Source organism: Augochlora pura, chromosome 4 (genome assembly GCF_028453695.1).
Source record: "Augochlora pura isolate Apur16 chromosome 4, APUR_v2.2.1, whole genome shotgun sequence".
Taxonomy (NCBI): Eukaryota; Metazoa; Arthropoda; class Insecta; order Hymenoptera; family Halictidae; genus Augochlora; species Augochlora pura.
This window is the reverse complement of record NC_135775.1, coordinates 7,907,921-7,976,413: the sequence shown is the minus strand read 5'-3', so window position 1 is coordinate 7,976,413 and position 68,493 is coordinate 7,907,921. Positions and strand designations below refer to the sequence as shown.

The 68,493-nt window shown below is 43.7% G+C and overlaps 7 protein-coding genes across 9 annotated transcripts; 3 read left to right on the top strand and 4 right to left on the bottom strand.

Annotated features, from left to right (window-relative positions):
* Window positions 1–20,462: 20,462 nt before the first annotated feature.
* On the bottom strand, window positions 20,463–22,564 carry LOC144469018 (uncharacterized). Its single transcript, XM_078178867.1, has 4 exons — window positions 22,449–22,564; window positions 21,994–22,138; window positions 21,855–21,926; window positions 20,463–21,507 (listed from the first exon to the last, which is right to left on the bottom strand). The coding sequence occupies exons 1-4, from the start codon at window positions 22,499–22,501 to the stop codon at window positions 21,400–21,402; spliced, it is 378 nt and encodes a 125-aa protein (XP_078034993.1). The 5' UTR covers window positions 22,502–22,564; the 3' UTR covers window positions 20,463–21,399.
* A 1,425-nt stretch (window positions 22,565–23,989) lies between these two features.
* Window positions 23,990–25,264, top strand: Rrp46 (exosome complex component Rrp46). Its single transcript, XM_078179236.1, has 6 exons — window positions 23,990–24,279; window positions 24,335–24,448; window positions 24,526–24,647; window positions 24,725–24,868; window positions 24,937–25,100; window positions 25,219–25,264. Exons 1-6 carry the CDS (start codon window positions 24,180–24,182, stop codon window positions 25,244–25,246), a joined length of 672 nt encoding a protein of 223 aa, XP_078035362.1. The 5' UTR covers window positions 23,990–24,179; the 3' UTR covers window positions 25,247–25,264.
* Window positions 25,265–25,328: 64 nt separating this feature from the next.
* Hspbap1 (HSPB1 associated protein 1) lies at window positions 25,329–27,137 on the top strand. Of its 2 annotated transcripts, none has more exons than XM_078179233.1 (4): window positions 25,329–25,686; window positions 25,776–26,062; window positions 26,135–26,516; window positions 26,599–27,137. In XM_078179233.1, exons 1-4 carry the CDS (start codon window positions 25,483–25,485, stop codon window positions 26,935–26,937), a joined length of 1,212 nt encoding a protein of 403 aa, XP_078035359.1. In that variant the 5' UTR covers window positions 25,329–25,482; the 3' UTR covers window positions 26,938–27,137. The 2 variants fall into 2 exon arrangements, with proteins under 2 accessions (XP_078035359.1, XP_078035361.1); XM_078179235.1 differs by having other exon boundaries at window positions 25,547–25,686; window positions 25,762–26,062.
* Window positions 27,138–27,808: 671 nt separating this feature from the next.
* Window positions 27,809–29,744, top strand: Atg6 (Beclin-1-like Atg6). 2 transcript variants are annotated; one of them, XM_078178863.1, is made up of 5 exons: window positions 27,809–28,064; window positions 28,344–28,501; window positions 28,561–28,973; window positions 29,039–29,527; window positions 29,606–29,744. In XM_078178863.1, exons 1-5 carry the CDS (start codon window positions 27,953–27,955, stop codon window positions 29,721–29,723), a joined length of 1,290 nt encoding a protein of 429 aa, XP_078034989.1. In that variant the 5' UTR covers window positions 27,809–27,952; the 3' UTR covers window positions 29,724–29,744. The 2 variants fall into 2 exon arrangements, with proteins under 2 accessions (XP_078034989.1, XP_078034990.1); XM_078178864.1 differs by having other exon boundaries at window positions 27,967–28,068.
* Window positions 29,571–31,068, bottom strand: LOC144469017 (uridine diphosphate glucose pyrophosphatase NUDT14). Its single transcript, XM_078178866.1, has 3 exons — window positions 30,397–31,068; window positions 30,231–30,304; window positions 29,571–30,055 (listed from the first exon to the last, which is right to left on the bottom strand). The coding sequence occupies exons 1-3, from the start codon at window positions 30,837–30,839 to the stop codon at window positions 29,898–29,900; spliced, it is 675 nt and encodes a 224-aa protein (XP_078034992.1). The 5' UTR covers window positions 30,840–31,068; the 3' UTR covers window positions 29,571–29,897.
* A 356-nt stretch (window positions 31,069–31,424) lies between these two features.
* LOC144468353 (uncharacterized) lies at window positions 31,425–35,235 on the bottom strand. Its single transcript, XM_078177765.1, has 3 exons — window positions 32,240–35,235; window positions 31,623–31,774; window positions 31,425–31,541 (listed from the first exon to the last, which is right to left on the bottom strand). Exon 1 carries the CDS (start codon window positions 35,233–35,235, stop codon window positions 32,290–32,292), a length of 2,946 nt encoding a protein of 981 aa, XP_078033891.1. The 3' UTR covers window positions 31,425–31,541; window positions 31,623–31,774; window positions 32,240–32,289.
* Window positions 35,236–35,472: 237 nt separating this feature from the next.
* Window positions 35,473–36,228, bottom strand: LOC144469325 (uncharacterized). The gene has a single exon (XM_078179462.1). It carries the CDS (start codon window positions 36,226–36,228, stop codon window positions 35,473–35,475), a length of 756 nt encoding a protein of 251 aa, XP_078035588.1.
* Between the last annotated feature and the right edge of the window lie 32,265 nt (window positions 36,229–68,493).

Genomic DNA, 68,493 nt, shown 5'->3' with positions numbered 1-68,493 from the left:
AAATGTCCGCCGACGCGTCCCGTGTACCGGTCTCTTTTATCGGCGAAATTCCACGGGGAGCGAGGGACCGCCGTTCCCGATCGACGTGGAAGAATTGGCCGGATGATTAATCGCTTCGCGGCCGGAACCGGAGGAGAAGACTTATTTAGGCGACTTCGTTTCGGGGAAACGCGCGCACGCTCGGATCCATCCCGTACCCGCGGGACACAATACCCGCCGCTGAAACGTTCCTGATGAAGAGCCCTTTAGCGATCGCGTCTTTTCGAGGGTTCTCCGCGAGCCCCGCGACTCGAAACTTTTTTAATGGAACGAGCAATGAATTTTAAAATCGCTCGAACCGTCCGCGTCGCCACGCTGCTTTCGATAACTCGCCCCGGCGACGGTGTTGTAAAATAATCCGCGCGCGGCGTCGATTTCGAGAGGGAACGCTTCCCTTTGTGAGTCTCTTTACAATGACACGGCTTGTCGCGTGCTCGATTGCCGATACGCGAGAGGAACCGAAGAAGTGCAGAGCAGAAAAGTGGATGTCAGAATCGTTATTTTCGCAGAAGAACGCTTTCGAAGTATGCGTGATGCTACGCTGTATTTTGACCTCCAATCGCGTACAGTGTGTCCCAAAATGGCTCTATTGTTTAAATTAGAAGGCGGTCGTCGGTATAATATTATAGCTAACAGCTATTGTATATTCTATATACAGTTTACTGTACTCAAGTAAATTTTCATTGATCCAAACATTGAAGCATTTTTACAACGTTCTTTTATCTTAAGTCTGCAGAATTATGATTAACAAGAAGAATAATGATTAACATTATTGTTCACCGTGTAACTTGATAATCAACAAATAAGTATTGTTCATGAATTTTATATAACCCCTGCTATGATTTCTGTGTGAACAATAAACCTTATCCTCTTTGCCAGTAACGAAAAACACCAGAATTACGAAAACGCTCCACTTCAATTCGCTCCATTGACCACAGTGTCTGTATAAACAACGAAGCAAGTAAAAATTTATAAAAGCCGAGATTCCTCTTTCGCCTACAGGCAACCCGTCTTGCTTTCGCGCTCGTCCTATGCTATCCCCAGGGCGTCACGTAAAAAGGTACGTGTCAATGGCAGCTACAGTGGTTTTAATTCATCACCTCCCTTGTTTCCCGAGGTGGCCGTTGGCAACGGTTGGTTAATTCAATGAAACGGAACAGCAGGGAACATCCAATGGTGGAAGAAGAAAGGCCCGCCGGAACGGATCATCGAAAAATTGCGGGATAATCGAAGCTTCGTGGCGCGGCCAGCCGGCGAGGAATTTCATTTTCCGGCGAACCCGGTTTTTTTAGCCGCCACGGAACCGAACGAGGCCGCATAATTATTACGAGCAGCCCAAAGTTCGATAAATTCCGGCGAATTTGCTTGGCCACGGCGTGGCGAGCTCGCGCAAACAGCGCGGCGAAGTTTCTTGTCCGCGATTATCGACCGAGGCCGAAAGAAGCGGCTACGCGCGGTTCGGCCAAGTGTATCGTGGTATCGGAAACAATTCATCGATTCAATTCGGATCAAATTATTGGCGCCTGTAAAAGCGAAAAAAAACGTATAGTCTAGTCCAGGGCTTCTTAAACTATGGGTCGCGACCCCAAATGGGGTCGCGTAGCAAAATTCTGCGGACGCGAGAGATTTTAATGTCAAATATTTATATATACCATTTTATAACATCACTATATATTTTCATATGTATATGTCTATGTATATTGTTACCTAATAAATAACTCAACAAAAAATATTAATTTATTTTTCTTTTATATTTGTATGGGGTCGTCAAGAAACTCGCAATCATAAATGGGGTCGTGAATGACAAAAGTTTAAGAAGCCCTGGTCTAGTCGAATGGACGAATTTCCGACAAAAATCAAGATACTCTCGCGAATGTTGAAACATTGATATCGACGTGCGGAATGTACGAATATAAGCGAATTGCATGTACATATACAAGTAATATATAGATATATTTAATTGCCGTTTGATAAATTTGACAAATTGAAGTTAACGGATACCAATATACAGTCAGTCCCATAAGTATTCGTACCCTCATTGCTTATTGCAAGATTTTACATGCATCCCTTGAGATCAACAGATTTCTCTTATAAGCAATGAGGGTACGAATATTTATGGGACTGGCTGTATCTGTAATAAGAACTGTAGGATATTTAAATTTACTGTTTTTTGAATTGGCTTTTTAATAAAAGCCGATATTAATAACATATCAATTGAAATTGCACGAGCTCTTGTTGAAGTTCTCCATATTAAAAGTATAACTCTACAATTTGCTAAGAAACAACAATCTATATTGAACAAACGAACTGATTTTCTAGTAATTACAGTACTGGACACAATAATGGTGTGCATTTAGTATAACACAAAAACTTAAGATTTCGTATAGTCATTTTGACAAGAGTATACGAGATCAACAGCGTACAAAGTGAATATACACCATATGTACTTAAATAATAAATGTCCACCCGAAACCGGGTTTCATTACATTAAATTTTACAAACTTTACCACCATGCAAAATGTTACAATATAAAAAGGTGACTGTCACGTTTTGGGATCTCTTCTTTGTTAGTAGGGCCCGATCATCTCAAGGGTTCCACAGTTGTGCTCGAGTCATCGATGAAATATCCGCGATTGTACAAGAGCGGTATTTACACAGCTTACTCATTGATTCACGATATCACCTAATAATTAGATTAGGATCAAACAACAATTCCTGGTCGCTTATCCACAGTGGATCGCGCTATGGGCGACCCAGTTCGATCGTGAAAAGGGGCGTTTTCACGGAGCGCCGCGCCAGTCACATAGAGGCGACGATCCGCGGCGCTTCCTCGTCCGAATATTTTCAATCGGGCTCGATATAAATTCTCTAATTGATTCAATAGAGTTGACAGGGAGTGGGTAATGCGATTTTTTTCAACGGCCCTGGGGGGCAAAAGAGCCGGCGAGAGCCAGTAATTACGAGCTGGCGAAATACCGTATTAATTGAAAGAATTCTCGTTGGTCAAATATTGAAACGGTCCTTCGGCGCGCCCGTCGTCCTTCCATTAATGCTGAACGATTCCAGATTCCTTTCCCCGCACTCGACGGGATCGTGGACCGCTTTCATCTTAAATAATTCGACGAATCAATTTATTCGTGTACATTTAACGGCCCCGGCGAATTCGAAGTTTTCCCGAGTAAATGCGGAACCGTTCTTCTACTTCTTCCACCGTTCGCCGGTTTCTCACCGTCCCATCCTCTTTAAACGGGATATCCGTTCGAGTCCGATATGGGTTATGATAGCGGTAAGTAAAGCCTCGGGTGAACGTTTAAACAAAAAAACCGCAGAATCAACTCGACCGCGATGGATTCTTCTGCAAACAGCTTTTTTCGCGTGCGCGTTCGGAGATGCGCCGGGGTGTGTGTAATGGCACAACGCGCGCGCAATGTGAAGTAATCTGAAGAATTAGTAGCCGGTACAGCACTTTGCTGATAAGCTAACTATGCAAATTTCAGCGGGTCGGGTGTGCTGAATATTGAGCTACTCAGCTTTTTCGCGGTTACTTTATGGAACACGATTGCGGATTGTTAAAGTACAATCTAGGCTCTTTTAGTGTTTCATTGTTCTTAGTTTATAGTACGCTCTTTAACCCTTAGGGTACGGAGTGGGGGATCTTAGGTCCTCCAAGATTAGTTTTTCTTTAATAATTTCGGAAATAATGTTGTTGAAATAATTTCGTAAATATTGTTCAAAGAATTAAAATTGAGTTCCTTAGTTTGATTTAGTAAATTAAATAATCGTATTTTAATTTACCAACCTTTTTTGTAATATTAATATGCCAACTTATAAACGAAACAAGACAGTTATTGTGTTGGGGATTTTAATGACCCACTCCGTCCTTTATGTTATAAAATAGACTCCGTACTTATCACGAGTCTGACTCGTTATTATAGTGTAAGGGGTTAAGGAAACGTGATATTTAACATTGTTAAAAAATAGTCGGAGCAAGACAAAAGTCACGTGGTCCAGAAAATTTACGTTTTAACGTTGCAAAATTTCGACGTCACTTTCCGTTTGTCACGTCAGTAGAGATCATCATTACCGAGGACCAAATCCTTTGAGGAAGGTTAGGGTTGAGATACCATTTCTCTATTGATTCAAACCGTGTGCCGATTACAGCAGAGCATATTTAACCCATTCTGATTGTTCGCGTCACGGGACCTCTCTTGTTTCGCGGCCAAACCAAATGATCCCTTGCGTACGGGTCAACCGAGGGTTGACTACCCCATACGAGTAACAACCCAGGCACGGCCAGAATCAACCAAGTAACACCGGACATCCTATTTCCGTGAGTGCACGGACGTCCCCGAGGAGTTCCTGCGTTGTCTCGCCCTGCTAGAAAAAGGTTGTCGGTAAGCACGGGTTGCGAGGGTGGCCGCCTGAGGATATTTGGCGGGATTCTCCGACGCCAGGTGCGACGGAGAAGGAAATCTGGTGCAGCCTGGGGCGAAGACCTGTTACAGAATAGGATGGAGGTGCAGAAGGACGTACAATCTGCCGAAAACCGCGTGAAAGCACTATCAAGCGAACTCGAGCCGCGTGACGACGTAATTTACGACGGAAATTGCGTGTGGACCAATCTAGCGTTGCAGTCCAAGTGTCATATGCCTCTGTAAGGTAAGAATTGCCAGGCCGACGATTAATCGAAAACACGGTGAGTCACTCTTTGCGGTCTTTTGTGATTTTCCTTTCATATAGAGGTTCAGAAAATTTAACTCTTCGACTACTGTTACCGCCTATTGGCGTCCGAAACATGTTGACTTCCCGATACTGTAGCGCCACTAGGCGTCCAGACCAAATTTCGCCTGTTTCGCCCGTTTATTATTAACACGTTGAGTGCCACGCGATTATATAAGGAAATCCCCGTCAGGCCGCGCGCGCTGGTATCGTGGTACAGCAAGCCGAAGCGCACTACTTGCAAATTAGAATTTACCCGATGCATTAAATACATTAAAATTTTCTGAAAAAATACATTAGTAATAGAATCCAGTATTGAATAAAAATTAAGGAAACTTTAAATAAATTTTAGGTAACAACTTAAAACAATGTAAATTTTTTAGTTTTATATCATATTTCACACTTTAAATTTGATTAATAATCAAATTTAATAAATTATTTAATATTGTAAAAAAGCTTAAAATTAATGTTCACTTCGAGTAATATTGGTTTAATGCAATAGAATTCGGTATTTTGTATATACTTTTAAATATACTTCCTCAGAAATGCATGTCTAACGAAAACCTTCGCCGTACACAGTGAACGTTGCGAGTGAATTCGTACTGTACCGTACGACCGGTGCGTGCCAAAGTCTACCGTATCCAAAGGGTTAATGCGAGGACGAGTATCATATGGAATCGTATCTCTGTATCCCACGTGTGGCGTTTTACACTTTACCGAAAGCAGTGGAACATTTCGCGTTAAATATAATCGTAATTGCGTTCTGAACTCTTCCTCAGGCAACTATGTCTCGAAGAAAGAGATGTAAGCTTTCCTTTTTTGATTTTTGTATGAGAAAGGTTAGGAAATTCGCGCGTGTCCGCGCACCGACGTGTTGGACGACCGTGCTTGGGCGGACGCGGTCTCTGGCGCGTTTGTCTCCGGGCGGACTAGTTCCACCTGCAGTCAATGTAATTCGCACCTAACATCTGCGCTTTGCGATTTCGCGTCTCTTTGAGACCGCCTGTACCGGACTACGTTACCGTACGCTCGCAATAAATTCTCGTGTGACATCCGTGCGCTGTGATCGAACAAGTCTCGCTAAAATTGTATAAAGAACGCTTAGCACAGCATTTTAACAGAAAATGCAATAGACATCTTTAGCCTAGATTCTTGAATATTGCTTAACCCTCTTAGCACCGAACAACGATATATCGTTGTTGGCTATTGTTTGAAAGATACTTTTCTTAATGTTTTTATTAAACAACAATTTCATTTCTTATTTCTTCTCCCCTTTTGAATTGTTATTTATTAAGCTTTTCAAAATTCTTGCAATTTCTTTTCGAAACTTCGTCGGAAACTTTCGAAACAAACTTCGTCAAACGAATTTTGAACATTTTGCTCAGATACAGACTCTTTTCGTCGGTACTAAGAGGGTTAAGGAGTTCGCTTGAACAATTAAAGGAAGAAACGTCTACATGGTTTCCATTTCAAGCAAATAATACATTTTTATCCATATAAGCAAAAGAGTCAGAACTGAAAGTAGAAGTTGCACGACGGCGAACCAATAATAAATAGTTTAAAAAGTATCGATTGCCGAATCATGCAATTTTTTGACACGGTATTGCCGCGGAAAGCACAAAATGCAGCTGACACTTTTCGGAGAGAGCAACGCGTAATCGCCAGTGTATTATCATTGAAAAGCTTGATTACGGACAGGACGAGGATATAAACGGGCGTGTTCGGCGCCGTTACGGCAGTTTAAAACGAACAAACGAACGAAAAAACGAGAGTAGGGGGAGAAAAAAGGGCGGCACAGGTGGGGGGACGGCACGAGTACGGAACTGAAAAGGGGAAAAACGAGCGGGCCGCGAGAGCGCTTCCAAGAGATTTACAGGAGGACCGACGCGGAGCGCGCGCGCGCGCGCGCCACACCGAGAGCCGGTTGCAATTCGCTCTTAAAACCAGCCCGCCACACGTCGTTGCTGAAAAAAAAAACGCGCCGGGCCTCCGTCCCGCTCCGCTGATAACAAACATTCTAATTGCGAATTTAAATGCGCGGCGTGCCACCGCGAACGATTACGATCTGGATTATTTAGCGACGGAAACCGCTCCTCCGCTCCCCTCCCCTCCGGCGCCGATATGAATTTATTCCCAGAAATTTATTACTCGACCGTTCGTCGCTTATTTACAGCCCGGCGCGAAACGCCGCGAGGATAACCCGACCCACCCATCCCCGGATTCCCGTGGAATTTCATAAAACGTGACCCAGCCCAGCCCCGTTCCCGGAGAACTGATTAATTCCGTCTGAGCCGACCGAACGAATCGCCACGGGCCACACGGAATCGCGCGTTTTTTTTCCCCCTGCCGGACCCAGTTCACGCTGTTCCCGCGACACTCGATCCCATCGATCCCGATCCCCCGAAAAACCGGATCTTTTTTCAGACGGTTCGACGCTTTGCGAGGGGTGATATGTTTCACCTGTTAAATCGAGCTTTGTGTGCCCTGATATCGCGTCTCGTCGATGCGAGCGCACGCGGACCCGTAGTTGTTCGAGATATTCTTTTGACCGTCCGAGGACAGCCATACGGAGATTTCATGAACCTTTGCGAACGATCCGTTCTGTACAGGATGGACAGTAACTGGTGGTACAACCAGGAGGGTAGGTGATTCTATATACGAAACTAAAACAAAATTTAGAAGAATATTTTGTTGTTTATCGTTGCGTTTTCGAGAAAAATTAAGTTAAGGTGATACTACTGAATAGAAATCAAGTGATGTGTCTGGTCATGACATGCTAAATATACTTCTCTTCTTACTTCTCGTAATACAAGCGTCGCGAATTTGATTCATTTTTCAGCACAGTTTTCTTGAAAAAGCAGAATAAATGGAAGAATGTTGTTCTTTTCGTTCGACTCCTTTTTGCATATAGAATGTCTGCTCTTCAGTATATCGTCGAATAGGTTTCACTGTGTTTACCAATTTTTCGAGAACTATTGATATGTAGAGAGAAATTTTCGTGATAAGTATGACCCGATGTCATAAAATCAAGGATTAAACAAACTTTCGTTTAAGTGCACTTCAGCTCATTTTGAATCGATACAGTGCATGCTTGTGCAGTTTTAACCCCTTGCACTATCGATCCTTTCATGCTGTGACGATTAGCACTTATTCGTACTTAATAATTTTCCTAATCAAACCAGACAATTTTTGTTTTCTGTATTGTCTTTACCTTCGTTTCTATACTTTGATGACAGAAGAATTTTAAAGAAGAAATTAATAATATTCATACTTAGTAGATCTTGCATAAAATCGGTATCGCGAGTCTGACTCGTTATTATAGTGCAAGGGGTTAATAACTGATTGAGGAGCAATGAATAAACAACTCATTTATATCGAGAATCGAAATTATATGTGCTGTGGGCTATAAAAATCAGAAAAGGTATCTTTATCGAGATAGTAAAGATCTCAAAGAAGTTAAGAACCCAAACATTTCATAATAATAACAATTGTTGCTACCAAGAGAAACCATCCCCGAAACTGATGGACGAATTTTGCGTAATTATACCGAAACTGTTGACGGCAGAACGCGAGTCCTAAAATTCTCGGTTAAAAAGATCGCTTAATCACCGAAGAACGTTAATGGATTCCCGAAATATTCGAATCACTAGCGGCAAGTACGCCGCCGGTTAAAAAGCAGAATTAATTAATCGAAAGAAGCGACAAACGAAACGTTATGCCAATGGTACGTTTAATGAGCCGATAATCCTCTTGTATGGCCGCGTCATCTAACTCCGACAATGTGAACATTCCCGGCGAGTCTATATATCTATGTACACGCAATCTCTCAAAGAATTCATAATCGCGCTCGTTTCGCCGGTTGCTACGGCAGCATATCGATCCCGCTCGGGATTATTGCGGACCGTTCCAATCCCCGGAGCTAACGAATCTACTATATAATTTCCAATACTCGACGCGGAACTCTGAAAAATGTTCCCGTAAAAGGCGTCAATTAAACAGCGTTCCTTCAAACCGGGCGAAGCCTTTTGAATCTCTTACTTGGTTTCCGTTCCGCGACTCACGGCCGGAGGAATAAATCCATTCTTCTCGGGAAGAAAGTGCCATTGAGAAATTTAATATTAATACACCGTCCAGAAATACGCGGCGCCGCTGCCTCGATTAAAACTGTGCAAAGTTGTTGGCACTTTGTGGTCTGCGATCGCTTACCCCGCTTCTGCATTAGCGTCGCTTTGATTTATCAATAACGTCTCACCTGGAAAGTCGAACGAACCTGATCGTTTTCACCAAGCTATTTGTAGGCGTGTCCGTTTTATTGCCATGAAATGAAGCATGAGTGAAAGAAAACTTGATACTAATTTCTCGCTACATAATTCAGGTAACGTGAAAACTTTCATCGCAGAACAAATCACCGAATAAAATACAAGATTTGTACAAATCGTTAGCCAATCATATGATTAAAGTAAATAGAATGAAATAAGTTTAAATCATTATTAACACTATGCCGTTCGGCGTCACTATAGTAAAGCGCATGGTACCGCCCAATATGGCGTGGTGTTCTATTGTTGTGTTGGTTAAGTAACTATTAATTGAACACGACAGCAGGTTTTTTATTTTTATAAGTACTTGTGATAAGTACCTGTCGCATCATGATGAGATCAAGAGAATTTCCGGTCAGCTAAAGCAATACCAGCTAATACTCATTTCCGAAACTAACATTTTTCTTTTCAAGAAACCCAGATAAATTTACATACCCACACAAGATACAGTATATTCCCTCAAATTATTCTCCAGCTTGTGAAGAAAAATGTACAATTTAGGAAGAGCAGATGCAATTATTAATCTTTATTTACAAGCATAATAGGAGATGATTTACCGTAACTTATACGTGCATTTCAAAATGTTTATCACAGCCGTATCGCGAGGAATAAAAATATCGCGCACGTCCTACCTTATTCAGCACGATGAAATACGAGCTCGATATGAATGCGGGCCAGAAGACATATTGTTTTTCGAACAGTAGATTTTATTCGGCTAACATTCTACGGCAGGCGACCGGCCTCAAATTGAAAAGAGGGAAGAAGAAGGGCGAAACAATTTTGTTGTAATTAGGGACCGGCACGGCGGAGTGAATCTCCTGCGAAACGTTTCGGTCGTTCTCACGACGATGTTCTGGGTGTTCTATCGCGAATTCCGTCGGAAAGAATATCCCCCTCGAAAGGGGGAGGGGGCATGGAAAAGCTCGGGGGAACAGCGAAAGAACAATAATTATTCCCCTCGAAAATAGCCGGGCAAGGGAACGTCGCGGAACGTGCCGTGCCTCCAGACTCGCGAGTAATACGAGTCAGTAGCCAGTCAGCCGTTCCTTACAGCGGCGAAAACAGGAGCGGAACGAGAAAGGAAGTCCGTTTGTTGTGTTAAATTAAACCGGTGTGAAAAAACGAAATGTTTTCATTTGCCTAATGCGACCGTTCGTTTTAACGTTCTTTCTCTCCGCGGGTTTGTGCTCTTTTTCGGGGGAAATTACGTAACGGTAGCTTCCACAAAGAATCCAATGGACGCGGCGCGTTTACAACCAAACATACCTTGACGCGTTCACCGCGGAGTCGGTCAACGGTGACCGGCACAAAGGTTTGCATCCGTGCCGCATCGGTAACCAACAATATCTGCATTTATTAATTAACCGCTTTGGTTGTAATTCGGAGTCCATTTATTGCTAGACCGGCTGCGTATTTCTTTCATCGTTTAAACAGAGAAAATCTGGATTGCGTTTATTAACTCTAACGAGGTATGAAAGTATCGATATTCTTGAGTTCGTTTAAACTATCTGCTACACCAATTTGTACCCAATTCATCCTCACTTAACCTAATATAACTTTCAAATCGTTTATATTAATAGCGTGCCGGAATAATATCGTTGCTAATGGATACTAATAGCATCATAAAGTTTTGGAACACGGTCTACTAAATATGGATGTTATTCGTGTCTAGATGTCGACGTTAAATCGAGAACTATCACGAATATTTATACGTCGAAGTCGGGCACACAATAAATATAGATTATCTGTTTTGCAAAGGAATTTATCGGTGACAAGAAATTATCGATGAACGTACCTGTTAAAGAAATCGTGCTGCAACGTGTTAATGTACAATGATGTTCATCTATTCCTGTCATTCCAGAACAATGCGTCAATTTTTAAACCTGTTACCGCGTGGTTATGAAGAGCAAATTGACGTGATCCCATTTCCTCGCGGTAGAAACTCCCGTGTAGCGCGTAAAAACTGAAATACCGGTAGCTTGGAATTTGATGAAATATTTAAAACTGTTCGTTGTTAATTCAGCTTGTTCTTGTAATAAGATTTCAAAGCCGGTGGTTATTTTTGCAGCAACATAATGCTCGGAGAGAAAATAAAGTTATCTCGGTTTCAGCAAAAATTCGACGTTCGGAAGATTAATATTTTGCGATCGTATATATCATCGTTCGTGTCAGCGTTCAGAGTAAATTGTCCGCTAAATAAATTAGCGCGCATTAACATTTGACGCTAAATAATTGAGCAACCAATTATGTAGGTGCTCGAACGTAACGATACCCGTTGGCAGGAAAAGAGCGATGCGACCGGGCCCGGGTTCGTCCGCGTAGCACTGTAATTTACATTTTCTAGAGGATCGTTAAAATCGGCAGCGCGATGACAACAGGTCCACAGAGGCGTGCGCGCGCGCGCGGCAAAGCGGGTTCTCGTAAAGTTCGAAGGTTTTTGCCGGCCGATGATTTAAATTGTTTGCTTGGCCGGAACGAGCGGCCGTGAAATACTCTCGAAAATATTTTATAGAGAGCCGGGCGCGCTTTGTCGGCGCGTGAAATATACGCGAGAGCATTCGATAATCTTCGCGCGCCGTTGACGCGGCCAACGATCGTTCGTAATGCGCGCGAGAATAAACCGTGTTCACCAGCGGATTCGGGAGAGAGAAACGATTACAGGATTGTCCACAAGATTTTTTGCAGCGCGCGCGCGACGGGGGGTCCGATCCGGAAAATTCGAGTGGGCCCCCCCACCACCCGAAAGTTTCGGAACATGCCACCGCTGAAAAACTTGTCGAATAGGTTTTCGTTCTTTCTTTGCGTTTTGTCCGGAGTAACGAGATAAAACGAGCGTATTTCCCGTTTTTATTGCTCCGGGATTAAACGCGAATCCTTTTTCTATCCGATAACGATGATTTCATTCCATTCTGCCCGGCATTGTACGGGGTTTACAATGCCGATTTTCGTTCGCAGACGGACGAACAACGATCGCCGATGTTATTTCGGCTATCATTGGCGCAGCGAGTTTTATCAATGCTCGCGGAGTTTAGTATAGAATCAATGGGACCGCGCTGGACCAGTCGCGCGAAAATCATGTCGAGGGTTTATTTGGCAGTGTATTTGTTCATACCGGGGACACTGTGCCGTCCAGAGGATGAAAATTCAATCGACCGGAACCACGGAACGAATTGTGTTCCATCTCCGGCTGGATTGAAATTAACGTTCAAATCTCTTTTTTTCCGGTATGGTGCCGGTACCATCAAACATCCGCGTGCTAATGCGTTAAAACGCCCCGGAATCGCATTATCCCGTCAGTCAGATTTCACACTTTTCCGCGCTATTGGTTGTTGGTCGGCGCGAAAGCTCCACGAAGATTCCTGCTCATTGTAACACTGGCTTTATGAATCGATAAACTGCTCTTCCGTTGCGTTGGCTCGCCAATGACGTCGTCACTATCTCTCGATACGAATATAAACCAGTTACCTATGATCAGATTACGGATTTTATGCGTTTATGAGAAGATTGAGCAGTTATCATTTAAAATGATATAAAGATTAAAGGAATTTAAAAATAACAATCTATTAATTTTAATATGTTAATATGGTTAAAGAAAGAACGAACGTGCAATTTAGTCTCTATTTTTATCAATTGATGCAGACAATCTTTAATTTGTATAAAAATCCACGATCTTGTCATAATAGGTTATTTGTTAGCATCCTCCTTTCATGTTCTGGTTTTGAGATACGTTTTCCGAAACATCCTTTCAGAAAACTGGACTATTTACGATATTTCACAACATTTGATGATTTAAACAATTTCATGATAGTCTCATTACGCATGACATCAGGTTTACTAAATAAAATTCTCAATTCGCGTCTCTATAACAGGAAAATGTCTCTTGGTATATGATAATAGGATAACTGTACCTCCTCAAAGCATCCGCAGATGTTTAATAATGTAATGCAATTGCGTAGTGTGACGTCATTGATGTTGCCGTTGGATAATTCAATACACGGCCCGTAGACAACCGATGACATCGAACAACCGTTCCGTCGTGCACATCGAAAATCAAATTACGATGTAATGCAATATCCTGCAGAGTCTTGAGTGTCGACAGACTGTGTGGTCATTGTTTCCATTTTTTGCTTTTCTCTTCTCTTTTCACTGTTGACCTAACTTCGAAGTTTATCGTATATGGTGGTTCGCGTATTAGCGAGCAAATTATTTTAATGACAGCGTCGAGCGTTATTAAATTTCGTGCGATTTAATCGAATATGCGGTACCTGATTTCGGGAATAAATTGACGATTTGGTATATCGGAAAAGTAATCGTGGCTGATAACGTCCTGCCGACCGGGTCTGTAAACCTCGCCAGTTGGACGCATGTTCGAGGAGGAGATCAATCGGCCCGTGGATCGTTTCAGCGGGTTTGTCCAGCGCATTAACGATCCGCCGTATTTTCGGTGTCCACCTCCAGGGACATGTTGGCCGAAGAACGAGAATCATGTTTACTCTCCTGGATCCCCCGATCCTCTATATACGACTCCTGGACCGGTGTCTAGTGGGAAATATTTTCTCCGTGAAAGATGCTTGCGGGGCCACTATTGGTTTTGCGGTTTCACGGCGGCATCCTGGCTTTCTTTATCCCGGTACGTGGCTCGTTTATACGTGCGATTCCGCTGCTGTACAGGATGCTTCAAACGAATGGGTCTTCCGATAATTAACGCGATCCATTTCCGTTCCTTTCACTTTACGTTGCGACCACGTGTCAATAGACATTTCGTTCCGATACCTTTACTTTACAAAGTAATTCGTTGTCCTACCCGGAGAGATTAAATGAACTATTCGAAGAATAACGAAAAGTTTTCGTACAAATTCATGAAAGACGTGTCACTGATAATATTGGATATTAGATAATATTTCGCGCCTTCGTGTACGATAGCATAAGATACGGATAATATGTTCGTACGTGATGGGGTTAGAGATTGTCAGGTAGACCGCAGTAGGCGAAACGCTGAAACTCGTTCAGACAGGATTATGCTGATCCCTAAAGAGGGGCAGAAACTTCCTAATTTCTCAACGAGATTTTTCTATTAGCGGCACTCGGGAAGAGGGTGGACGCGCGAGAAAGAAATGCCGGGAGAAAAGGGGCGCAAGGATAACTGCGCGCGAAGAATGAAAGACGGGGGGAGAATTTTCAAGTGGGTCGCGACGAGGGGCGACGACAACTTGGGGGAAGTTAGAGCATCGGCGGCGCAGGGTAATTAATATCAGTTAAGCAGGAACTTGGAAGACGCAATAAGTTAATAAGCAGGGCCATGAAGTTCAGGACGCCGATCCGGGCCCGTCCGGTTCCTGCGGGGTCGATCCGACACGTTTCCCATGATCGCTATCCGAATATGAAGGTTAATTAACCGCGACCGAAAGATTTCCAACCTACCACCAAAGCGTAGCACTCAAAAGTAACGATGCAGCGGGGATGGTGAACGCGACGAGACCATAAACCGGAGGAGATCCCTTCGTGGGACCTGACAGTTCGGGCACTCTTGCCTGGATCCTCGTCACTACGGAAACCTTCGAAAGCAACCGAGAAAATCGGTCTACAGAATGGACGTTCCCCGACAGCACGTTTTAGACTTCACTTTCTTTATCATACATTGCCTTTAAATTATCTATTCCTTTCCCGTCTCTTTTCTCTGCACGTTTTCTTTTGTATAGTTTAATATAATTATCTCTACTATGTACAAACTTGTCTTTATCCCCCTTATTTCCTTGCTTTCGTTATTTAGAAACCCTCCGAAAATTCGTTGATTTCGTCCCGAATTTCGCGGATCGAGGTATAAAATTGAAACGAACCGAAGCTAAACGCTGCGGCAGAAAATTATCTTGCCGCAGAATTTTCGGTCCCCTGACAGAGGGTTTCTTTGACCGCATCCGCGAAACTAATATTATGAGTAAATAATATCGCAAACAAATCATTCGATGGATTGGTTTTCGAGCGAGCGCTGCCGGTGATGTTGGTACGGGGAAAATCGTCAAAGTGCATTTGCGGTCGCGCGGATCTCCAATTTCACGGGGATCGAACGGCACCGGTGATCACCGCCGAGGCAGCCAATAATCGTCGGCCGCCTAGATTGGCGGAACGGACGTGTCGCTAATAGGTAAACAGCACGTGCATAAATACGGCGGCCAAGCGGCGGGCGCGCGATTGTCGGGGCCGCGGGCCTGCCAGCCCGTAGATGTACTACCGAATCTGCTTTCCGGCCGAACTAACATGTAACGTATGATCTGCGATGGCGTCGAGGAAGCATCGGGGGGGGAGGCTTATACAAGAGCTCGCGCCAGCTTAAGGCGGCTAACGGGGTGTTTGCACGTCACGTTACACGAACGCCGCGTATCGTGACGCGACAGGGAACGCGTGGCTTTAAACCATCGCATCGGTCCGATTCAGGCGAGGATAATTACGGTGCCGCGCGTCAGTGCCGCCACGATTTTTATTCCGGCCGGAGCCGCCCCTCCCCCCGCAGTAAACGTCGTTCACGATTTTGTCGGCCGATTTTTCGGCCATGCGCGCTCTCGCGAGGGCAATGAACCCTCGAACGACAACTTCATCCGTCACACGCTCGCTGTGATCGCTGTCTTGCATTGATTCGATGATAAACATGAATTTCCACTAAACCGCCTTAATACCTCAATAATTTTTTAAGGCCATAATTACCTGGCTAAGAGCATCGCAATAGTATTTAACACCCCGCGGAAGAGGATTTATTGAAATTTCGAAAAATGTTTGACATTACTTTTGCAAATTATATTCACACTTTTCCAAATTAAATTCACCCTTTTAAAAATAAAATTCATCCTTTCGCAAATCGAATTGTTCTTTGGCTGAATAAGCTCTTTTACTTTGTTTTCTGGAATTATTGTAACGAAAATAAATTGAAAAAAGCTCTCGTGTCACAGTAATTTAATGAAACAAAGGAGAAGAATTTGATTTGCAGAAAAGTAGAATTAATTTGCAAAAGGGTGGATAGAAAGCCTTGAATTGAAGGAAATGAAAAGGTAGAATCTTATTAAAAAAAAGGATAATCTCACAGAAGGATGAGTTGGAGTTACTAAGGGATAAATTTCATTCCTAAAAGAATGAATTTCCTTTTTTAAAGAATGAATTTCGAGTTATAATATTATTATGACATTTTCGGAATTGAATGGAGCTAATTGTATAAATCATTCGCGACTTGAGAATCTATGGTTCGACAGTTACAGATACGTGAAAATGATTAAAATAATCCGCGTCGCCTCAAGCGTCAAAGATGATGAAAGGATTAAGTCGCGACAAGAATCACGACGCATCTTCCCCGTGTGTTATTCCGCAGGCACGAGAGTAAGGAATTGCACGACGCCGGGAATACTGTATTAGGACTTTCGAAGCTATTAGGTCGGTAATCCGCTTCCTCGAAAAGTTTCGGGGTCGACGGTCTCCCCCGATGGAAGGAACTCTGTCAGGTGTCTCCAAGCTGTATACCCTTGTTAAAGGTTTCGACGCCACCGAGACGAGGGCATTGCTATTCTAACGTGCAAATCTCGAGGATTTCAATTATACTTACGATTGCCGAACATTTTGTGGCCCCTGTTTGACTTCCGGTTTGAGCGGTACCGCCGAAACGTCTGATATTATCGTTACCTACTCCACTTCGCTCCTCCGTGAGCTGATTCGCACAATTCTCTTGCGTATTGTCACTTGCGACGTAGACGTTTCCCGTCGAGTACCCTGTCGATACGCTTCTTTCTTCTACTGAAACTATCTGCTCCCTGATATCTGCAAAATTAACAATTTCTCTTGACCATAGTTTCAGAACCTTCCTTGATTCAATCTCCCTTCAAAGTTCTCTCCGCTCAGACATCCCCTCCAGGTAAATTATCTTTATTACATAATTTCCAAATACAGTTGTGAAAGAAACTTTCCATCTTGAAAAGTTAGATAAAACGTAAAAGAAATGAAAGAACGAGAAATTAACTTCGCAGTCTGCCCAATCTTTCGCGTTATCTTTTTGTATACGCCCCGATCTTTACACGGACGCGCGTCTCTACTGCGCAGTCACAGAACGACTAAATTAACGCGTCGAGAAACCTTTAATACAATTTTGAAGGGCTGAAACAGATTCTTTGGCAAAACGACGGCTACCTGCGTGATGCAGCACGGCATTATTGGTGTCCCTCTCCTCGTCGCATTTTACCTGTTCTGCTGTTAATCTTCGTTCTTTTCCTTGGGAAACTCGCAATCTCCTTGTCCATTTATTGCACCGTAAAGGGGACGTAATAATAACTGTGGTTCGCACGAATCCTTGGTTCGTTAATGCACCGGCCATCGGGTAAACTAGGTCTGTGCAAGCGGCGCTTAAGCGTCCCACGAACGTTTCTCTAAGCGAGTGAAATCTGCCCCCGATAATGTAACGCAACCGTTCCGATACCCTATCGATCCGAGTCGAAGGAGTCCGTTTATGGGCCAGCAACCGTGAACCACGGATCGAAGTGACATTAAGGAGGCGTGAAAGGCACGCGCAGGATTTACCCAGCTTATGGGCTCTAAGGCGATGTTTGCACGTCAGCTTGTGTACACCGAGGCTTGCAGCGGGCGGACACGCGCGTATCGCCATCGATAATTGCTCGCCCACACGTCCATTAATTAGTTCGTGTTCGAATGTCCTAATCCTATGGATTCGAAATCATTCGACGACTTGCGAGGAGTTCGAAGCGTTCGCCGAAGTCTCGCTCTGTCCTCGAAGGATTTGGAATTATCTCAAGGGGAACGACTGGGGAAGCGGTTGATCCCAGAAGGGACTGTTCGTTCCACGTTAACGATATTCGAGGGCTTAAACTGGCATGGACTCTAACTTCCGTGTATTTCTATCGCGGATCGGGGCGAATGGATTCGAGTATCGTCGGCGAAAGAAATGTCGTCGGGCAAGAAAATATCCTTGGATGAGGGCCACTAATGCACAGATAAGCCGGGAACTCCGAAGTTAATCGAAATAAGGGTAGGAAACTTCGTGGACCCATTACTCGGTGTGGTAGTTTCTTGCGTTTTCATCTCGGAAAGTTGTCGCTTTTAGGGCCACTTGACTGGGACGCAAGAAACACACACTGTAGTTGTATCACTAACGGTGATTTATCTTTATTAGCGGGTTGTGAATCGGCTAACAGACCCCAGGCGGATATTAACGACGCTAATGTGCGTATTAATATCGTGCACGGGTCTCGGCTCGAATTACTTTCCGATAGCTTTTACGCGCGGCTCGCGTCGTGCCTCGTTAATTTCTATAATCCAATTGCGGGGCTTGTACATCAAGCTTTTTTCATTTCTTCCGGAATTATTCTGCGATCGCGGTGCCGTTTTCTAAATCGATTCTCGTTTCTTTTTTTTTTCAGTGGCCCTCGTCGAGAGTATTGCAAACGAGTTTAAAGTAACGAGCGCAAAGCGGCACGTGTTCCGATGAATGACGACGCTGATTGCATTCGGCGACGGACGAATGGACCGAGGCTTTTAGCAAGAAAAATGTTGGAGAACTTTCTACGGTGATCAATCTATGTTTACTCTAACAATCGACTTTCCCTTAATAACCGATTAACGATTGCTCGGGGGAGCCCCTATAATTCTACGACCTCCAGAACCTAATATCCCGGCTAACGAACCAACGATGTATGGGCATCGTAATCCCAGCTCATTGATTATCCGATCAGTGTAGAGTTATTTACGTAAACGTTGCTCAGCCGCCGAGGATTGGCCGGGTGTTACACCCTAGAGACTCGGCCGCGCGACGCATTGTTCGAATAAAGTTTGTTGAATAAACCATTTCGAATCCGCAGCACTGCACCAGATTCGTCCCAGATGCCGATTACTAAATGCTACGCGATTCTTTCAATCAAAGATTCAGACCAATCTCTCCCAGCCGAAATTTAAGCTAACGCATCGAATAATTCGGCAGAAGTCCAGAGTCGACAATAATTAACGAATCACTAAAGGAAATTTAATTACAATTACAAAGAGTCTATATTAATTATAACGATTAGACTGTGGAACTTATGCACTTATGACAAAAATTAATAGGTCAAATATAAAACTGTAATTGAATTATATTTCGTTCAACTTATTATGGCTATGAAAACAGGAAAAACATTTTCAACTATTGAACTTGCGTCATTTTCTGTTTTAACTTACACAATTTTTAGTTCGCATAAAGATTCACACGTAGCATGATATTGAAGTAATTTATCTTTTTTTATCTCTGTATAAAATTAAAACATATTATTGTGTTACATGTATCTAAATTTGAAAAATGAATTAATAAATCTTGTTTCTCTCATTTAATCTTACATCAGACCCCAAATTGATGGTACGGATTACTCTCCGAAAAAGACCCGCGAAAGACCTCTGCTCTGGATTTAGGGAGCAGTTTGCCCGTCGAGAGAAGCAAGATGTATCCGACGAATTTTCGTCAGGAAACAAACAGCTCGGATCCGTGGGAAGCCGAGACCGCGAGTGGATTTCAGGGAGAGGATGACGAACTCCGCGCGAAAACGACGAAGTCATTAAGGCGTGTCGAAAAAAGCAGAAGACAGCGGAACACAATAGACCGGCGGGCTGGCGGGACGCGGGACGCCGTCCGAGGATTCATCGTCGCGAAGTCGTCGGCACGATAACAAACCCTCCATTGAATAGCGCGCTTTCTCTGGGGCGAACCTCTTGGAACACCATCGACGAAATGGAAGATATCCGGGAGAGTCGGTAAGCCGCACTTTGTATTCTAGTGTATCCTCGGCGACCTGCGACGCCGCTCAAGAATCGACACGACGCCGTTTAATGCTTTTAAGCAGGATACATTCCGGTAAGGACCTTTGACACTCGAGGTCCCATCAGATTCGGGCTTCGAGACGAATGACGCGCAGTGATACGTTTTCCCAAAATGTTGGCCTATATATAATAAAATATATCGATGCGAAGAGCTTCTTCATTAAGAATCTCGATTATCCGATCCTCTAGTATCTAGTGGTACATGTTTCGCATGTAATTAGCTTAATCAAAGGCAATACATATGCAAACCCATTTACTGCACAAATCAATGAAGATTAAATCTGGAACTATAATTATGTAACTATTCTATTATCCGAACATGCTCGTCACACTACTTAGCTTGCATAATCGAGATTACGCTGTAGTATACATCTTAGAGCATCAGGTGTCATTTGAAATTTTCAAATATCTGGTTACTGTGATATATGTATAGACCTTAAAGGTGATAACATATTTAATGCGTCAAACTCAGGTTTATCTTTAAAGGAACCACTTGTATAACATTTTCCCGTTAAAATATATATTATGAAGATAAAGATTGCACATAAGTAACGCAAACATTTTTTAATTACATCTTGCGTTTCCCTCCTTAATAAAACGTTGTCGTATTGTAATATAACAGAAGAGAGAAGTGATAGAAATCGGAAGACCCATTCTAAAAACATTTTTCCCTATTTTTAAAATAGAAATCCGTGAACAATATTAAAGATGTTGAAAATGAAATGATTACATAAAATTTTATATTTTAATTATGTAACTCGAATGAAATGAAATAACTTGTCTCTCGGTAGGCGAAACCTATTGTACATTAAATGTCGCAATTAGATAGCGAGTTTCATACATTACAGCAAACATGTTTGGATAATAAAGGGAACTATAAAGACGTGGCAATCGACATACTAATCCTACTAAAGGAAAATTTACGTTCTTCTCAATCCTTCATTTTCTACGATTGATTCTACACGTTTTCATTTTTCATAAAAATCGATTGTCCGGTAAACATAGTTTTAATCAGGAACACCAGTATAATCGAATTCTCTTTATTCAACAACAGAATATACTATCTCAATTTTTTCCCGATCTACTGTGACGATTTTACTATGAAGTTCCACGATCCCTCACCGTCGATCCTTTGTTAGCCAACTAAAAAACATGAGGCATGCCGCAACTGCCTGTAATTAACTTCACTTTCCGATACCATTAACGCAGATTCGATCAATCCGTTTTCACCGATTCGATCGATCCTTGTTTATGTCAATCGTACGCGATAACGACCGGCTACGAGCAAATTCATCAATTATCGGACAAAGTGATAAATAGGTTGTGGATTTTGTCGTCGATACAGACATCCGCGAGTTAAAACGTTAAAGCGCAAAGACAGAAGCCGAAACGACGCAAGAAACGCGAAACTATACAATACAACTTTTCCCTTAAAATCTCTTGAACAGCTCCATGCAGAATCGATGTGTTTAATCGACGATCATCAGATCCTGTTCTAACAAGGAATCGACTTCCTATCGTGACAACACAGGAACGGTTCCTCGCTGGTTAGACCGGTGAACGTCCAGGACTGATCATTGCAAATTTGAGTGAACACTGTGACCTAAAAACAATACGATCGAATTACGTAACCATTTCAGAATTTTTTGTCAAATTTATTACCTAAACCTACCGGAGTCCAAAAAAGTGGCTGATACATGATGTTTTGTAAAAATGACAATACTATATTTATTCGAACTTTTCGACGTTCTTATTATAATCTGAGCTTGGATTAGAAAATTTATTTGATTATTTCGTGTGAAAGAATATTCGTAATTTCACCATTTTTTAAATAAAAACTATCTTAAGTCATTTTAAGCGACACGGTATAGTGTTAATAAATAAAGGAACAATTTAATTTAGAACGCCGTATTGAATTTTGTAATCGAAAGAAGGGAACAACGGACTCACCTGCAGATTTTCCACGTGTCCCTCTATCGCCTCGCAAATCGTTTGCGGCATCCTGTCTTGCGCGGTCTTTGCCTATACAGAATTTCTATTTACTCTGATTCAATTATTCTCAAAGCATTAACGCCAACTATTTACTTACCAGAGCGACGCATAATGCAACACATTGCTTCATCCCTTCATTGTCACACGTGACGTTCAGCTGAAGCGACCGTTCGATGATCGACTTCGACGTCCCCACCGGAAACACACCACACTTGCACGATCCCCTCTCGGTCGATTGTGGCCTGGTACAATTAATGAAACTATTAATCGACGGAGATTGAGTCAGTAGTACTCTATAAACGAACAGTTCGCGTTCTCTCAATAGTGGCTAACGTGTCGAGATTGACATAATAAATTCAATCTGATTGTAGGATCCCTGGACCTAGCTCTCAACGGATATGTCTTTGTTGTGTGAAATCTGTGACAGTCGTGATGAAAAACGATAAGAAAGCAGAGTTAAAAGAAGCAACGAAGATACTACATGGATAGTGTCACAGACAAATCCGGCACAATAGCAATCAAATATTGTACAATACAAGAAAAAATTGTTACGTGGTGAATGGAAGAGCGATGAGCATCAGCAGGAAGCACAGGTGTCGATCCATGGTGAACGAAATCTCGGCGCACAATTTAATTACAAGATCGCTGTCGAAAGACAAACGTGCACGCTGTGATTCTCATTTATATGTTTCAGGAGTACCCCCTTCTCATTGTCTTTGAAAAGGAATCGCATATTGGCTGACACACGTGCCATTATCGCATACCGAGCGGCCGTATCAAATTTTCAATCGATAATTTACGCCTGTGGTCGCGTTGTAATGTGAGGAAACGGTGAATCCGATGTCGGCGTTCCCCGACTCGCAATCGTAGCAGAAATATTTTTAAAGGCCAATTAAAACAGTCTAACAGTCTTGAAGAATTTAAAATCAAATTTATGCCACTGTAACGTCTGCTAACTTTTTCAGTATCTCTCAGCGTCCTCGCAGCGTTCTCTGAACAGATAACGAGAGTTACCTGGTCTTTTTCAAAGTTAGTACCACGGAGTCGTTTCGACAGTCTTAAGAAGATCATTTCTTCGTCGTTTGTATGCCGAGTATAATTATTTTCAACTCAAACGCCGATCCATCACGTCCACGGCGGAGGGCCTATTCTCTTCAGGCAATTTCCGAATCGTAATTACTTTCGGCGGCTCTGCGAGGGACAATTGCGCAACTCGCCGGTAGAAAAGAATGAAAAATAAAAATCAGTGAAACAACTGCGCCAGCTTGAATCACAAGTCCGGGGAAGTCGGAACGGCGATGGTACGCGACCGAGGGTAGCTCCTTGAACTGCGAGAGGGTGAAAGTTGCTCGCTTAGCAGTGAAAACTTGGAATGCTCTTTTCTTTGTGCCGAGTCAAGAGCAATGCAGGATTATAAATGAACAAGTAGTCGCTTAAAAGCAAAGTTAGAGGAGACATTGAGTCGGACGAATATCGAATGGCGCTAGCGGAACAACTGCGAGTTGAAACGCTTTCAACGGGGACAAAAAAATGTGGAAGGATACGTTTTAATTGAATAAGTCCGCGAAATGTCCGATCGGGGAACAATTAAAGGATCGATGCAGTGGGCATGACCTCCGACTGTATCGAGGTGTATCTTGAAATCGAATCTACGCATATAATGCATTTTGTACACAAATAATTAATGTAGATGGACAAAGTATGGGATAAAGTACTGAAGACAAATAGTGCTATTTGTGTTATTAGTAAAATTTTTATGAATTTAATATTTTCAAAATATGTGGATACTCTATGTGATATACTGTGAGTTTCTATCAAGTTGTGTTGCAAAAAGAATTATTCTGCAATCTTAAATTGTATTATCTATTTTATATCATCTTCTGTTAATATTATTAGCTTTTAGTTATTAATTTAAATTATTGGGATAATTGCAAGTGTTGACGCGGATAATTTATGCCACTTTAATCATAAGCTGCCATGCTCACTTACATTTAGCGCCACTTCATGTAGTTTCAAAATGTTCAAACTGTTAGTCAACACTTATCGGTAGATAAATCATACATCGGATGGCGCTATCATAGAATTCTTACAGTGATGTAGATAATACAGTCTGCTATTCTGTCGACGATTAATAATTTTCGTCACAAGCTTGAGCGTTTTGTCGCTATCAAAGATCAGAAGTAGAACAGAACTTTTGAGAGTTTGGATAGTATCATAACCTCTCAATTTCTGTTTCCCGCCAAGAATTTTAGAGTAATTTCTATTGTCAATTTATAACTAAAAATGACTGAAGAAACAAACGATAACGAATTCATGTTAAGACCAATGAGTTGTGAATTGAATCAACTATCTATGCCTGACGGATCGGCAATGTTAATGCAAGGTAGTATAGTATAAACATTTTTAATTGCTGTCTGTAAGTAACATTTGCATTTTAGGAGATACAACAGTTATTGCTGGTATTTATGGACCTATAGAGTCCAAAGCACAAAAGATGATGTATGATAAAGCATCTGTGGAGGTGTCATATGCACCTATCAAGGGTGCATCTAGTACGTATAACAAAGTTAATTGCTGCAATATGCCAATATTTCAATGATATACTAATTATATTTTTTAACTGTTTAAGAGGTTGATGACAGAGTGACAGAAATGCACATAAAAGAAACATGTGAAGCTGCAATTATTACAACATTTCATCCAACAACATCTATATGTGTAAATGTACAAGAATTAAATGATTCTGGAGGGGTATGGCATACTTCAACATGTTTTGAGAAAGTTAAACGTTAAAATTTTATAATAACAGACGTACATATATTTTTTAGCTATTAAGTTGTATACTCAATGCAGCTTGCTTAGCACTTATTAATGCTGGAATTCCAATGAGATTTACTATTGCAGCAGTTAGTTGTATGATAGAGGAAGGCACTGAAAATATCATTTTGGATCCTGATAATACTCAATTACAGGTACAACCATACAGATCTATACATAGTTATAAATAAGGTTATTTTAATATATTGTATCTTATTTGTAGAATGCTAGGGTTCAATTTACTTTTGGATTCGATAGTATGAATAAAGATGTTGTATGCTGTCATACTGAAGGCCGTTTTACACAAACAGAGTTTTTTGAAGCAATGAATAAGTGTAAACAGGCTAGTCAACATGTATTTGATTTCTACAGAAACCTTGTAAAAAAGTATGCAAAAGCAATGTAACATTTCTACATTTTTCTGAAAAGTGACTTTTAATTTTCCCTATCAATTTCATAAAAAATTACACCTATTTCAATAAAATTGCAATAACATAAATTGCAGGGATCTGATTCACTCGGATCCACATTAGCGGAGTTTCGAACCTAGGTGTTCCATGCCAGTATTATGTTGTAGCAGTTCGTAATGCATCCGCAAGTATTGTGGCGCTAATTGCAGTTTGAATCTGCGTGCAATGAAATTGACTCGATCATCGGTGTGTTTGGTTTGGTTTTTAAACCATGTGACACTTCGGTTTATTGATATCTTTCACAACGATTGGTGCAAAGAGTTTAATGTTGTACTTAATACAATAAGAAATTAATCAATATGGAGAAATTAAGTTTTCCATCAGAGGAAGTATTGAAACAAGCTATCATGGAAATTAAAGAACCATTATTATTTCAACGATTGTTACAAGATTCAACAGGTGCATACACTTGGAAATTGTTAGATTGGAATTTATCTGAGCTGATCGAAAAGTTCGGGGATGCCAAGTTACCATTCCGAATTGGTTATAATGTTAGATCGGAGGTAAAGTATTAACCTCTTCTCCATGGATATTTTTCATTCGTATATTTAATACATATATTACTATTATAAGATTAGATATTTGGTTTTAGAATCCACAATGGGAAGTGAACTGTCCCGTAATATCAATGACATTATCAGAGTTCATTAAAACCATAGAACTTAAAGAAGATGAGAAGAAATGGTACTATTTTGACTATAAATACATGAATGAATGGTTCATGGATAAACCAGAGATAATAGAATCTGTGAATTGGAAAAGATTTGGTTTTGAGAAGACAGGTAATGAATCTACTCTTTGGATAGGAAGTAAAGGTGCACACACAAATTGTCATCAAGATTCTTATGGCTGCAACTTAGTAGCACAGATTCATGGAAGGTAATGCAAGTAAAGTTTTATTTGTGTACTTAATTGTTGTGCGATTATTTCTCAGTAAATAAATTATTGCAGGAAACAGTGGTTACTATTTCCCCCAAGTGCAACCTATCTTCTTCATGCAACAAGGATTCCATATGAGGAATCAACAGTGTATAGCAAGTTCAATTTCTTTTGCCCAACCAAAGAAGATGAGACAAATATATTAAAAGTAATGGATAAGCCAAAATTAGTAACACTTGAACCAGGAGATGTTTTATTTGTTCCTGCAGGTTGGTGGCATTATGTGGAATCATTAGAATTTTCTACTAGTGTCAACATATGGCTACCAATTGCAACAGATAATGTATCAAGAGTTAAAGAAGCTCTTGTGAAATTGGTAATAGCCAGAATTGGTGAAGATATTTGCAAGGAATCTAAGGAGACTCACGATTCCTTATCCGATTGCATGAAACTGGTAATATATGAACAAAAAATATACGAATATTATTGTATATAATAAAATAGTTTCCTATTTTAATTAAAACTTTATTTTACAGTTGAATTATGCTCTTGGAGAATGTAAAAATGTAAATAATATAGAATTATCTCATAAAAAAATGAAGCGCACTGCATGGACAGCAGCAGACTTAGCAGAGAAGTATCCAAACTATGTCAAGCTGTTAAAAGAACTTGAAACATCAGAACTGAAAGAACTTTTGACAATAAATAGAGAAAGATTTCTTGAAGATGATACAGAATCATTAATGAGATCCACTTCTGACTTAAGCAGGAACACTAAAGAAACCACAATTCATAAATTAACACAAGATGTTGTAAATGCATTATGTCATCCTGATGTTATTAACAAAGTGTCAGACCTACTTCTATCTTCATAAATGTACATATTTAAATATTTTTTTTATTATAAACTGCATAGAAATAAAAATTGGGTGTTTTTATTGTTGAAAAATTCTGTAATCTTGTAATTCCATTTTAGAATAGTTATACAATAGTTATGGGATAGTTTTAGTGTAGTCTTAGGGTAGTTTTACCCTAAAGATAACCTAAAAGGACCCTAGAACTAACCGAAAACTACCCCAAAACTATTTTAAATCTATCTTAAAACTACACTAAAATTATCCTAAATCTGCAGTAAATCTATTCCAAAACTTCCTCAAATTTATCCTAAAATTGTCCTGGTAGCACCTTGGATGTACCATAAATATACCCTAAGAATATCCCGAAATTACCCTAAAGATTCTTTGAATCTGACAGACCAGAATTTCTTTAAAAATTACATTTACACACTAGAATGGATCGAGCAAATTTTTCACAGATAAAAGTCTTTAACTATTTTAGGGTAATATAATAATTCGCTGTATTTTTCCCATCAGAGCATAACAGTTCGTTACAGTCTTCCTACATTCTACCTACCAGAACACAATGCATTTCACTGCATTCTACCAATCATATCACAGATTCAGTGCAAGTCAAAAGTCTCATTTTATTTGGATATGGTTTTTGAATTGAGAGATTGCTTTATGTTGACATACTCCTGTATACCATTAGTGCATAATTTGATTCGTTCCTATATACGATAATAATTTTCTTTGTTTTAACTGGTTGACGATTCACTAGAAACAGGATCCACTGCGGATTGGGTAAGCAGGGAAATGATAGAGGGATGTGTGCGCCATCTTAGAGAGTAAAAAAGCGTGCAAGAGTGGGTTCCATTACTGCATTGCATACTGTAACATGGAGGTGACTGCTGTTTACTTACGCCCTCTTACTGTAGATAATGAAAACAAAATCAGCTGATCTTGTCTTCGAAGCGTCAAATACGTATTTATAAATAACGTGGCGTACGAGTGCGTTCAGTGTTGAGTTACTTTTCAGTAACGAAACGTCAAAATGGTTGATATGAAAAGTAATGTGAGTTTCGCTTGTCAGCGTTGCCTGCAACCGCTGCGGCTAGATCCAAGTTTCTATCATCTTGGAGAGCACACGTTAGCAGAACTTTCACGTAGGTAATTTCTATTTTGAACTACGTATATGATTTTGTAAGCGATTTTACGCTTCAGACGGCATTTTCTGTAATGCATAGCAACATTCTCAGCTTCGATTACGATTGCAGATACTGATGAAAACATGAAATAATTGTTTTACATCTATTTCCATATTTTCTACTGTATTATAATCTTACTATTATTTTATAGTGCTTCCAACAAAACATGATTTGATAATTAATATCAATAAGTAATGGGACTGTTAAGAGAAATACAATATACAATTTTGTTCACAGTTCCCATACAGCATGTTGTGGGAGAGTTGGAACCTCAAAGTGGAAGTATGGAATATCTTGTTCCTCCATTTAAATTAACAGAATCTGCAAATGGTACTAATGGATTCATGTTAGTTGGTGATTCTGGAGAAACAGAGAGTCTCAGTCATCACTTGAAGGTACTTGGAGTTTGTGTAACTTGCTTAAAAAGTAGTAAAATAATGTTTATTATTTTTAGGTGCGGGCTACACTGTTTGATATTCTTAGCAACACCAGCTCTGCTGATCATCCACTCTGCGATGAGTGCACTGACAGTCTCCTATTATTACTGGATCAACAATTAAGGATGACAGAAGGCGAATGGTCAGACTACAATGAATACTTAAAGAAATTTGAAATAGAACAACAGCAACAGGGTCATGAGGATATTGAGATGGAGACACTTACGAAAGAACTTCAAGATGTTAGATCAGAGGAAGAGAGAATGATTAATGAATTAGAGTCATTGAAGAAAGAGGAAATGGCAACCAGGAATGCAATAGGTCAACAAGAAAGCGAAAAGGAAAGATTGCAAAGTGAAGAAGAAAGATATTATAGGGAATATTCAAAACACAAAAGAGATCTCATATTAGCTGAAGATGAATGTCACAGGTAATTATCACAGTATAGTTGAATTTATTATAGTATTTTCCTATTAACGTTACGAATTTGTTTAGTCTGGAATGTCAACTAGCTTATGCTACATCTCAGCTGGAGAGACTGAAGAGAACAAACGTATTCAATGCTACATTTCATATTTGGCACTCGGGACATTTTGGAACTATAAATTCCTTCCGTTTAGGTAGATTACCAAGTGCTCCAGTTGACTGGAGTGAAATAAATGCTGCCTGGGGGCAGACAACGTTATTATTAACAGCTCTTGCGCGAAAAATGAATCTCACGTTCAAGCGTTTCCGTTTGGTGCCATTTGGTAATCACAGTTACATAGAAACATTGGACCAGCATAGAGCACTACCTTTATATGGAAGCGGAGGTTTTAAATTTCTCTGGGATACAAAGTTTGATGCAGCAATGGTGGCTTTTCTAGATTGTTTGCAACAATTTAAAGAACAAGTAGAAAAAGGTGACAGTGGATTCTGTCTCCCATATAGAATGGACCGTGGAAAAATAGAAGATTCTGCAACAGGCAACTCTTATTCTATCAAGTATTATTATTTACATATAAAATACAGATATTTTTAGTTAAAATTCTTTTAATAATCATTCCACATATTGTGTTTCAGAATACAATTTAATTCAGAGGAACAATGGACCAAAGCTCTAAAATTTCTTTTAACAAATTTGAAATGGGGTCTTGCTTGGGTTAGTTCTCAGTTCACAAAAGATGATACAGAGAATTAACTTAATGTCTCTTTATCTTGTGTTCATCCAGCCTTAACCATATGTCTCTTTCACATTCACTTATGTACATAGTTGTTTTTTTGTAAATAAACTCAGGTAAAGGTTAAGCCTTTTATTTACTATTCTTCATTAGTACTCATTCCAAATACTGTTTAGGAGAATTAAGAGTGTGGATTAAGAGCAGTGCTGAGGTTTGTTAAGGAGAAACCAGGTAACAGCATAGAGAAAACTTGGAGGACTTTGAACTTCCTTGGAATTGACGTATTGTTTTACTTCAGGTATACTCATTTCCACTATTTCAATTAGTTCACCTTCAGAAGCAGCACCCCCTCCTTCAATTTAACAAATTACTTTATACAACAAGAAACTTGAGAAGTCTCTTTTCATGTATTTTATTTAGCACTATAAGCTTAATGTACGTGCCACAGCCAGTATAATGTATATAAAATCATTCTAGGATAAAGCTATATCTATTTAAATTACATTTATATTTAACAATAAGCTTACCAGGATGAGTGCGCATTTCATCTGTAACTTCTACATAAAAAAGTGTGTTTTTGTACACTGAAGAAGCCGTGTATCTGTAATAAATTTTAGTATGAGAAATCTAAGAAATGGAATTACCAATATATATTGTATCGCATGCAGAACTACAACATTAACAATAGCACACCCAAAAGTATTAATAAGTTGCATATCCTCTGCCGGTGCTTCGTAGCCGCATTCTTCCCTGAGTTCGTCCCTTGCAATTTCGACTAGTGATTTATCTTTATCCACGATGCCAGCGCAGATTTCCAAGGTCAGGCCCAATTCGGGTGGATATTTCTCAAGGTCAACTGGCCCATGTATTTCCGGAAGAACAGTGTAGAAATACGCTGGACGGAATTGCCTAACGAACACAAGTTTCTTCCGACTAGTGTTGAAAATCAGTATACTTACGCCGTCGTGGACTCTAGCCGCATCCCAATCTTTCTTTTCGCCATCTTGTTGGTAATAAATTCGAACGGGCCTTATCCATGGCGAATTAGAAGGATGATCATCTATTCTCATATCTCGCACATTGAGCATCTTCTTTCGTACAATCTCATTTTGCTTTTCTTGCGACGTGACATTCATTGCTTTCTTCTTATCTAAACTGGTTCAGAGTCCGCCAATCGACCCAGCAATAAACAAGCTTACTGCACTGTTCTAACACTGATTACTGTTTAAGATGCGAAACTCGCGGTTATGGGAACTAGTTTCTTTTGCGCAAGCGCACAGTCATCAAACAAAAGTAATTTTCAAATCTAAAATGCTAATGAAAGCATTTACTAACGGAAATATTTATATAAAAGTACGAGTATATAAAATCACAATACACAAAGTATCGAAATAAAACCGATTATATAACTTGTTTGTATATTGTATTCGACAAAAAGGAGTTTATATAGTTTCATGTTTTAAACATTGGTGCAGTTTATAATTTATTGCTGTTGATCCCAAAAGTTCTCCTCTTGACATTATCTGGTGAAATATAGGCAACGATAGAGATATGGTTTGAAAAAAATAGGTCAACTTGTGTTCAATGTCTTGCAAGTTGAAGACGCGAAAATGATACGTTTTACTTACAGTTTCTGACACCGCACTCCAAAACTGTAGTCGGTAATTTGTCGACGTGACGTCGACTATAAGCAACGACCACCTGAAGATGCCGCCCACTGCTTCAAATCCAACGCGCAGGTCTGACTATATATCGAATGTATATCGAATATATCGAATGGAAGATTTCGTTCGGATTCTCGAAGGATTTGCATAGTGGTATCATGGTATACAGAATATCTATAATTTTTAAACATCTATAAATCTACAACTGTTTATTTTAATCCGTTACATATTACAGTATACTGAACATCTACGTACGGAACGGTATTTCAAGTTATTTTCACAAAATGATGGCAAAAACGAAGACAAGGTTTTGAAGAAACAAGAATCACAGTGGAGGACAAACGTATTGTTGTCATCAGGTCCAGATTGGTAAGTAACTTATTGCATGATGTTGACTACTCAGTGGCCTGCGGATTGTTATGCAAAATCAAAATTGTCTGTTGAGATTAGTTGTTCTTCCTTTAATCACTTTAATAGATTAGAAATAATGCATTGAAATTTTTTATATTTGTAATCGCGACTACTTTATTATGTTACAAATATGTAACATTTGCAATTTACTACTCAGTTATTTGTAAAAATATTGTCCACAAAAGACACTTTTTACGGATTAGAGTATAGTCTTGCTAGGTTCAAGTTTGCAAGATGGAATTAATTTATATCTGAGTGAAATATTCTACTGCCTGAGCATTCAGAATCATTTTAGTATTTGGTCGAAAATTGTGTGAGTAGGCAAAAATAAAAGCGTTTTTGAATCGAATATATGATTCTATCAATTGGTCTACAGATATGTGATCAATTTTACTCTTCAAAAAGCAATACTAGGTCTTATATTTGTCTGCATATGTCTCTTTCGAAGAAAGGTGAATTACCTTGCGTTTATTATATTCCAAGAAGTCCTTGTTATATTCGATTAGAGTGCTCAAGCTTTTCCTTTTCCCTTAACTGCCTCCTTCTTCTCGGCCTCCGGTTTCGGCTTCTTTTCTCGTCTGCCTCTTTTCTCCTTCTTTTTCACGGTTTCCGCCTTGATCTCGTCCAGGATCTCCTGCTGACGAACTTGCGTCTCTACGTGAATTACATCGGGCTTCTTGCGGGGTCTGGTGACTGCCGCTGGAGGAGAGAATTCGATTTCCATGTCGGAAGCGGTGGAACTGGACGCAACCGAAGCTTCGTCCTTGTTCTTCACGATCTTAAACTGCAACGGCTTCATTGGCTCGGACACGTGAGCCTCGTCCGGTGCCTCTTGCCTAATGGGGTACATTGTCACGTAATAAGTGCCATCTTTTCTGTGGATGTGGAGAGTCGGTGGGTCTTTGCCCGCTTGGTCGTCCTCCAGCAACGACTGGGCTCCTTTCATCGACGTGGCAGCACGTCCGCCAAGTCTCCTCGGGGATTTCTGCCGACTACTTGTTGCCGATTTACCGCGACTGCGATCCACAATCGTCGATCTTCCTCGTCCCATTGCTGCTCTTCCTCTCGCAGACGCTGATTTTCCGCGATCGCCAGCCCCTTTTCCTGCGCGCATACTCCTTCCACGATCTGCCGATTTCGTGGTCGTCATAGACACTGATTCCTCCGGGGTGTAAGTGTCTTCCTTTGCCTCTTGTAGCATCGCGTACAGGCCTCGACCTATGGCACCTGGTCTCCAGCCAATGCGCGGTTTCAGATTGCCTGGCGTGGACAATGTGTTCCACAGCCAGCCCATATTCGCAGGTACCCTCATACGAATGTCGATGCAGTCTCTGTGCCCATAGTTGATGCCCGGATAATGGTCCCCAATAAAGTAAACATACCGCATTATCCTTTTGCTAGGCCTGATTGTCTTATGAACGTCTCTATCGTAGTCTCCCCCGGCGCCCCCTTTTTCACGTACCGTCACCTTGCCACGTCCTTTGCCGCGACCTCCAGCCTTTCCACCTTTTCCTTCGCCATGCTTCTTCTTTCCGCGCAACGTCCCACGACTCGCTTTAGACTTCAACGACGCAATAACTGTACTCTGAGCACCGTCCACGATTTCGGCGTCCGTTTTTTTCCTTGATTTGCACATGGGCTCCCCGCAAGGGCCAGTCTCAAGATCCGTGATCCCAATCGTTGAAAGGTCGCCGCAGTCTCTATCGCGAGATCTGTCGCCCTTGTCGTCGCCCTTCTTGTCGTCCCTCTTCCTCCTGCCGGGAGCTATCGGCGCCACGTCCGGCAAAACTGGTATAGCTTCTCGCACGATTCCTAATCGGGGTGGTACCATAACGGCTCCCAGAGGAGCTGGCGGAGTGTAATGCACTGGTGGACGATCATCTATCGATGCAAGCACTGAAGTATTACACGGCGCCGCACAAGAAGGCTGCGATATGGCTTGATGTATCGAAGATTGATCTTTTTTCTTATATTTTGGCGGCGGTTCCTTCGGAACGTAATCCTTGTCGAGGTCCCTACCGAAGTAAGGGCTCTCTGATGGATCCATCAAACCGAGCCCCGCCAGGCCCGGCACCTTGCCAATAGAGTCCACGAACTCCTGCGTTTCTTTGAAAGCTCGAATCAGACAGTCGATCCCCAAACACGGTTGCTTCGAGCATTTGGCAACTCCTGTGTGCCACATTTGCGTGTCCTTGCCGGCGCAAGCACAGGCAGGCTTCGGTCCCGTTGACGTGAAACGGGGCTTGCAAGCGTCGAAAATAGCTTGCTGCTTGGACTGCGTCATTCTCACCGGCACAGTGCCACCGGAACACCCGCAGCTCGAAAGCTCCGTTTCTCCGCCGCCTTCCAAACGAATCGTCTTCTCCTCGCACCAGGTGTAGTCGGCGTCGTAGTCGGGCCATTTGTACTCGGGGGGACTTAAGTAAATTTGCTCAATGTCCCCGCCGCCTCTGAGCCGCGAGGTGGCGCAGTCCTGCCTCTCTTCCATCGGAGTTAGGTAATCATTGACACAATAAGTATTGGACAACGAATCGTCGACGGGTTTCGGCTGGTGCGTCTGGAACGCTTTGTGATCCCTCAGCTTCATGCAGCAGGATTGCTGGCAGCCGGAACGGCATTCCATCGGATGAGTCGATCGATCAGTCGGCTGACAGTGGCAAGTAGCCTCATCTGGGTATGTTCTATACACTAATTCTCGGAACTTAGGATCGTTTAGCTTCTCGGCCGTGGTCAGCTCCGTAAAACCGGGATTGCTCATCGAAATGTGCGGCGGAGAGTCCGGCCGCGTCAAAGATGTCTTCGTGGTCTCTTCTTTCGTCTCTATTGGCTCGAGATACGGGCATAGGAATTTTTGAATCGGCGAGTCCTCCAGCATAAATGTCTTTCCGTTTAGGAGGAAGTGTTTCACGATGGAGCTTCCGAAACAGGATAATCTGAGAACAATGGACACTTTGCCGACCAGTTCTCCTCCCGGGTCCATCAAGTCGAAGTCGCTTTTTGCTACGCACGGCGAGGACAGCCCGTCGGATTCTTTTCGGATGTTTGAAACGTAGGTGCACATGCACGCGGGCAACGTGACCTTCACCGTACCCAACAGATCTCTGGTCTCTTTCTCAGAAGATCTGATGTGATACACTTCTAGGCGCAAGGGCGCGTATCTTATGGCTCTGATCAAACTGCTCGGTGACTTGGCGAAAAGGCACGATTTGCCGGATTTGAACACATTCGAATTTTCCGCGGATTCACTATTCTCCGTGCGATTATTGCGCGGATTTTTCGGAACACTCAGCTCGTACTCCGGTAGATCGGAGAACTTTACAAAAATCGTTAAAGCCTGAACGTTCACATCGGGTCGTTCCGGTTGGAAGTTCACTTGATCGATGAATACCTCTAGCATGTACAACTGCTCGTCGTTCCGAGCCTGTGCCTTTCTTTTTGTTGTCGATAATCCAGACATTCTTGACATTACACAGGAATTTGGGGAAGAATCGAGTAACGCGAATATTTGCAAGAAATATCACTGGCTATTATACGCCATTAATTTTGTGATAAATTACCAACAAAAATTAACCTATTCCGCGCCGAGACCTCGAATCGACTAATTTCGTGTCAAATGTATCATCTAAAGTTACCATGGCGACGTATCGCAGGCAAATTAATACGGGTTCTATAACCGATGTTTGAATTTTTTGTTTCACTTTTTACCCTTCTTTTTACCACCTTTGTCTCCCTTTTTCCCTCCCTTTTTGCCCTTTTTTTGTGCAGCGGGGTCGATTCCCTTCAGTTCGTCCAACGTGGTCCTGTCAGGGAACTGCGAGATATCCTTGTCGAGTCCCTCCGGGTGATAACTAGGTGGCACCAGTCTTCTCACGCAAAATTCTCGCTCCTTGTCCTGGTTCTTGAACGCGAAGAACTGCGGGTGCAGCTCGTAGTGTGTCATCAGTGACCTACCGAAGCAGAGAAGCTTCAGTTCCATGTCCAGAGTTCCTGATTCGTTGTCGCCGGGGTCGATCAAGTTGTACGTGCCCTTGACCACGAACGGCTTGGGCAGATTCTCCGGATCGTTCTGACTCATGGCGACTTGGTCGCAAAGACAACCGGGCAAGGTTATCTCGGTCTCCGCTGTCGGATAAGTGTCTCCCACCCGGAAAACGCCGACCATTATCATAGTCGACTGCAGTTCCCGTACCAGTTCCTTCGGCTGCATGACGAACATGCAGCTTCTTCCTATCATGAAATGCCAAGTGCAGCCTTCGTCCTCGGACGGCGGTGGTTTGTAAGAATAGAAGTCCTGCCGGGTGATTTCGAACACCGGGAACTTGAGGAATTTGATCTTTATCGCAATAGGAAATTCGCCGATGTCCTTCATCTTCCCTTTTGTCAGGGTCAACTTGTGCACCAGCATCTCGACTATGTAGATTCGCTCGTCGTGACCGCCGAAACAGGACATGTTGATCGACGACTTTTAAGGTTATCGGCACGGAATAGGGGGTTGAGAAACGCGATGGCGTTGCTGGTGATTTCTGCTACATGAAATTTTGGCGATTTTTTGCGAAATGTGGTTAACTTGATAGATGATACATGACGATCGAATTGCGAGTAACCTGAATTTACGTGTGAACAGTCTGGATTATAATTAGGGGTGTCGTCTTTGTTATTCTTCCAACGTTTTTACTACTCAGCATATATTTTTCCTCGACAATAATTTTCAAGAAGATGACTCCCTTGGCAGCAACACCTTGTTTCCGTATCGATAGATATCCCGTCATCACATACGGGTAAAAACCATCGAGGTTCAGTCACGTATATCCCATCTACTGTACGCGACTCCACGGCGATTCTTATTCCATTGCCAGTTATTACTTAGCTCCCATAGTAGTGTATACTTAATACTACGGTGTGAAACGGACTGCTAGAACCGTTACGAAAATCCGAAGGAAAGCCATTCTCCTGTCGGCATTCTTGGATACCCATCCGCCATTGGTGCTCATAAATTTTCGTTAAAAAAGAAGCACGATGTACACGCAAGGTAAATCATTGTTTCGCCAGTAGTTAAGGTTTATCCATAGCTTGAACGAATCTCATTGCATACCTAGGTATTTCACAAGTATATTATTTCAACTAATAGTTGTATCGTAGACGTAGAAACCTAATTCGAATTTTTGGAAACTCATAAGGAAATTGTGCACCGTGGTGAATACATATTGTTTATAAGAAGTAGACGATCTTTCGGAGATGTTTTTCTCGATCTCAAAGTTTCGTAAATTGATGAATCCCTTTGTCTGGACGAATGCCTTAACACCGCAACATTGTCGACGTCTCGTCGCTTCTCCAGCTTCCATTTGAACGTGTCTAAAGCAGTCGGAGCTTGAATTGCAACACTTTATCCTCGAAAAGCCTTCAACCGGCTCACCGACCGCTAATTCCTTTCTCCGTCGTGGCACGATGGACCCTGTAGCTCGCGATCCTCGACGCGATACCGAATAAAGTCCATCCTCTTATCCGCGGCGGGATAGCCAATCGATTATAAGACCCATTGAAAAGCCGATTCATTCTCCACGCCTATGACAGGCGAGCGACCGCGGATTGAAGAAGTTCGGCCCCGGACAACGGGGGAGCGATGTCGAAATAAAACTTGAAAAGACGGCCTTGGAGCGATTCGTCCCATTCCGTGGACGACGCGGTTTCGGTGGCCACCGAAAGCGACCGCCGGAGCGCCGGCGGACACCGGCGGACACCGGCGGACACCGGCGGGCATCGGCGGGCACCCGAACACCGAGGGCCCAAGTATGCGCTAATTGGTACGGGCGCGCGCACGCACACACGCCCGGCAATTCTACATAAAAGAAGAAGAGATAGCGCGCGCTGGCTCGGTGGTTTCCGAAGCGGTAAAAGGGGGAAAGAGGAAGGTAGATACTGTGAACGGCGTTTTGGCCCCTGGCTCGTAGGACGCTGGAAGCCGACCGGGCAGAAGTGAAATTCCGGACCGGGCGACACGGCGGCTCGTTAAAATGCTTCTGGGGGTTTCGGGCGCGGGACGGTCCAGGTAATTGGCGATTAGCGATTAAAACGAATGGACGTCTCTTTCCCTCGCCGGGCCTTCTATCGCTCTCTCTTTTATATCCTTTCTTCGGGGTTCCTTCGTCGCGCCGCGCGAGGACAAAGTAACGTTTGGCAGAGGACGCTTTTATCGGCTGGCCCTAGAGAGTCAGGACCCCCCTCCTCTCCGGCTCCCCGGCGGGGAGGGGGTGTCCTCGCTCTATCTCATTCCCTCGATTGGCCGATTTAATCTCCTGCCCGGTAACGATGACACTCGACCGGGCCTCATTTTCAAGCTTCTTTCCCGCGCGGCCGGACCCCGGGAATGGCGTCTTTAATCGTGCGACTTGAAGCAGCAATGATCACTTTCCGGACGAGATTGGGAGCCGTTTCTTTCTTGCACCGGTCGCCTGGGAATCCGAGCGCCTCCGGGGCCACACGAACGGTCACTGGCATCCGTATCACCGGAAATAAATACCGAACCGGTGGGCACTAATTCGATCGTATTTAGCTGCCCCGCTCGGGTACCTGGTTAACCGGGGACACGCTCGTTAAATACTCTCTTAATTACTGTTTACAACCCCGATTATTAATTTCAGTATTTCGGCTGTGCGAGCCGACGATAACAATTTTACGAGCGTCGCGACGGGAACCGCGGACGACTGGTTCTCGTCGGCGTACCGAGTGTTTCAATTAAAATTAACAGCTCAACCGATCGTGTTCGAAACGTCACGCGATGGCAAATTGCTTTTTTAATTGAAATCGACCCACAAATCGGAAACACTTTCTCGGAAGTCAAAGCCGTACCCGCTCGAATCGCCGGTAATTGCAACTCGTTTTACGAGAGCCGTTTGTCATCGTGCCAGGTGTGCAGACCATGAATCGTTTGCTTATCAACAACGGTAACTTTATTATCTATTTCACTGTATTACTCGCAGTTATCGGTTGATACCGAAATATTTTTGTGGCGCTGAAGGTATACTCTGCGACAAAATAATGTTTATGACGGCAGTTGGTATTAACCTCAAGATTTCTTTTACTTTAAGTAGAATTACAGACTTCGAGTTTTGACTGTGCAACTGAATCGGCAATTGCTCGATATAAGAAGCTGTAGGGGAATATGAAGGATGTATACTTAATTGTAAAATATGAGAGCCCTGTGTATAACGTGTTGAAAGCTCATTGATATTTTCTTGACACCGTTTTTCATGCGAACGGCAAACACTAAATCTATTCTTCTTTTGATACTTTGTATTCTCGAGGCGTATAATAATAATATGTAAGAAAAGATAGACAATGAATATCACGGCAAAGTAGAATTTTTCGGCAATATTTTTAATTAAATCACCACCGATACGAATGTGTCAAATCTTGCTACGTCGATTGAGACGTATAATTCCCTTGCGTCTCATGTCAAAATTGAATTTGCCGCCATAAGTTCTCGAACCCAAGGATATAAACAGCAAAGAAACGGAAGGCCTAATAGAGAAATCGCGGGAGGGCGATGTCCTTCTTGGGATAACTTGGGTCGAATTATAAGAAAAGAATAGAACGTGCACGTCGGTCGTTTACATAAGATCCGAGAATTTCTTTGTTCGCGAACGAGGAAGGGTATCGGCGATCAGAATTATACAGCGAGACCGTGGACTCGAAATTAAATGGCCGCTTAGAGGCTCCCTGGATCGACCATTGTGATTTGCGATTTTTACCACGGTAGCGGTGCCGGAGGCGGCGAGGTTAATTTGCCTTTCCGCCGATAACCGTTATTTCGGTATTGCTCGAAAGCGGTTACCCTTGTCCCGAAGGAGGCCTCGTGGTATCGTGGATTAGTCATCGGGCTAATCCGAGGCGAGCGTTTGCACGCGCGATCCGTGTCAAGCCCGGTGCCTGCGTTATACGTCTTCCCGGGATGTACCCATCGGCTCTTGACCCAAATATACGGTCGTGCGATCGGTTTCCTTTTGCTAGAGGACGCGTGGCTGCCGAACGGCGTTCCGGTGGAAACGATGATCGTGCTCGAAAACGGTCCCACGACATTATTTCCTGCGCCTCCTTGCCACCAGTCGAGTAGTCGAGCAGTCGCTCGGCCGCCACGGTTCTACGTACTTGTTACAGTGCACCGCCGCGGAATACTGTTCGGGTTCATCGGCAATTTGAATAATTCTCTCCTAAGGAACGGTTTCTCATCTCGAATTCGCCTAACGTCCGACGTTTTTGTTGCGCCGGAGCCCCGCTCGCTTGCTATTTACCGCGGAATGCGAGTGCCCCTGCTGCATGCTAGTTTGCAAATGCGCCATTCCCACGGGGAAAAGTCCAGAAGAAGCGTTCCTCGTTCTCCACCTGACTGTTCCGTTTCCGTTTTCCAGGTAGCCGTCCATTCATAATCTTCTACCGATGCGCTACGCGGCACTCCCCCCCTTTCTTGTCCCCAAGGGAAAGCCCCGCTCCATGTAACCGCATTTTTAGTAACCGGTAAACCGAATACGACCGCTATAACGTATATGAGTTACCGTGGTCCGCGAAGAGATGGTCGATTAAGTATGATTGCGTGTAATTGGCAGGTTCGTTTTAACGTCGTTATCGACGAGGCACACTGTTATTTATGAATTCGCTCTGTTTAGTACCAATTGATTGTGAGTTTTGCGCGTTTAGCGGATATTTAAAAGGGTTGGTTGCAAAAGCAGCAGCTAATGCAGCGAAGCAACGTAATCTTGGAGAGCGTAATCTCTGGTTCGTTTTAATTCCGCTCTAGAGCAATGCAGCTGCAACGGATGAAAAAAAGTTGATAAAAGAATTTAATGACGCTTAATACGCTTTAATGCCGATAGGTTATTGAACATACTAGATTTAACTGGTAGGAACTATCAGTATGGGGAATGATGCGTTGATTATATAAAGTGCTCTCCAAATTGAACGATTGCAGTTTGAAAAATTTGTTCTTTCCTTAGTAATTTAGGTTATTTGTTTGCGTCAGATAAGCATAAAATCCGTAATTTAATTGGATGCTGCAATGGAAAGCTACTAGTATAAATGCCTTCGAGCACGTTAACTATCGACAAATAGCCCCAGAAACTTTCTCAAAATCAAAATAATTTAATTAGTGAAAGTAAAAGTGCAGAATTGGTATATCAATTCCTTTGTATTTTAAGCTAGTAAAATCCAGTGTGTTCGAATGTATTGCCCTAAAAATGAATTTTGAAGACTAGTCAAATATTAATGTCAGTCACATGTGTCCGACATGACACGCAAAGTGTTAACACTTGTCAAATTGATTCCGATTCTCGTCGTCCAAATATTGAATGAACGAAAATATACATACGATTAGCAGAATATACATACGAAAGCAACGTTTCCCTTCCGAAAACTATTTGGAACAAGTATTATTACAAAAAAATGTACATCGAAAGATGTGTCAAGTTTTCGCTGGAAGTCGATGCGCGAAACAGATATCGATCCCGAACGAGGAGCCAGAGTTTTTGCACGAGGAGCAGGAAGAAAACTCGGAAAACGAGTAATCTGCACGCGAGATCGCCGGCGGATCGGGATCGTGGTTAGGCTTTCGTCGATTTCACGGGCCTACCGGGGTGCCGAGGAGCCGGGATCACGAGAGCGGAGCGGCGCCCCTCTCGGATTTTCGATGATCTAGATCCGAGTAGCACCAGGAAGCCGGGACCGAAGGCAAAATTACCGGTGCCAGTGGAAGGAGGCCTCGTTCGCTCGGCTGAAGAGGTCGTAGGTCGATAGCGGTACCTTCTTCAACGGAGGAAGGCCTCATCCTCCCCGTCCTACCACCTATCATGGCACTGTGTGCGCTGCACGCTCCAGTACGAACGTTCGGTGAGGTACATGGCCGCGCGCGTACATACACACGCTTCCCTTGGACTTGTTCATAGACCAAGGGGGAGAAAGAGAGAAAAAGAGTGAGAGAGAGAGAGGGGGGGGGGGGGGGGGGGGAGAGCGAGAGAGGGTGAAAGAGAAGGAACGGGAAAGAGGGAGAGAAGAATAGAGAAGCGGTCGTGCCGCGGGAGGCGAGTGTTCGTGCAACGAATACCACAAGGATGGCCGGCGGCGGACCAACTGCTCTCGAAGAACGACCCGAAGGAAGAGATAAAAGAGGGGGCGATGGAAGAAGGAGGCGAAGGTGGAACAAGGAAGAACCAGCCGGGAGGATATTAGAAGGCACTCTCCCGCGGCGCTAGACGAAATTTGTCAAACAACCGGCTGATCCCAATTTGTTCTGGTGCGTGTCTTTACCAGCGGGCGAGGCAGCCGTAGGTGGTTCCCTGGGACGGTTCCCGGGATGGTTTCGGATCCGGCGATGAGTGGATAGATGTTGCGCCCGGTACCCTAGCTACCAGCCAACCTTATTAGGTTATTAAAAGCTGGATGATTGATGCTCGCCTCGTTTCCTTTTAACCCGTCGATGCATCTCACCTCGTGACACCAGGGGCCAAGGCTCCGCTCGCGCCGCGACGCGCCACGCCGGCGAACCTTTGCCGGGAATTATTGACACCGCGGCACGTATACCTTCTTATCGTAATTGTTTAATGGTCGTTCAAGTGGCGGCGATCGAGCGCCAGCCACGGATCGCGATTATCGACGAAAACCATGCCGGGGTAACCGAGAGCCGGCCGTCCAAACGTTGACGTTCCTTCAATTTGCATCGGTCGTGGGTAATCGCGTTCCCAGAACTAATTTAGCGGCCGGCGCGGCGTATCGGGCCAGGACACGCTCCGCGATCCTTCGTTAGATAACATTGCAGATGATTATCGGCCTCTGCCCGGCGATTTCTGGCTCGGATACCGTAAGCAGCCCGAGTTAACGGCCGCCGGATCCTTGGCGCAAATTAGCTGTTTATTATTTATCGCTTGACACTTGCCCGACAGGGTGAACACTGCCGTTCGCTCGATTGCGAGTCGAACTGCAACGAGTCATTGTGTGGTAATGGTTGACGGTAACTTCCAATCGTCTTATGCTCTGTTTTTTCGAGAAGGTGGAACCCGTTGACACCGTTCGTTACGGATCTCCGTTGTGCCACGCACACGTTCGGAATGGCCAGGGGCGACTCTGACACGACGGAGATAACGCTTCCAGATTCCCATTCAGTTGCGCCACAAATTAGCAGAATTAATGACCAGCGCAGCGGCTCTCGTGACGACGACGGCTCGCGCGGCAACAAGGGGACGAAAGTAATTGCGTTAGACTTGACATTTATTTTACGACGGTCTTTCGCGCCCGGTTAACCTGGACGCAACAATCGTTTTCTCCGGAGCCGCGAGAGCGCCGAGAATTATCGCCAAAATGAACCCTGGCAGTTTTCATCTCAAGGTCAGCCCATTCGGTACGCGCCTCAAGGTCCCGCGCGCGCGCGCGAGAGAGAGAGAGAGAGGGTGAACGAACCCCATTTCGCGCTCGCCAACTTTTCACGAGTTAACGAAGTTTTTCAGTCCGAGAAAGCAACCTCGATGCGGTGTGCAAATTACTCGTTGACAGTGGCACGATGGTTATTTGTTCGACAAACCACCGCGATCGCGATAGAACGCTCAACTTCTTTCCGCGTATCGCGACAATCGACGCCGCAATACGTTTTTGCCGCGCTCGATCGTTCCTGGAAAATAACCGTTATAGTTTCTAGCGAACCATGTTCTACAGATGGATTGAAAAGTTCTTGTTCGGTTCTAAATGTGACCGACGGTTGATCAATCTCTGGTTTACGCATCGACTGCTGTGCCAGCGGTCACAAAAATTCTAATGGCGCGGATTGAATTCCTTATTGGGGTCATATATACCATTATACTGTACGAGGCTTAACAATTAAATTACGAAACTGAGTGTCCTCTATCGAAAACGATCAACCTCGTTATCAGCGATTTATTCTAATTATAGTAATCATTAGAAACGGGCATAGCGTTCTAGCTGTATTAATGTTGAACGAAAAAAAAAACAGAGGAATGGATAAACTTAAAGTTTCTAGTAAAACTCAAGAAAATTGCGGCAGAATGTCTTCAACGGTCGGAAGACTTCCCGAACAATGTTCCAGACTGTTCGAGCGCAAAAATTCCTCTCGGTCCAGTTCAAGCTCATGACAGAATTAGTGTCGTGCTTTCTTCGTGTACTTATGGTACATCGCATCTGGTATTTTCAAAGTAAAAATGTTACTTTATAGCCTGTTCGACGACTTCCTAAACTAATCCATCTGGACTGTGAACTGCCGCGATGAACACGGCTTTGCGCCGGTTAGAAAACAAATCCAGCGATCGGTTTTTCTATTCGCGATACAAAGGCTTCCGGCGGACGGTCCGGGTTGCATTGCGTAAATACGTTCAGAAAATTATGCAGCTACAAGATCGCTTTAGAGCGGTCATGTATGCACGTGCAGTTCGCGTTTAAATCGTGTAGCTATCGGAAAAGATCGTTACCAGGAACCATAAGAGCCCGGCACGTCGGCACGAGACACGCGGGATGAATCTTCAAGAACCGGGTTAGCAACGGCCGTTCCCGGCCGGTGTAGCGCGGCTACGGGAACCGGAGACGGTGCAGTTTGCCGGAGAAAACGGCCGAGCACCCACTTCTAGTACCTCTAAAACACTTTAAAGGAGAATGAAGCTAGTCGTAAGGGTATATAGACTGTCGTTGCCGAGGAGAGCGCGCAACCACAAGGTGCAAGTCCTGGAAGCGGGCTCGTCGAGCGCCTGGCCGCCGCCTGCCGGAATACCTTATCCCATTAGACTATTATTTAGACAATGTCTGGATGGCCTGTAGTGCCTGCGCGCCGGAGCTGTAACTCGGCGTCGGGGCAGCTTGTAATTTGTAAATTACCGACCGGCGCCCCCCGAAGGTATCTAAAATTAATACAGCCGACGCGCTCGGATTATTCCAAACAAATTGCGCTACACGCGGACGATAATGGTTCGCGGTTCATCGTAGAGCAAGTTCGAGCCTCGTTACGCAACGATAACGGAGAGGCCAGCAACAAGCATGCCGGTCCTTTGATTCACTGCTCGTCCTACGGTGGAGATACAGTTACCAGGATGGTATCGCGAAAATTGTACCGCGCCGCGCACAGGAGCACGGATTCCTGTCTTCACCGCGAGCAAAGTTAATTACCGCGATCCTTAACGAATGCGCGGTGCCGCCGCGAACTAGCGTAAAATTTTCACGGCACCGCGTTGCCGCGACGCGATGCCATGCCAGCAGCAGTATCCACGCGTAATTCCGTGCGTTCAACGATCAACGCGCGATTACATTCCTGTTAGTAAATAGAAGTGGAACGCCGGTTAATCTTGGCTCGGGAGGAATTGCGCCGAGGACGGCCGATTCCGCGGCGGAATCGAGCGGGTACCTACCCGCGAGCGTATACATATATACGCGGTACACGTTCGCCGCATGATTAAGCTCTTCCGATCGAGGAGGTCGTGATCACGAGCCTGCTGCGCCGATGTATACGCGATCCTCCGTACGAAAATCAGGGCAAGTGCTTCCTCGCGGGAACCGTTTCGCCGAGGATTCTCTCCGACCGGGGACCCCCTCCCGCATTCTCAGCGGTTCCGCCATTTTTATCACGAGTCGAGTGCCCCTGATAAGTCGTCGATAAGCATCAGTGCATTCGATTCGATTCTTTGTGCCGCGGAGATGGTTCTCGCGTCCGTAACTCGATTGGCACTTCCAATTTAAGCAAGTCCAATCTGTTGGTTGAAAAACTATGAAGAAGCTTTGGACAAGCTCGTGCATCGTGATTTCTCTGATCTCAAACCGAATGTGAAAGTAACGAAAACATAGTAGAAAGTGAGAAATATATTGTTGGGGGATACCTTTGGAATATTGGAGCTAGAAGAACGTTGACTAACAAGCGACCATTTCCAGGTGTAATTTGCCGTTTTTAATTTTTGGCACATATTTTTTTACATCTGCAATGATCGATATCTAAGAGGTGAAAGAAATGGATTTGAATTTTCGGAATCATTTTGTTTTCTCCGTTTAATAATATTATTTCGCTGTTTATCGTTATTATACAAATAACATTTTGTGATCTCGCGGGGGAGGGAATTATTCGGTTGTGTTTTGCAACCGATAACACAAATTCTGAATTTCTAAACGTTAGTTGTTTTTAAAACTGCCAAAGAATATGTTGCGAGTATTAGATGCTATATAAATGATCTAATCCTCGACATTGAGAACGAAGATCATTTCTTCATCCCCTAAATATAGATCATTGCAGATGTAAAAGAATACGTGTCAAATATTTTTCAATAAACTATATTGTACTAAAATCTCAATAAAACCGGAGTATTGCATTTAGAAATGATCCCTTGTAGAAAGAAACTAGAAGAGGAAACATCCAGTAGAAAAGGGAGAACGAGCGGTGACTTTTATTTCCGCAAATCGAGTCAGCTTCGGGTCATTGTTTGGGTAGTTATGGAGCGCATAGGACGGAGGAAACGGTAGGAAAAAAAGAATGACATAATTCTTCGCACCGAGGGTGAAATCACGGGGAACTCCCATTGGTCACCGTTCGGTTTAACGAGAGTGCCTAAGAATAGACGACGATCCTGACGGGAGAGGAGAGGCCGTGGCCGAGCGAGTAGGCAAAGGGAGCCGAGTTAGGTAAAGCACAAAGGTAAGAGAAGGGAGGTAAAAATGTTTGGAGAGAAAAAAAGAAGGGAGAGGAGGCGGCGGCGGACGGAGAGAGACGAACGACGGGGACAGGAGCGAGATCGGCGAATAGCGAAGGAGGCGAAGGAGGAGAGATGAGGAGAGAAGAGAAGAGAGGAGAGGAGAAGGGGCCAGGGGGCGAGGAGGGAGTGGACCACGTTGAGGTCGCGACCCGTAGCCCGCAGGCCCCCAGTGAAAGGCCCAACGGCGATCCGCATCCGCGGGGCCCTGAGCGACCGAGACAGCCGAGCCACGAGAGATCGAGCGAAACCGAGACGGACGCCGAGCCCTGCTGAGGCACCGTGAGCCGTTTCTTAAGATCGCGTTCTTCTTAGCGAGCCCACTGCCATTATGGCGCACTTAAAGTGGCAATCGTGTGGAAGGCAGCACCGCCGCGCAATAGCCACGAGTTGCGCAACCTTCGGTGACCCCACCCTGCTAGCCCACCGTGAATTGCGACCGAGGAACGAGGCACTCTTCGACGCTCGATAACTAATAAATCGCCAATAAGTCCGCCGAGACCGGCCCTGAGAACGGCCACGAGCTCGGCCGAGAGACATTGTTGCGAGGCACGATGGGAACATCGATCTAGATGTTAACCCTATCGGCTGCACCGTGTTCCTCGAGCAGATTCCAGCAAAGTCTCGTCTTTACCCCATCGATCACTTTTTATTAAATAACCAGCAACAGTATTGACTTCTAGGCCGGAATACACTTTTGTGCCGATCAAATATTCTTTTATTGATCTATGTCACATAGACAGTATGAATTAATGATTGATTTACATATAGATTATAATTAAAAATAAACCATCGACAAATACAGTGAACGAACCCTTTGGTGTGCAGATAATTGGGTCAGTTTATAATGCGAGTAATAACCGAATTGTTTTGGAGAAAACTATTTTTCGCGCACATAATTTAGTATTTTAAAGCGTGCGTGTTCCTTTTCTTCTGTATCTTTTGTTTTTGATTTTATGTAATTATGACAGGTTGTGTAGGGTGTTTCGCTTGTATACCTCTCAGATTTCAAGGTTTAGTAGTTGATGCTTCAGGTGTATTAGATGGAGGATTAAGTCATCGTGAGTTATTTTTAAATGTTATTTCAAGCGTGTCCACAGAATATTTAGCCCCATTAAATAAGCTTCACTTACAATGATATTTATTCGAGGCACTTTGAACAAAGTATATCGTGTTTGCCGAGACGAAATATTAAGTTATATGTGGCGAAAAGAATTGAGTAATATTTATGTGTACCACACTCGGCCTGAAATCTTTACCACGGATCTGGCTCGATATTATAAGGCGAGAGGCTGTGTTTATGAGGAACGTAACCGAGGAGTAATGGAAGAAGCGGTGCTTTGAATGCTGGGAACGTGAACCTGGAAATTAATTCCTGCGGCCGCTCCGTACATTTTGATTGTTTATCAGTTGTTATTCCAAATTAAATACATTCTTCGATCTGTTCGATCTATCTTCAGTAATGCTTCCGCCTTCTATTTCTATTAACCTTGATAAGTTGAAGAAACCGCAAATAGTTTGAAAACCCTTGAAGAATTCCATGAAAATTCAAAAGAACAATAACGTCAAATTTTTTCTTTAGGTTTTTGTTTAACCTTTGACGGAAATTTCTTGAGATATCGTAATTGTTCGCGATTTTTTTATCCGCCTTTTGGTTGACATAAAAATACGTGTAGTTGGGGTAAACGTGTGAGTGGTGAATAGAAGAGGGTATAAATGGCTTCTAATGTCATAGAACGCGATCAGTCGACTGGGACCACCGTTACAAAGGGTATCCTTTACACCCGGCTACCCTATCGACTCGGTCTCGGTGGCTGTGGGTCCCGACAACCACGGATACAGCTCTGATCGAACGATAATTGGATAGATTACGCGGAACCTCCTCCAACCCTGATAGCATCGCGTTTATGCGCCCGTTTTATGTGTTACACAGCCCGTGGGCCCTCCGCAACGCATACTTGACTACAATACGTGCATGCGGTTCGGCGACTACAAACATGAACACCCCACTGCTACGAGAACTTTCGCTGTGTCGGTAATGCTTAAGAACCATGGAGAATGATGGTATTGACTATTGAACTTCCGACTCCACTTACTGGCTCCCTTTGATTACTCTTTTCTCACTGACAGAGAAATATCTCAGCCAGATCTAGTCCAAACATTCTGCCTCCTGAGAAAAAGTGAAAAGCACTAGTTGCATTGTGTACAGCCAGGTTGTGCCACTATTCAGATGCCCTATCTGGACGTCGGCAAAGAATTTTTATATAAATGCGCCGTAAGAAAATTCATGCGTACCAATGTTCCGTATTATTCGTATTTTCCTATTCATATTTTTTTATATTTGTTTTATTTATTAAATTATGTCGAGTTATTTTGTAGCAATAATTATCCCAGAAAATCGAATGAAAAAGGATGCTACTTATGATACAGAGATTGACGGAACAATTTAAGTGTTTTGAAAATGTTTCACGTCAAAGTTGCGTGTACGAGCAGCGCGTGGAATGCACACATACACCTCTCGTTCTCGGTATTATGAACGTACCGCGAATATTTGTGCAATTTTAGCATATCTAAAAGAATGCAAGTGTTTACCACAGTAAATACATGTCAGGAGGTTTCGTCTCGGTTTTACTAGCAAGGCTTTTACCCTTCTACGGGTTCATCAAAATTTACGTTAATGGAGTTTAAGTCATTATAGACAGCACTAAAAAAGTACTTACGTATCTTTGGGAACTGCACTATGATAATGCTTTGAGGAACGTACAATTTTATTTTCAGATTCACGGAAACGAATAATAGAGATATATAAAGTACATGCAGGGTTGCAAGGTGTCCGATTTAAATCAGTAAAGAAAGTAATTCGTCAATTACACAGCATATAAAAAAGTTTCTTACAATAATTAAACAAGATGGCAATTCATTTTTCTGCAATTGAGCGTATTGGTTAAACAAAGGTCGACTTTATTTTTCTTCTCTAATGAAATCATATAATTTTGAATACACCTATTGATTCAGTTCGCTATTCTGAACGACAAAATTTTAGACCACAGAAATTTACATATTTGAATTTGAATATTTCGTAAACTAATAATTTTTTATTATGCGTGGTCTAATATTTTGTTGTTAATGCACTGAATCGATAAGTGTATTCAAAATTATATGATTCTTTTTAAACGAAACAAGGGTGACCTTCATTTCCCCTGTACGTGGACACATATAGAGCAATGAATCACATAATTTTGTAGTCCCCTCGAAACCATTTAACTTCTGTGGGAATCGTTTTTTATATAGCACGTAATTAACGAGTTATTTCCATTTATAGATTGAAATCGGACACCCTGTAGGACACCGTAGGAACCTTCAAGAGACGAATTTGTTTAAAGCGCCGCATTCTAATTATGAATATGAAAAGGCTTTGAGTATCGTCGAAAACACGAGAAAGGTGTTTCTAGCGGAATACAGTGAAAAGCGTCTGCAAACGAGGCACCGCTGGTAACGCGCGCGAAATGGTAATTCTAATAGCGATAAGGAAGCCTGGCTGTGTTGCATCCCCGAGAGTCCGAAGCCTCGTGAAAACGTGGAGGAGGCGCGATCACGCGATCGTATAAAATTTCAAGGGCCGCATCCTACGATTTAGACGCGGCGGCTATCCGCAGGGGCCGTGGATCTGCTTTATAGAACCCTAGATCCTTAACGGCCGTTGCCGGTGAGGGGCGTCCGACCGAATGCATTTCGAGGCGGCTCGCGATCGCGATTTATGTGAAAACCGTTCGAAACGGATAAGTCGGCGTGGTGCTTGCATCATCGGAAACAGGCCGGTCCGAATATCCGTTTCCACGTCTAATAAATTCGAGACGGCTCCGATCGCACGGAAGATCGAGCTCGAGAAAATCGGATCGCGAAGAAAAACCGCGGCGATCGACGCCCGCGATCGACGACAACCGGACAAACCGCAAAGCCGGCCGATTTCCGTAGGATGACGAGGAGCAACAGTTCCTCGACTTAATTACACGGTATCGACGGTAACGAGGGCGTATCTGGCGATCGGAATACGGGCGCCGTTGATAATTACCGGGTAGGAGACGTTTGACGGACTTTGCGTATTTGAGGAGCGATCGATCGTTTAACCGGTCCTGCCGATTCTCATCTTAATTCTGATTCGGGCTCGTTAAAAGTCTGCCAAGATTTAATCAGGGGTTTCGATTACGCGTCGATGGTAATTATTAACTCGGCGAGTGTGAAAGGAAAGGTGTTGTTCGACGTGTCAACGGAGCTGTAATTAAACTATTTTGAGGTGTTAGGGGCCACTGGATCGGCTGAGTCGGCTGGAAATTTAGAGAGCGTTCGTGTGCTCGTGCCGTTTTTTCATTCTAGGGATTGAGAAACCGGCAAAATTAAATAGTACTTTACAGCATTCTCCTCATTAACGTTACACAAATCAACTGTCTGGCACCTGTTGCTTTACAGCGATAAGCAGGCTGATTGTGATTATCCTTTTCACGATTTTTATCGTAACTCATCAAATAAGATATTGACTCAATTATTCCTATAAAAGGATCGTTATAATTTCAGCAACTGTTAAATAATAAATGTGAAACCATTCATATTGTTTATCACGGTAGGTTCAGTGTTAATCAAAAGGGAAATAATCATAGTTCAATTTCAAACGTTGTTATCTGTGATCAGATAAGTATCATCCATTTATTATCGAACCTTCTTTACATCCGACAAAAAAAATCTGCAGCACCTGTAAAATTCACGTCGCGTTTCGACAAAGCCTATGGAGACTGACTATCGCGTAGGAAACAATTATTTTAAACGGTACAGCATCGTGGTCCCCGCGGAAACGGTTTCTAAAGCCTGTCCTCGGGTTTCTTCGACCCGATTTCTGTGGTTTGCCGCGAAATCGCGTAAAGTGGAACGATCGATGGCTGTTGGTAGATGCCGAACGCGGATGGAGACACGAAAAAGTGATAAGAACCGTCACGATTCCAGATATACACGGCCGCCGCGAGGAGGCAACGTGCTGACTGTGGGAAAACGATCGACGCCGGCGAAAGAAGCGCGTCGCGCAAAAAGCGTTAAACTCGTGATTAGACGCGGATTCGCGCATGCCCTTGCTCGCGTCGGGGACCGCTTTGTATCGTGCCACCGTCTGTGTCGCCGCGTTTCCTCGTCCCACGTTTCTTTTTCGTCGCCCTTCTTTTTCATCGCCCAGGCGAATCCGATCCCCGGGCACGAGTTCGGTCCGTGTCATCGCCGGGAGGAAACAGACCGAGATAAAGTACAGCAACCCGTGGATTAATCTGAACCAGAAATCGGTACAAGAGTTCTGCAAAGATAAATGGTCGTTGCGAACACTCCATTATAACAAACTGCAGGTTTTGTACATCTATGGTCGTGCTGATGTATATATTTTCAGTATACATTTTCGAAACCTCCAGCGAATAATAAATCCATTTCGTTATTGATTTTGCAAAATGTCGAAATGTATGAGGAAGTGAGATGATAAAAATAATAATATTTATTGCATAAACGATTTATGTGTAGCAGATAAATAAAATCTCAACTATAAATGACATTTCGAACCGGAGAATATAATTCTGTCACCAATACAAAGTGACGCGACAATCAAAAAGATAAAATGGTACTCTGAGAGCGATCCTCTTAATTTTTATTTGAGGTAATTTAGATGGACATGTAAAACAATTATATCTCAGAATTTATTGGAGCAAGACGCCAAACGTTATAGGATAAGTATATTGATACGGAAGTAATGTATGCAAAGCAGATAATAAAAGTAAGCACCTCGAGGCGTCTTCCGTGAAATTAGCTGAAGATCTTTCCTGATTTGCATGACGCGTTGAAAGAAAAAAGTAAAGCGAAGACACAGATAATACTTAATCGATGGTGTTAAAACAGGCGTAGAAGGCCAAGTTTAGCAAACGGTACAACTGTTGGTACAGCTGCTTATCGCGGACAGTTTGTCTAGTTGTCAATTGCCGGCGCGGTCGCTTTACCGAATAACGTATTGGAGTTTTTTTTTTGGCCGCGAGGTAATTAGTTGCTTAAATAAATGATTCAATAGAACGCGGGTCGGCAGACCGTGACGATATCTTGGTTTTGATATATCGCCGGTACGAATCGACGATCGGCGGAGCGTGTGTCGCGAATCCGCGTCGAACGCCGCAATTTCCTGTTCCCATTAGTCGACGTCGTGTCCCCGGCGTTGCGCGCGTTTCGTTCGAATCCGCGCGGCGCGGGTAACTGGACGTTTCGAGCGAGTTAACGCGGTCCTCTCGCGATAAACGCCGCCGATAAACCGTGCATAGAGCAGAGGCGCTTGGATCCCACCGCGCGGCTAAAGACACTCTGTCTCGAAGCCGTGTCGCGCTTCGGGACGTGAAATATCGCCTTCTCGCGGGGAACCACGACGAAACGACGCGACCGCTGGCTGTTCCCCGTCCGAACGGGGAGGAGGGCTCGGTCTCCGAGATAAAACGATCGCAATAAACGGCCCGTAAGTGCACGGAATGTAATAGGAGCAAATTGGACACGCTTTTCCACTGCCCCGCCCCGCGGTTTTCCACGGCCAGTGACTGCAACCCGCTTCAAATAATGGAATGCGGGAGAAGGTTCTTCGCAGCTTCGCGCGCCGGCCGCCGGTGCCTGTAATTTAGAGACGCTTGTAACGAAACGGCTCGATCGCGGGAAGCTCCGCGCCTCAAGGGAACCATTAATCGGTAAATAGAGGAAATGAAGTCCGCCGGATGACTCCACGGCTCGTTAGCCGCCGAGATCCTAACAGTTCCAGCGCTCTATCCCGATATATAATATCTCTTTTATATTTTATTCGTCGAGAAATGGAAGCTCGTTTGCCGGCGAACGACTTCATACGTTGTCGGTGGAAACTTCGGGAGCGGTAAGGAACTCTTTTCGAGAAATTTATGCTACTTCGGTGCCAGCAGGGGTATCGTGGTAAACGGTGCTCGACCGCGCTCCACATTTTCCTAGTGGTTTGAAATATCATTTCCAGAAGCAGACGAGAATGTTCACAAAACGACGAACGAACTCTAACGATCAATAGTTTACAGTAAACATACGAGTATTAATTGTTTTTCTCCAGGTTGAGTCATCTGGGAAGAACGTATAGCGCGTTTCTCCGCGAAATCCGTCAGTCGACCAAGTCCGATTGTAGGTGTCTCTTTAGCGCGTAGGCTCGCAGACAGGATTGCCCCTCCCCTCCGGATCCGAGCCGCGCAAGAAATCGTCTCTGAGAAAGAAAAAGCGGCGAGCCGGCGGATTTCTCGTGTGCTTGCCACACACGTTTCGCGGTTTCGTGAACGGACTTGTTCCGACGCGACGCGACCGTCTGCCGTCGTGGTTTCACGGTTGGTTCCTACGAGGCGGATTTTTACGGGTGGATAAAAACTTTCGAAATTTCCGAAATATATCGCACGTGCTCGGCCCGGTCCGGCCGCGTCGCAGGTGTGAAAGACGGGCCGGATCGTTGGCGGCGTTCGCGCGATGAAAAAAGATGGAACGAGTAGTCTGGAGCACGTAGCGTGACCCAAACGCGTGACAAATTCATCGTGTCACGCCGACTCACGTGCTCGGAGGATCGTGGACCACCGTCGAGAACGATACAACGTAACGCAATCCTTGATTGTTCCCCGGCCTCGCCGAGACGCTGATATAATTTAAGCCTAGAAGAAACGCGGCTATTAACGTGCCATTAACGGGTCTGGCCATGCGTGACTCCCTCCTGAGTTCGGCTCTTAAACGGGCCCCGAGACCTGGTGCAGAACTCGTGGATCACCCTTTTGCGGGCTTTCATTAGGCCCTTGTACCAATCCGGATGCCACAATTTACTTTCCGAGACTCCTTGCCAACCAATTTACTCACTTACCCTTTTTCCCCTGTCTTGTAATAATCGATCGCGTCAAGCTTCTTTCACGACCGAGGTGTTCCTGCGGTTTTTCTGCCAAGCATCTCTGCCCGTCGTGGCACAGAAGAAGCCGGTCCATAAAAATATCCTTCTGTTTAGAATTTTTATGAAATGCGAATCTTGTAATATGGCGTTTGGAACAACAGGACGGGTGAAACCAGGCTTCGATATTTTTGCGAGCGACTGTACATTGTTATTGCGGAAAAACGTGCCGCGAAACTTGCTTGTCCTGTTACTTAATAATTACTCCAGCGGTAGGTACCTCCGCTTCTGCACAATGTACGCGCATCTTCGATCCGTGTAATTTCATGACTGGCAAAATTCCTGCTGGTTCAATTTAAGCGGTAATTAAAAACTGATAATTATTATTAAAATCTTCCGATGCTCGTCAGACTGTTAAAAGTGCGCGTCGTGAGTGACGGGCTTAATGGAGTCTGCAAATGATCCGTGGTTTTCTTAAATGAAATAGATTGCATATTTTTACGAGAGCCCGCGTATTAATTCGTATCGCCGAGAATCGGAACAACGCAGAGTTTTTAGCGCTAGCAACAACATTCTCTATGGCAATACGTCTTCCAGAAATTCCGTTCATTCATTAAAACGATCATTAAGGAAATACGAAGCAGGCTGAAAGACCAGTTCGGCCGCAATTAGCAAATAGCCCTCTCGCATCGGAATTTCCCCCTATCTCTGCATCGGACCCGTAGATCGTCCACGATGTCCATCGATCACTCAATCTCTCATCGGATCTGACTGCACCGTGGATGGTAGTCCGAAATCTCGGGATCGTCCGAGACGTCCGGTGTATCTTTCGTGAGAGGCACCTCCGGTGTTGGTAACGCTGTAACCGGCGGCAACCCGGCCGGGAATTTGAGCGAACTGAAGTCGTTCGTGGCCGGTGGTGCCAGCAAATACCGACGGGGTTGAGACAGGGGCATATGGGATCGATACATCATGGGGGCCCAGCGGGGGTCCCCAGATACCATCTTAGTTAGCATCCTCCTCGAATAGACGCGTACACACGTACCTCTGCCGAGAGGCCGAGCCTCGTCATTATACCTCTATCCGCTTTATCTGTATCGGACCAATATCCACGGGCCACGATCGGGCCACGAAACCGCGCGAGAACTATCGGCTTCTCATGCAGTGAGAGATCGCTCTATTCGGCTGACGCGGCGTGTAATGGGGTTAACAAACAGCCTCGGTGTTTCATTGTAGAGAAACGCGTACTTCGGGCAAAATTGGAACATTTTTTGACCGTGAAGCGAAACGATGGTAATTCCTGGAATCGGTCCCTGTGATCAGCTATGATTGATATCTTATACCGATCATTATACAAAATAAAAATTGTACATATCGATTTTGGTAAGCAGGATGCAGTGTAATATTAATAAGACAATATTATTATTATAAATTTATTAAGCGAAATAAATTATTCATTGGATTACACAATATAATACAAACTAATAACGTAGTTAGACGATACTTTGTAAATTGTATTGAAAGTTCGCGTTTCTAACAATTATATTGACCATGTGTGTGCTGGGTTTCTCAAGGGATGCCGAGGAATAAATTGAGAATAATGTATCGTCCTTTCCAAATTCCTCAAATTCTTTGCCTGTCCTACATTTTCTTCGCTCACTTTTGTCAGGAATGTATCGAGACCGTAGTCTAATTATTACTAGACTACAGATCTTTATGCAAAATGGTAACAATGCCATAATTTTTTGAGATCCCCAGGCTAATAATTAGTCCTGTCGTGAAACCTGTGACAAGAACATCGTAAATATACTGCTTGGTACAAGAACGTAGGATATGCCTAACAATTTCGTCGCGATGACATTCAATTAGGGTGCAGCCTTACGCGTTGCCAGGTGATTATGATTGCGACGTCCTCGGACAGGTCGACGCAGGTTCACCCGGGCGAGAAAGAATTTTCCTGCTAATGGCGTGGAAATTTTCTTGGGCCGAGGAATCCCGGGACGTAATGGATTGATGAAACGATTAGATGGAAATGTGAGCAGGGTTTACATTATTTGCTGCAGCTCACGGCGGGCGATTACAGCCCGAAATTTATGATAATGCGCCCGAGGATTTCTCTCATCTTGTTACTTTTAATTACAAGGGGCCCGCGGTGGACAGCCCCGTGGAAAAATCACGACGCTCGCCGCCCGGTTTCGTAAGAAAGAAATATTTTCGAGGCTCCGTCAGTTTTCTGTCTTCTCGCCTCTTCTTTTTCGTCCGTATGAAAGAACAGCCCGGCGGTTGCACGTCCGGGCTGACGCACGGTCTCGTTCTCCACGCGTAACACAGTTAGTCAATCTTGGGAATTAATCGCGAAGAAAATAGACGAATCTCGGCGACCGGAAGTGCGTTTCCCAGCCGGTGTGCATCTGATAGCCGCCCGGTGTCTCGTGTGCATTCGATTGCACCATCCGCGTTAATCTAGCCGAAGAAATACGTGTGGGTCCCTTGCATTCTTCGCGATACGTCTGGCTATTGTCTCGTGATGCAACGTCGAGGTGCCATTCACAGCCGCGGCAACCAGCCACGTTGAATGAGTAATTTGTGTCCTTTGTTGGAACGAGTAACGTGGAAGCAAAATTGTAACATGTCGACCGATAGGAACATGCTTCGCGGACGAATTCTGGTTACCCGAGGACACGGAATCTTTCGAGAAGTAACTTTTAGAAACTTCGTGAAAGTTCTCGAAACTTCTTTCACCTCTGAAAGCTTTTCAAACTTTCGAAACATCGAGATCCTTGGAGTACGTGGAAACAAGTGAATTTACTGGACCCTTTCAATTACGGAGGCTATTGGAGAATTCGAAGGCCCTCGCACTTTGAGAACCTCTCGAAAACTTTGAAATCTTCGGCAACCTTTTTACATCACTGAATCTGAATATCGAAGTACATGTATCTCGTCGACTTTTTACTTTATTATTAAAATTCACATCTTTATAAATATACTAATCTTCATTAAGTATTTGTTGTCTATGTATAAAAGCGATAACTTTATTCATATAACCGGGTACAACTCTTTCTGTTTAAAAAAAGGATACATATTTATAACAATATAATACAATAAATGAAAAGGTAAAGTAAGATACAAGGAAGATATAACGAATATAAAATTATCAGACATAAAGTAATTGTAATAAGAGTAGAATACCTAGAACATCGGCTTTATTTTACACAGTTTTCACTTCACATCGGTTAATCCTCAGAGATTTTTATTCACAGGGAAGTAATTTACCATTTATGTTATTTTTATCGTAAAAAATTCTGTAGATCGAGTATTCGACTTATTCCAATGTTTTCCTTGTTTTGGTTCCCCTGAAATGATCTGTGAAAGTCAGGACTCGCGGGGTCATTAATATAATTTACTGGTTGTAGTTCAGAGCAAACCTTTCCCAATAGGAAGATGCACGACAGAGAAGTTCTAAATCAATTTCATCACCGACCCGAATCCGGCATCTGTAGCTAGAAAAGTTGCAACAACCGTCAGAACGTTCCGCGTCCCAGACAATTACGGGCATCGATCGGCTCGGTTACGCCTACGATCGTTCTTGTTACAAAATCATCGGTCAGGGAGATTAACAAAGGGTTCGGAAACTGCTTTATCTGTTCCCGATCTACCGGCCAATAAAAGTCCATCGCTGTCTCGGTGCCCGAGAAAATCCCCGACAGGCTTTCGTACGTCCGACGCGGCTTGTTCCCGATAAAATGCTCGGCGGGATCGAAAATTAACGAAACCGATCTAGCCCCGCTACACGTTCTCGATCCCGGCGATCGGTTACGTAAAAATCCTTTCTCTTCTTCTCTCGGTGCCTCGCACGGGACCGTGTGTCCATTGATATAATATTCTTAATTACTTGATCGATCGCACGAATTGCATCGGGTATACACACTTACGATCCTGCGAGCCTCGGTTTGCGTAACGCACGTTGTGAGAACGTCTAAGAAACTGCGACTGGGTTCGGCAAGATCGATCTCGACCTTCTTATTAAAGGTTGGTAAATCGTTTTGCTTTTTGCGTGCGCAGTGGGTCGCTACTGATTCATAAGCAATCGGCGAATTGCATTTTTCACGACGCAGCAAAGAAACCTGCGTTTTCGTGAAAAATCGTTGGGAGGCAGCTGGATGTTAATTGAGCGGGACAGATCCGCACATCTCAATTCTGTATGTGACCGGTAACGTTTAATTATCGATTCACCGAGCAAGGACGCGATCAATAAATTCCATTTCCTTGAAGCAGTTTCTTCGGCTCGTCTCTTCAAGGACCAACGTGCTCCGAAAGAAACCGATCGGCCGCTGAAGAAAGAAACTGTTCGCCGAGAAACGGGGAATCAGAGTTGGCTGTCCATGGGATCTAGACGCGTCGATCCGGTCGATAACGTCGCGGCAAAAACGAATCCATGCTGAAACATTGAAAACAGCGGTAGCAGGCGTAACGTCGTGCAAGAACCCACATCACCGGCTCATTTATTCAACTCGCCGGACGTTCGGAGAACAGCCTTGGTCCCGTTTACCCTTTACCGTCTCTCTCTCTCTCCACCCCGACTGAAACCCCCGAGACAGCGAGACGTGGCTCATTACGCGGCACGGCCCGCTTTATTGTTCATTACGGTAATGAGCGGCCGGGTCTCTTGCATTTCGGATTAACCAGCGATCAATTAGCGGGCCGGGGCGGCCGAGGCGGAGCGCGTCCGCGGCAGGGGGGGGGGGGGGGGGGGGGGAGGTGGTTACAAGGGGGGTGCAGGAAACCCGAAACTGGAAAATAAATAAAAGGTGGAACGTCACGTTGCGACCGCGGCAACGGCCACGACCGTCTCGGGTTAGGTCTTGGCTACATAATCGGCACCGAATTCGAGAGAATGCGAGACACGTGTATTAATTTCACGGGACGGCTCGTAAAACTCGTGCCTTTACGATTCTAGCGCAGATACGGCTACGCTCGGGCCCCGAACGTCCGCCAGTCAGACAGGTAGGTACAGGTTGGTACAGGTAGAGGTGTATCCGATACGCTGCCCTGAACGTTTATTTAAAACACCTTTGCCACGGAGCTCGTGAGTAATATTACCGTCGGACACCTTTTTCTTCTCTTCCTCCTCCTCATCCTTCGCCTCCTCCTTCCCTCCTTCCTCGGCTGAATTCTTTTCCAGACCGAGGGGTGGGATTCGCAATAAGTGTACATCTGTGTAATCGTCGATGTTGACGTAATGGTGTTTGCCTTGGACTCCAAAGGTGTCTCCGAAGAAGTAGGTTATAAAACGAACTTGCGACTTTTTGGCCGGCGTGGTTTTTGGTTCCACAGAAACGATTGAGAAACGATTGTGTTCGACATTTCGATGGTCCCAGTTCGCTGTGATTTATCAGGGCAGGGATCGAGGTAGAAATTCATCGTTCGTCATATAAAGACAGTCATAAAGCTTGTGATTTCGCTGTTTTAAAATATTTGCTTCACGTTTCGCCGAACATGCTGACTAATTAAGTCATCCTGCGGCCGGATGTCTGATTTGTTCATACAAATTTACAGTTCGCGATAAATCTTCCTACAACACGACCGGCGAATGTAGTCAGATTTTATAGAACATCGCTTTAACACAGGTAATTCGGTGAGATTTCTCGAGCAGATTTTTTTTTTTCGACACAATGTACCTCATTACGTCGGCGATTTGAGAGGCCCACATAATAAAGGAAATCAAACAGATATTTAATAGCATTCAAACAAGGTGAACAAAAGGTGACGCGGACAGAAATTAACGAGTGGCAATAAATTTCGTAATGCACCTTCCACGCGAGTATATCTTGCCGAGACGAGGACAGTCGCACACGTAGGGGAAAACAAGAAGATCGGATAAGACAGAGAGGACAGTGGAGGAACATGGTACAAGAGACACTGCGAGAGGGGCCCCTTCCTCTTCGCCCGCGAGACTCGGCAGGCGGATTCTCTTTGTGTGTCTTGAAACCCGGAACAGGGTATTCGAATTGAAAACAGCTTCGATCTGAATTGCCCCAACAGAAAAATTTATCACTGTCCTTGTCGTGATTAGCCTTTTTTAAACGGTTAAGCATTATTTACTGTTGACTTTTTTTTTATAATACTTCTGTTTTCTATAGCTTGAAGCTTTTAGCCATTGTTGCTGTGATTAGGCCTGTGTGTACACCTAAAACATAACAGTTTTTTTAATGTGTAAAAAAGTTTCGTAAAAATAGTAATTGGATTGAATTAGAAAACCTTGTAAAAATGTTATCCAATTTCGATAAAATTCGGTTCAATTTTATAAAAGTTATTTCGTTATAAAAGTTGTCCTCATATTTTTTTCTTTAACCATATATCTTTGATTCGATTTCTTTAGAATAGTTAATAACTTAAATCGGCAGTTACTTAATTATTATTTAGGTGGGACTAACACTTTAGATTGGAAGATTAGAAATAACCATAGAGAGTAGTGAATTCCGATAGGATTCGGGATGGTAAAAAAAGGAAAAATATGTGCAAACATGGCAGCTACGTAACGTGTTAAACTGCGAATTTTATAACGAACAGATTAAAAGTCGTTAGAGGAAGAACGGAATTTCTAATTGGCCCTTACTGTTGGCGCAGAATGTTTTGCATTCGCGGTGTAACGATGTAGCATCTCCATTAAAAATCAATCGAGCCAGAAAGTACGATCACGAGGCCGAAATTAGCAGTTGAATTTCCAGTAAATTGGGCGTCCTGTCCCCGGGATTTGAATAAAATGTCAGCGGTCGGCGAGGATTTATGAAATGATCCGATAACTTCACTCGCCTTGGCCGCATCCTCTTTCGGCCGAACCCGGTGAAAGAAAGGATCCAATGATCGGTCCAATGACCGCCGCGGCGTTCTTCCTTGCCCGGTCGGCCGTCCGCTCATTCTTTATGCATCCAATATTCATCGGAAATTATGATTTTGCCGGGCGCGTCATTTTAAAAACAGTTATAATTCTCCAGGGTTAGTGTTCTTGTCGGTGTGTTTTACGCCCGTTCCGATCATTCCTCCGGCCTCCGACGTGCTCGTTCGTGGCAGCAATGGCGCGGCTTCGGAACGGAACGGAACGAAACGAAACGAAACGAAACGCTCTCCACGGCTCGTCGTGAGAACATCGATCGAAATCCGGGGCCGTTTCTTCTTCTTCTTCCTTGCCCCGGCTAATCCTCCGCGGACGACGCGTTGTCGCGTCGCGGGGCCCCCCTCCCTTGTTTTCTTACGAATCGAGGCTATCCAGTCGCAGTGTGGCCTTTTTCGTGGCGTTTCGCGCGCCTTTCTTTACGACGCCAATTACTTGGCCATCGATGGAACGGTTGCAGAGTATTGACGAGTCGGTTCCGTTATCCCGCAAAGGGGGAGGGAGCCAGGCAATCTTCCACTCCAGGCATCGATTTGCCCTCGAAATCGAATCGAAGCTGCTCCGACTTCCCGTCTCTTATGTCAATAACAGTAACCGAGGAATGGCACTGAGAAACGGTGTGTAAATGCACCTGGAACCGTACCTCGTCCTCTGTTTAAATTTCATTCGCCGCTTGACCCTTTCATTCTTTGTTTTAAACGAGAAGACGGATCCCCTCGGGTTGCTTGCCGACGTTTTTTCTCATTATTGGACCGCTTATCGGTCATTTAGGGGGTTCCTTATTGTTATTTAAACACGTTCGAACATATTTTACCTTTCAATCTGCTGTTTACAAAGTGGGAATATTACCTGTCCGCATTCGAGTACGGTAAAATCAATTAAAATCTGAAATCATAAAATTTTACAACTGCATAATGATTTTTAGTTTGACTCGAGTTTGTATAGCAAAATTACACTTTACCAATTCGAATTACTATTAATATAAATGCGATATTTATTACTGTCTTTTTTTTTTATCTTCAGAGCGTTAACAATTAATAATTATTTGTTGAGGGTACAATGAGTATGACTATTATTATCATCGAAATTTTCGGCAACACAAACTCCTGTAAGTTTGGAAAGAATTGTTATATATGGTGTTTTTATTCGATGTTTAGTTTTTACACGTAGTTATACAATTTTTCGTCGCAACTTGGATTCGAAACGCCCTTAATGCGTTGCAGTAAATAATCGATAAAACATTTGCGAACAGAAAAGAGCAGTGGTTGCACCCTTGGCCACACAGGCGCGATACGTATCCACCAAGCCGAGAGTCATTCTAATTACATTCACGTACGCGATTAACGCAGCGCCGCGGTCGGGCCTCCCAGTTTTTCGAGTGTTCCTCCCATGGCAGTTAATCAAACGTATAACGTAATAAAGAGAAACTCGAAGATCAATCTGGACGTTAGCGGCTCGGGGCAAACCCGTTCTCCCCTCCGTCGCGGCGCATTGTCTAATTTATTCGAATGATCGTGTAAAGACCATCTCGAATAACGTGCACCTGTAAACGCAAAACATCGGGCTAGGAGGGATATACCCGACACAAAACACAGGTACCATAAAACGTCCTACTAATAATGCCGCGATCGGAATCGTAAAAGCTGCCGAACGAAAACCGGGCCCAGACGATCTGGGGCCTTAAAATCTCTTCGGTTCTTCTTCCTCCTCTTTTTTCCCGTTTCTTTCTGCTGCTCCTCAAACCCTGCCGCCCCTCCCGTCCCTTTCTTCTTCATCGATCGACCGACCTCGAGCGATCTCCCCGACGTTTCATCTGTCGACCCACGCCTCGAGTGATCTCTCGATCGCCGGCCCCCAATAAATGCAATTAATGATCTGTCACTTTTGATCCTGGCTTACGTATCGGGATCCTGTTTCAACCGGCGCGAATATCCTCGATCCACGACCGCCGGCCGACGACGATTATCCATGGCCGCGTCGTCGGACCCGGGAACGACGAAATTCGCCGATTCGGCGATCGGGCTCGTGAGATTCACAGGTGGAGAGGGGAAACCGAGATGGTGGGGGGGCGGGGGGAGAGAGGATTTTGTTCGGCGTGCAAAGGGGAATGGGGATACCAGTTCGTTTTGCGTCTTTCGCGACGCAAAACGAGGACCACCGGGTCGTGTTTCACGATTCGTCATCGCGATGCTTCGTGAATCCTCCTGGATCCCCGATATCAAGTCGATCTAATCGACGCCTCATTAAGGATCTACCAACGTGGCCGGTCTGCAGCGTTGCCGCCAGCGGTTCTCAGTTCGTCCTGCATCGACAGCGACGACTCTTTCGATTCCCGAAAATGCCGATCGGAGATACCGTGGATCGATCCTTGATCATCCTGGAGCACTTATCTATAAATTCATCGATTCTAACCGTGACGACAGAGAGTCGGGTGCATCGATGGTCTTGATCGTCCGTCGCGCGAACCGTAAATCTGCGAGGACAATCAGTGCTTTTCGTTTACTCGTTTATTAACGGATTCAATCTATTGGCGTAATGGAATATAGATTTTATTAAAGTAAGAGAAAAGGGATTAAATTTAGAGATTTGCCAAATCTGATTACACTGGTGGAGGCTGTTGAAATGGACATGGTTGGTCCTATGGAATTCTAGTCGTGGCATTAAATGACGCCTTATTGAGATCCGAGATACAATTAAATTGGACTTCGAGAAAATGTCAGGATAACTGTTCGAACCATTTAAAACTTTATAAGCTGAGAGTAAATCTAAAAGTACTCCGCGATGCTTAAGAGAAAATAGCTTAAGACGAGATAAAGGAGGCGAATAGTCATGATTATAACGGAACATATTACAATTTAGCTTACGTGGATGCCATACGGAGAAATTGATGTTGTACATTTTCGACTTTAGACCAAAGATTAGTGCAATGATAGGGTTCTCGAATAGCGGAATTAGCGTGGCGTTAGCTTTACTAATACGTTTAAACGTTCTATTAATAAAACCGAGAGTCTTTTTAAAATGAGTATAAATGGTGTCGACGTGCAATTTTTATATAATACGAAGCTTGTTTCAGTTGATTTGCCCCATACAAAAGCACGCCATTTTTTCATAAGGAAAGGAAAACTTTTTAGCGATTATTCGTTCTAAAATTTTAGGAAGTACGTTCAGAAAACTAATCGATTTATAGTTTGTAATATGTCAGCGGGAGTTATTGAAGATTATCCAAAGAATTCTACACGACATGAAGATGTATGATATTACGTATGATTGTAAGGATTTAACATACACTGCAACTGTTCCCTATGTTAAAGCTAGACATGGCAAGAGCAGTCTTGAAAGAAAAGATCAAAGCCATCAGCAGTAGATGCATCGTCAGAGAGATGATGATTAACGAAGTGCGTAACAGTAGAATTTCAGTAGGATAACAGTAGCTTTTCGAGTACTTGGGAGAGAGGGGGGAGAGAGAGAAGGAGAGAGAGAGAGAGAGAGAGAGAGGCGAGCGCGGTTCAACGTCCTGCTCGTAATTACCACGAAGACCGGCTAAAGACGGACGAGACATGTAGCTGTCGATCGCGGACAACAGACGGAACGGTCACGTAGCGAGACAGAAGAAGAAGAAGAAGGTGGGAATCGAAGTCGATTGTGAAACGGAGCGCGGACGACGACGCGACGCGACGAGACACAATCGACTCCGTGGAAAAGAATCGCCAACGGCGCAAAGAAAAGCAGAAAATCGCTGGAAGAAGTTCGGTCTCGAAATAGAAGTCCGGTTCGGGAGTAGATTGGCAGGATCGATGGGTAATTACGAGTCCTGCGTGAAGGAGTTGCTTTCGGAGAGCAGCTCGTGCCAACAGGCGTGACCCCTCCTCCGTCCGCCTCGCTCTCTCCTCGAGGATTCTCTCTCGATTCTCTTTGTTCCGTTCCCTCCGCGCGCCGCTCCGCCGCGGCGGTTTCTTGTTTCTTCGACTTCGTTGCAGCCAATAACCGTGGCACCTACCTTGATGAATTCCGGGCATCCGACGCGAAACACGTCCGTCCCGAAGACAATACCTTGCGATATTTTCTCGTGGACTTGTTGGACCGCCGCGCCGCGAAAATATATATCTTAAGGACAGTCCTCGTCCTGCCGGCGATCTGTACACCATTGTCTCTGTACTAGGCTGTTGGACCTCCCTGTTAGGCTATCTATATCCCACTTTCCGTCCCCCGTGCTTTGGATAATGAAGGAGCGAGCTATCAAAGGCTCGAAAGGATCTTCGAGCGCCGGCAACCCATCGAGGACTTGTTGGTCGTAGCAGTTCCGACGAGGGAAACTGCAGTAGTACGCTAGCGTTGCACCACTGAACTACATTTACGGATAAACTGGATTTCGAATCGAATCTAACTAGTAATTTTGCGGGGACTCCCTGTCTCGGGCGGTAATTATTTCGCGAGAGCTCAGGTGCTTTTGTTGTAACTTGCTTGAAATTCTATGCAACGAAACAGCTACGGTAGTTTCCAAATTGCGAAGATACGAATCGGGTGATGTAGACGTTAATGATACGTATGTAAACGAGTTCCACCTGATGCGGCTACGCTGATGTACGCGCACACGATTAATCTCTACAGTTTACCATAGATAGAAAACATCGATTGAATAATTGAGCCGCGGATTTTCTTGGAAATTCTCTTGTTCCAAATGAACTGCCGAATTGGCACGGCTGTTAATTGCGATTAAAGGAGACCTCGACCCAAAGTCTTCCCAATAAAGTTCCCTGTTATCGGGCCGAGATTGGCGGGCATTAGCACATTCCACGCGCGCGGATCCGCCAGTTTTATATCGGTCGGTAACGCGTTGCAAAATATTTCCTTGCGAAATCAGATAACAGGTGAGTCAGCGTGTAGCAGCAAAGACCGAAAGACTGTATTTTCGCTCGGATCCCTTCAAGGTGACACACCGCGTCTCCCACGGAACCCAGCCCCGTGTCTACACGAATCCTCCCGGTTTCCCGTATCCTCTCGCCTCATCTACCTTTTTCCTGGCGGTTGTCCGAGCCGACTCGACGGCCAATAATCGTAACATCTCCCTCGGAATTCCAGAGATCGTGGAGGCCGACCGGTAGACGTCGTCTAATGAGAAAGCTGTCCTCTCGTTGCTTCCACGCGAGAGGGATGCGCAGGCTTCAAAAGCGGGGCCACCTTTTCACGTCCTTCGACACCATCCTGAACCATTCGGGACACCTACGAGATGATTCATCCTCGGGCTCATTCACGTGGAAAACGAGGGAAGAGAGGATCACGCGCGTATGCGCATACATTTTCGCACGCTCCGTTCTACGGATCGACCTCTCGACGATGATGACACCATCGCTGGAGTGACATGGCCAGTGCCAAGCTTCCGTTTTTATTGAACTTTTATTTTTGGTTTTACATTTAAAATTACCCTGTGGATTTTATGCATTTTTGAGAAAATTAGACTAGTGAAACATGCAATGGTGAAAGAAGACAGTTACATTATTTTCGATTTATTAAATTTATTAAGGGGAGAAATATATTCATATATGACCGACGCATATGATTTTATTCGGCATAAAGTTCCACAGTCTACTCATAATTATTTCAGCAGGCAAAACGTTACTGTACAATTTTAATACTAGACCTACCAATGCGGTCAAAATTACTGGTCTCACGTTTTTTATTTTCTATTTAATCTTATAGTACTTTACTTAGCTATTAAAATTATACATTTTTTTTTAAGAAACAATGAATTAAATTCTTATATATAAGCTATATTATAAAATGACGACAAGTTTAAATAAATTCAGTACTGCCATTTTTTATAAATAAACACGCGGTAGTCAATCCAGAACACGGTGTATACGTCTAGTCTTTAAGGATATATTAATGAAACTTTCTGAAAGCCAACAGGTACGTCCTGGAACATTAATCAATAATTCTTCATATAGTTAAAGTGATTAATGGACTGTTGGTAGAAAAGAAACTAATGGAAAGCTTAGAATTCCATTTATCGTTAAAAGACATGCTCAAAATATATTTGAAAATTTTCGATAATTGAACACGGACAATATCAATTTGCAAATACTATACTTTGTGGATGAGTGTTTCCAAACTTTAAGAAATGTCGCTTCCTTTGGCAAGCTACTGAAAAAGTAGTAACATCCTCGAATACCGTGTTCACCATTTGCTCAGAACATTTCCAGCGAAAAGAATTGAACATTTTTTTGGGGGAGCAACTACGAGATACTTCCTTATGATCAGCGGCGAAAAGCATTTTTCGTCGTTTTTATTTCGGTGGATGAGTCAACGATAATTGTCATGGCGATAATAAGGCGGAGAACGCCGTACCGTTGGAAGGTTTCGTACCACATAGGGAAGTAGTTACAGTCGGATTATGGGAGCTTGATACTGGAGGAAATACTGATTAATATGACACGCAATTAACCGTGATGACAGTAATGTTTCGTTATTGTCACGAACACGGTCGAGGTAAGCCGTGGCTAAGTGCGTTAGATTACACGGTTGCGTGGAAGCTGACGTGAACGATGCGGTTCCGCTTCTATTGGTATGCGCTGCTGTACCGCTGCCACGGTCGCGATCAGGCGCATTTATTTTAATTTGTGTGGGAGAACCTTACCTTCTTTTCTGCGCGATGTATCAAAATCTATTTACTCTGGCTTAATAGCCCAAGAACCTCGAAGAATTCGATGAATCTAGCGCCAATCGCTTCCTCATTACTAAATTACGATTTATTGTAGCGTATCGTTCACTGCTCGAATCATTGCCGAATCATTATCTTCACACATACAACGATTGCATATTCTATGATATCACTGAGACATTGTTAGACCTACGCTGTATTATCCTATATTAACGTCATAAATGCTACATTAATTTTGCGTGATGAGCCCATTTGACAAACATGAATTTCTTATTACGTGTAATTTATTATCACATAATCATGTGTGAAACATTTATCCTACTGGGAGTCTTCACACTATTTTAGTAAAGATTATAATATTGACAAATTTTAAAATATTGAAATTAACTCAAATTATGATTTTTGTAATCGTGAGACTAATCGTGCGTTCAAAAAAATATTTCGAAAAAATTGCGACGTATTTGCACAGACATTATCCGCAATAAAAGAATCGAGTTGTACAGCAGGGGGTTTGCGGCATCGTG

Bases quoted from the DNA above. Each gene is read 5' to 3' on its own strand.
- LOC144469018 (XM_078178867.1), bottom strand. From the start codon at position 22,501: ATGGATCGACACCTGTGCTTCCTGCTGATGCTCATCGCTCTTCCATTC. The intron at 22,139-22,448 runs GTAACAATTTTT...TAATTGTACCAG, and splicing joins ATCGCTCTTCCATTCACCAC to GCCACAATCGACCGAGAGGG. The intron at 21,927-21,993 runs GTAAGTAAATAG...AATTCTGTATAG, and splicing joins TTGCATTATGCGTCGCTCTG to GCAAAGACCGCGCAAGACAG.
- Rrp46 (XM_078179236.1), top strand. From the start codon at position 24,180: ATGACTGAAGAAACAAACGATAACGAATTCATGTTAAGACCAATGAGT. The intron at 24,280-24,334 runs GTAGTATAGTAT...TTTGCATTTTAG, and splicing joins ATCGGCAATGTTAATGCAAG to GAGATACAACAGTTATTGCT. The intron at 24,449-24,525 runs GTACGTATAACA...TAACTGTTTAAG, and splicing joins ACCTATCAAGGGTGCATCTA to AGGTTGATGACAGAGTGACA.
- Hspbap1 (XM_078179233.1), top strand. From the start codon at position 25,483: ATGGAGAAATTAAGTTTTCCATCAGAGGAAGTATTGAAACAAGCTATC. The intron at 25,687-25,775 runs GTAAAGTATTAA...ATTTGGTTTTAG, and splicing joins GTTATAATGTTAGATCGGAG to AATCCACAATGGGAAGTGAA. The intron at 26,517-26,598 runs GTAATATATGAA...TTTATTTTACAG, and splicing joins TATCCGATTGCATGAAACTG to TTGAATTATGCTCTTGGAGA.
- Atg6 (XM_078178863.1), top strand. From the start codon at position 27,953: ATGGTTGATATGAAAAGTAATGTGAGTTTCGCTTGTCAGCGTTGCCTG. The intron at 28,065-28,343 runs GTAGGTAATTTC...TTTTGTTCACAG, and splicing joins CACGTTAGCAGAACTTTCAC to TTCCCATACAGCATGTTGTG. The intron at 28,974-29,038 runs GTAATTATCACA...GAATTTGTTTAG, and splicing joins GCTGAAGATGAATGTCACAG to TCTGGAATGTCAACTAGCTT.
- LOC144469017 (XM_078178866.1), bottom strand. From the start codon at position 30,839: ATGAATGTCACGTCGCAAGAAAAGCAAAATGAGATTGTACGAAAGAAG. The intron at 30,305-30,396 runs GTGTGCTATTGT...AATTTATTACAG, and splicing joins CAACTTATTAATACTTTTGG to ATACACGGCTTCTTCAGTGT. The intron at 30,056-30,230 runs GTAAGCTTATTG...GTTAAATTGAAG, and splicing joins TGAAATGCGCACTCATCCTG to GAGGGGGTGCTGCTTCTGAA.
- LOC144468353 (XM_078177765.1), bottom strand. From the start codon at position 35,235: ATGTCTGGATTATCGACAACAAAAAGAAAGGCACAGGCTCGGAACGAC.
- LOC144469325 (XM_078179462.1), bottom strand. From the start codon at position 36,228: ATGTCCTGTTTCGGCGGTCACGACGAGCGAATCTACATAGTCGAGATG.